The following is a 72,089-nucleotide window of genomic DNA, read 5'->3' as shown; positions in this document are numbered from 1 at the left end:
CTCTACGGTGACCAGGAGCCACCTCGCCTGCGCGTCTCCTCCACCAGCAGCCTGCAATGCCCGAGGGGAGCCGAGCTCCTCCCGGTCCCCATGGTGGCTGCTTCCCCTGCCCCGAGCTTCCCTGCAGCTGGCGTCTAAGTCCCGCGCCCCCATGACCTCACTGCATCTCGCGCTGCTGCTCTGCCTCATCACCGTCCTTCAACGCCCAAGCCCCACCCGCGATCCATAGGCTGTCCTCCCCTGCCTTCGTTACCGATCTTGAGAGCCACGGCTGCGGCTTGTCCTCTGCCGCTGGTTTCGTGCACCTCCGCTGCCGGTTGCATGGACGCCAAGATCCCCTTCGATTTGCCAAGACGCGGCAACCAGGAACGCCCAAGGACGCCTTCATGGATTTCGCCAAGTTCGACCACCTTTGAACGAAGGGTTTTTGCCTTGCTCATTTTGGATACGCCAAGTTCACCGGATGCCTAGTATGACTACAGGACCGGAACCCAAGTTGCACGGGGACCTTGTACCACTGCCGTCACAAGAACCAAGATCGGCAAGTCCAGAGACCCCAAGTACCACGACAATTGACGCATAGTACCACTACGAATGCCAAGTTCCAGTACCGTAGCCTCCGGAGACATCGGATGCGTCAAGTCCCTCTCCGAGACGTGAACCACTACTTCCACTACCGTCGCGAGAACGTCTACTTCCATCTACACCGCATCGAACTCGTTCCGCCCTGAAAATGCACGCTTCGAAGGCATAACCCCGAGACGACGCCCGTAAACGAATGCTTTGTTGTATGAGATGCCCGCGTTTGCACCGTGTTCGAATTTTTCGCTTGCACGGTCCTCCTCGTTTGCCATGCGTCGACCCGTGGGAACCCGGTAACCGGCATCACCCCACCATCTTTTGCATGTTCTGCACATCCACACTTCCGTTCGCACCGGCATCTCGACGAGTTGTCGGATCATCGGGATGTTGCCGTGGATCCATTTCCATTTCGCCGTCGTGGCACCCTTTTCCTTCCGCCATGGCGACAAATGCCTCGTATCATGCTCATGTCAGCATTTTCATAAAATTGCTTAAAACTTGCATATGTCATTCGCATCATGATAACAACATTTAAAATGTTTAAAATTGTGTTTGCATTAAATTGCTAAATACATGTGGGATTTTCCGGAATTGTTGTTTGTTGTTTCCGTCCCCATTTAAATTGCTTAGATGGTGTAGTTTAATTATGCTTCACCCCTTGCCATGTTTAATAACATTTAATGTTGTTGTGTACATAACTGAGAGAGAACTAAATAATTGATGTGGTGTTTCGTCAATGTGCAACTCGTTGCATATTGAGCTCCACTTAATTCATAGTATTGTATGTGCACCTTGCCATGCCATTGTAACGCCCACGATGCGGCTATATTTCCCACGTGTCGAGGCACGACTTAGAGGCATAACCGCATTGTAGGTATTGTCGCAAGAAGGGTCATCTTCACACAATACCATGTAATGAACAAGAATGGGATAACGAGAGTTGGCTTACAATCGCCACTTCACACAATACATAAATTAATTCATACATCATCCAAAATCCACACATAGACCGACTACGGTCAAATCCAAATGAAAATAAGATAACTCCAAATGCTAGATCCCCGATCGTCCCAACTGGGCTCCACTACTGATCATCAGGAAACGAAACATAGTAACGACCACGTTCCTTGTCGAACTCCCACTTGAGCTCGGTTGCGTCATCTGCACTGGTATCAATGGCACCTGCAACTGTTTTGGTAGAATCTGTGAGTCACGAGGACTCAACAATCTCACACCCGCGAGATCAAGACTATTTAAGCTTATAGGAAAAGGATGGGGTAATGAGGTGGAGCTGCAACAAGCACTAAGCATATATGGTGGCTAACATACGCAAATGAGAGCGAGAAGAGGAGCAACGCATCGGTCGCGAAGCTAGAAATGATCAATAAGTGATCCTGAAAACTACTTACGTTCATGCATAACTCAAACCGTGTTCACTTCCCGGACTCCGCCGAAAAGAGACCATCACGGCTACACACACAATTGATGTATTTTAATTAAGTCAAGTGTCAAGTTCTCTACAACCGGACATGAACAAATTCCCATCTGCATCATAACCGCGGGCACGGCTTTCGAAAGATAATACCCTGCAGGGGTGTCCCAACTTAGCCCATTATAAGCTCTCACGGTCAACGAAGGATAAACCTTCTCTCGGGAAGACCCGATCAGTCTCGGAATCCCGGTTTACAAGACATTTCGACACTGGTAAAACAAGACCAGCAAAGCCGCCCGATGTGCCGAGAAATCCCGATAGGAGTTGCACATATCTCGTTCTCAGGGCACAACGGATGAGACATCCTATGAGTAAAACCAGGCCTCAAGTTTCCCCGAGGTGGCCCCGCAGTCTACTCGGTTCGGACCAACACTCGAAGGAGCACTGGCCCGGGGGGGGGGGGGTTAAAATAAAGATGACCCTCGGGCTTGCGAAAACCCAAGGGAAAAAGGCTTAGGTAGGCAAATGTAAAACCAAGGTTGGGCCTTGCTGGAGGAGTTTTATTCAAGGCGAACTGTAAAGGGGGTCCCATAAATCACCCAACCACGTAAGGAACGCAAACTCAAGGAACATAATACCGGTATGACGGAAACTAGGGCGGCAAGAGTGGAACAAAACACCAGGCATAAGGCCGAGCCTTCCACCCTTTACCAAATATATAGATGCATTAATTAAATAAGAGATATTGTGATATGCCAAAATATCCATGTTCCAACATGGAACCAACTTCAACTTCACCTGCAACTAGCAACGCTATAAGAAGGGCTGAGCAAAAGCGGTAACTTAGCCAAACAACGGTTTGCTAGGAAAGGATGGTTAGAGGCTTGACATGGCAATATGGGAGGCATGGTATAGCAAGTGGTAGGTAGCGCAGCATAGCAATAGAACGAACAACTAGCAAAGCAAAGATAGAAGTGATTTCGAGGGTATGGTCATCTTGCCTGCAAGGTTCTCAGAGTTGTCGAAAGCTTGATCCTCGTAAGCGTACTCAACAGGTTACTCGTTCATGAACTCGTCTTCCGGCTCTACCCAGAGCAAGAACACAAGTAATGGAACCACAATCAATCAGGGGAAATGCACAAGCAACATGATGGAATACATGCATGATATGCGAGATGTGATATGCGATGCATATGCGTGCTCCGGAAGAAAAAGGATGAACAAGGCATCAACTTGGCAAACCAAGTATGCCACTGGAAATATGAGATGATTTTGGTCGAAATCGATATAAAGATCACCGGAAACGGATGCACGGTTTGCGAATGGCAAGCAAAACAAGAATGACACGATTCTGCGATTAACAACATGATAGCACTTAGAATACATCAAGTAGCTATGCTACATCACCCCAACATAGCAACAAAGCATATGGCAGTAATCTACAAGAGATGCTTGACAAAAGATGAACACTGGGCTACGGCTAGATCACACAATAACAGGTTCAAACAAGCATGACAAGAATGCAAAAGATATCAGTTTCACAGACTTGGTGAAAACACGGAACATGGTTGAAACAGCATCAGGTAGCAATGTTCAGAGCAAGCAAAACACATGCTACAGGCACTTATGATAGCACCACAAGGCATGGCATGAATCTACTAAATGCATAGAACAAAAGTCCCTTACTGACCATGAGCCAAAAGGGATTAGAAGATATGATGGCACCCATGTAAACATAGAAAGTTTCGTGAACAGGTTCCAGACTTAGCAGAAAACAGAGCATGGCATTAACAGAATTATGAAGGCATCTTTGTGAGCTCGATGCACTCATCACAAAGCAATGCATGACAAAAAAAGCATACCTACAGCAAGATGACATGTCCATGAAGCTAACCATGGCAAGAGAAAGTTCATAGCATGTTTGGATCAACTACAACAACCTAGGAAAAATTGAATATCACGTTAACATTCTGCCAGGAGCATTTTATAGCAAAAGTAGAGCAAGATCGAGACATGCTAGGGCACTCCATAATTGCAAACAGGGGCGTGGATGGATAGAGCACAACTATATCTACAAAACATCCTTACTGAACATGCCCAAACGAAGCATGGATCTCACTGTAGACACATTGATATATGGCAACAAAATAACAGCAGTAACAGACTTAGCAAAATTCTAAGTCCCTGGAAACAGAAACATCACGAAGCCTAGTTTGCATGCTTGTGCTAGTCACCACATAAATCAAAAAAATACATGGCATACACCTCTGTAAATATGGCATGGCATAGATCAAAACACCTGTAGAGCTCATGCCCATAAGATGCACACATCAAATGCAAAAAAATAACAAAACATCAAGTTCTGATAATTAACAGCAGTAAACATCATATAGCACTCTTGCACCAGAGATTTGGGCATCAAGATTGACTCAAACGAGCATGGCACAATGGAACAAAATGAAGATCATCTTGTGATGAACATTTCGATATATCATGCATGCAAAACGGAGCAGTATGCAATGAGATATGCCATGATGAACAGAGCAACATAAAGTGACATTTTCGGGACTCGGAAGATTTCGGGGTCAACCTTATCCCAGATCTAGGGTTCCTCGGGCACGGATGCCGAGGCAGCGGCAGCTCGCCGGAGATGGGGAAGGATGGCCGGAGCTTGGACGGAGAGGGAGGAGGCCGCCGGCGCTCGGGCGGAGGGCGCGGCGTGGAGGCGCACCCGCGCGGCGGCGAGCTCGGACGGCGCCGGCGAGGGTCGAGGCGGCGGCGGCGGCGAGGCTTGAGGCGGCGGCAGGACGCGGGCGGAGGCGACGAGGCGGCGGGGACGGGCGACCCGGGGCGCGGGCGCCACGTACGGGCTCGGGCGGGCCCTCCTCGGGCTCGCCGGGCCGCGGTCGGCGGCGGTGGCGGACGCCACGTGGCGCAGTGGGATAGGCGCGGGGCGGCGGCGCGATCTGTCCGGCGCGGGACGGACGCGTTCGGTGGCGGAGAGGGGAAGGGGTTAGGGTTTCGTCTGCGCGAAAAAATCCGGGGGATCACTTATTTATAGGTAGAGGGAGCTAGGAGACTCCAAATGGAGTGCGGTTTTCGCCCACACGATCGTGATCGAACGACCGAGAGCATGGAGGGGAACTAGATGGGTTATTGGGCTGTTTGGAGGGGGGTTTGGCTGCAACACACCAAAGGCTTTTGCGGTTACCCGGTTAACCGTTAGAGCATCAAATGACCTCCAAATGGAACGAAACTTGACAGGTGGTCTACCGGTGGTATACCAAGGCCACTTGGCAAACCTTGGTCCATTCCGAGAACGTTTAACACCCGCTCACTAAAAGAAACAAGAGGGGTGCGCTGGTGCATGTGGGAGTGCCGGATTGCAAAACGGACAACGTGGAAAATGCTCGGATGCATGAGACGAACACGTATGCAAATGAGATGCGCATGATGACATGATATGAGATGCATGACATGAACAAAATGCAAAACGAAAGACAAAAACCCAACCACGGAGGGAATATCATAACACATAGCCGAAAATGGCAAGAGTTGGAGTGACAAATATGGAAAGTTACATCCGGGGTGTTACAGCCATGCCTCTTTAAATGGACATGCATCATACTTGATTGTGCATCATGCCATGTTTATGTGATGGTTCTTTACCATGTTGATTGCTTCTTTCCGGTTTGTTTCTCTCGTTAGCTTTGGTTTCATTCCGGAGTTGTGAGGATTCGTTCGACTACGTCCGTTTGCCTTCTTCATGGACTCGTTCTTCTTCCTTGTGGGATCTCAGGCAAGATGACCATACCCTCGAAATCACTTCTATCTTTGCTTGCTAGTTGTTCGCCCTATTTCTATGCCATGCTACCTACCACTTGTTTATCATGCCTCCCATATTGCCATGTCAAGCCTCTAACCCACCTTCCTAGCAAACCGTTGTTTGGCTATGTTACCGCTTTGCTCAGCCCCTCTTATAGCGTTGCTAGTTGCAGGCGAAGATGAAGTTTGTTCCATGTTGGAACATGGACATGTTGGGATATCACAATATATCTTATTTTAATTAATGCATCTATATACTTGGTAAAGGGTGGAATGCTCGGCCTTATGCCTGGTGTTTTGTTCCACTCTTGCCGCCCTAGTTTCCGTCATACCGGTGTTATGTTCCTTGATTTTACGTCCCTAACACGGTGAGGGGTATGGGACCCTCTTGACAATTCGCTTTGAATAAGACTCTTCCAGCAAGGCCCAACATTGGTTTTACATTTGCCTATCACCTATTTCTTTTCCCTAGGGAGTCGCCCGCCCAAGGTCATCTTTATTTAGCCCCCGGGCCAGTGCTCTTCGGAGTGTTGGTCCAACCTAGAGCCACTTGCGGTGACACCCCTTCTTCCGGGGTCTTCGGTTGCCGTACGTAGTGTTCATCCGGTCGTGGCCTGAGACGAGATACGCACGGCTACTATCAGGGTGTCGGCACGCCGGGAGGTCTTGCTGGTTTTGTTTTACCATTGTCGAATTGTCTTGTGCACCGGGACCCCGAGTCTGATCAGATGTCCCGCGATGGAGGATTGTCTCCGCGGATCGTGAGCTTGTCATGGGCTAAGTTGGGACACCCCTGCAGGGTTTAAACTTTTGAAAGTCGTGCCCGCGGTTATGTGGCAGATGGGAATTTGTTAATGTCCGGTTGTAAAGAACTTGACACTTGACTTAATTAAAATGCATCAACCGCGTGTGTAGCCGTGATGGTCTCTTTTCGGTGGAGTCTGGGAAGTGAACACGGTTTTGGGTTATGTTTGAACGTAAGTAGTTTCAGGATCACTTCTTGATCACTTCTAGCTTCTCGACCGTTGCGTTGCTTCTCTTCTCGCTCTTATTTGCGTATGTTAGCCACCATATTTGCTTAGTTCTTATTGCAGCTCGACCTCATTACCCCATCCTTCCTATAAGCTTAAATAGTCTTGATCGCGCGGGTTTTGAGATTGCTGAGTCCTCGTGACTCACAGATTCTACCAAAACAGTTGTAGGTAACGATGATGCCAGTGCAGGTGATGCTACCGAACTCTAGTGGGGAGTTTGACGAGGGCCTTGGTCGTTACTATATTTCATTTTCATGTTGATCAGTAGTGGAGTCCAGTTGGGAAAATCGGGGATCTAGCAGTTGGGTATCTTCTTTTCTTTTGGATTTGACCGTAGTCGGTCTATGTGTGTATTTTGGACAATGTATGAATTTATTTAAGTATTGTGTGAAGTGGAGATTGTAAGCCAACTCTCTTTATCCCATTCTTGTTCATTACATGGGATTGTGTGAAGATGACCCTCCTTGCGACAAAACCTACAATGCGGTTATGCCTCTAAGTCGTGCCTCGACATGTGAGAGATATAGCCGCATCGTGTGTGTTACAACATCATTATATCTTTTGGGTCTGACCAATACTATCACCTTGTTCACATAGTTGTGTAATTCCATCTTCATGGAAGTATCGATGATTTGTTGTTGAGCTCATCAACAACATTTTATCTTGTTCATGATTCATGTCGAACATCTAAGTGGTGTTGGAAACTTTTGTAAGCATTTCTTCATGCTAGTTCATGAAGCATATGTTAGTTGAAAGAAGTGACTTCCTTTAATTCATGTGCATTTGATGCAAGTTGCCGCCGTGAATTCGAGAAAGTTTGTTTTTGCTTCCTTTGGAGTCATCCCAAGTTAGTCATGCAGGTGCGAAGTATTCTATGGTTTGATAGGCTCGCTACCTTCATTCCATATGTATTCCCTAGCACACCAAGCCACTGATTGACTTGTTCAAGGATATGAAGTTCATCGATAAGTGCACAAAGACTTCAATATCCTCGATGATGGTTCCTTACCAGAACTCGGTAGTGTTTTATTGTAAGACTACTCTGTGGTTATGCTTGTCTTGGACAACATGTTCACATGTGTGTAGCAGAACCAACTCATGTTTTGGAGCTTACTACCATAGTCCATTTCCCGAGAATCTCGCAACGCCATCTTGTCGATTTGTGTTTCAAACTTTCATTTTCTTCTAGACTCGATGAGTCTGGAATATCCTGTTACCAACTAGATCTGAATCTCAGGCAGATATGATGGTTGGAACTTTTCCCAGGAATTATAATGTTGGTCTTTCTAAACCAGTAAGGTGGATGTCGTGGCCAACACACCCAGCCAGAAGACCTATCATCGTAGTATCTTGATTGAGGAAGTTGGCCACCTCCCCATAAGGATTTCGTAGGATTTACTCCAGTAGTTATTCCTTATGGATTCTTGTGCTCCCGAAGTCCGACCTTTTACTTGATGTTCTAGATACCAAACCATATCTATAAATGGAGAAGATCCTACACATCAAGAAGAACATTAGAAGCGGAGTGCTAAATGTCTCTCGGTCGAACATCCAGATTTCGTTTCCTTGGCATCGCAAAGGTGAAATCTGAGAAAGTGTTGTCTTCCTTTGCATCTGCATCGACCATCACTATTCATCATGGTAGTAAGATGTGTTGCCAGGATCCTCGGCACGGATGTTGGTAAGACCTTGATGAGTATGGAAAGGCTCAAGTTCTTGAGACCACACGTAGTCACTAGGTTATATCCCGGTATCCACTAGAATGTGCCTCCCGTTTGCCGAGTTGTCTATAACCATAGTTTCCTTTCCGATCTGAGTATGCCATTCCTTCGAACTCCTTCAAATGATCGTTGTGAATTTCCTTAGGCTGGTATAGAGAGTTTCAATGATCTCTGTATCAATAGTAATTCTTTTTGCCACTTAAGGAATAACTCTACGAGTCACCTCTCCCAAGGTGCCCCATTACGGGATCATGGTAATTGTTTCCTCGCTACTTTGAAACCCTCGTCAAATTGTTTCTGCCCTCCCTCCTGATACATGTTTTGCCTATCAGCTCCAGAGATGTTTCTACGTCTCATTCCGTGAGTTGATCTTGTGATCATTAATATGATCCTAAGTAGCTCGAACCTCAAGAAGATCGGTTCTTCTAAAATTCTCCGTTTCTTCTCGTTGTCATGTTGGATGGAGTTCCCAAAGCAAGACGTCGAGATCAAGATGATGCAATGAATCAACATCTTCGAGAAGGACAGTTAGATCCGGAAATCATGTTAGCTTGTGTCCCTCTGTCTTCTTATCTCACGACTTGAATCTCGGGACGAGATTCTTGTTTAGTGGGGGTGAGTTGTCACAGCCCTAGAATTGTTTGTAATTAGTTGCATCTGCATCCATGCATCATGTTTAAATTTCAAAGAAAATTTGAATTGGGGATAACCAAGCCCTAGCACTAAACCAATTCAAATAGGTTCAACTAAAAATATTTTTTCAATGAACCCAAATGGCCTTAAAAATGTTCATCATTTTTGGAAAATGCTGAAAACAGTAACCAGAGATGATGCACATTTTTCAATGACATTTGGATTTTTGAATCAATTCATATTGTATTTGAATTGGGGTTATTAATTCATATAAAATATTTAGTAGCTCCAATACTTATGATTTTTGGTGAGGGACTTTGGAATAATCCAACTAGTCCCTACAAGAATTATCAGAAGCAACAAAAATGATTTAGTGTCTAAAACTAAATCAAAACAAATTACAGAAAATGTAAAACAGAAGAGAGAGAGAGAGAGAGAGAGAGAGAGAGAGAGAGTTTACCTGACAGCCCACTTACCCAGCCCAACACCTCTAGCCGGCCCAGCCTACCTGGCTCTACCAGTCGTCCTCAACCTCGTGCCAGAGGGCACGAGGGCGTGTGCCCGCTGCCCGCGCGTACGCGCCGCGCCACCTCCTGGTTGCCTGCTTCCCCTGGCCTCCTGTAACGTCGCCACGCACACCCCCCGACTCCTCTCCTCTCTCTCTGGACCTCCTTCCCTTCTCTGCTCTCTCTCCCGCGACCACCCAAGTGGAGCCCGTCGCCGCCGTCCACTGCCACCGCGTACACCGGCCACCCCTCGACCCCTCTCCATCTCCGGGAGCTCTACCATCGTCTACTACGTCTCCTCGGCGAAGGAAGCAAGCCAGGACACCCGGAAGCGTCGACATCAAGCTCGTCCCCGCCACCTCTGCCCGAAGATCGCCGCCGCCGTTCCGTCGTCACCAAGCCGTCCCCGAGCCCACTTAGCATCTCGTCCGACTCCTCGTGAGCTCCTCTTCTCTTCCCCTCACTCCGTGCACTCGATTTCGTCCCCTAGCTAGTTGCCCGGCGGACCCGAGAGCTCACCACCGCCGGACCTCACGCCGTCGTGGCCAGAGCCCGTTTCCGTCGCTCTTGAGTACACGGACGTGCTCCTAGCATCTCCAGGGAGCTAACCAGCAGCCCATCCTGCTCCCTAGGGCACCGCAGCACCGCGCCCGCACGCACCTGAACTCCGGCCGCCGCCTAGCTCGCTGCTGCCGTCGCCTTAGACCATCGCAGCCCCCCTGGTTGCTCCATCAGATGCGCGCGAGCGTCAGCTCGCCGTAGAGGCCAACCACGTCGCAAACCGCCGCCTGTAGCGCGAGCACGAGCAAGTCCGGCGAGCCTCCGCCGCGAGATGTGGTCGCCGGTGCTTAATCCGGCGACGCTGACGTGGCAGGATTAGATTAGGTGCTAATCACCCACTTAATCAACCCCCTGAGTCAATGACAGGTGGAGCCCGAAAGTTAGATTTGACTTTGGTCAACGCTAACATCACCCTGACTTAGTGCTGACGCAGTAAAGGTTTTCTGGAATTTAAAATAAATCAGAAATGATTTATGAATTTCACAAAACAACCTAAACTTAAAAAATTCATAGAAATTAAACCGTAACTCCAAATGAAATAATTTATATATGAAAAATTATCAGAAAAATATGAAGAATCTGTTTATGGCACTTTCATGCATGTTTGAACAAGTTAACCTCACTGGATAGGATAAATCATGATTAGGGCAATTTATGAACTAGCATTTGGAGTTGGAGTTTAACCTTGTTTGAATTCCACTTCAATTAACTTGGCTAGATATTGCATTAGGTGAATTCAGTACCTTAACATGACATGTCATTCATGTGAATGTGCATTGCTTTGATTGTGTCCTTTCTCTCTTTGCCGGTGGTTGTTTCCCCCTCAGTAGACGTATGTTCCGACGATGAGTTCGATGACACCGATGAAGAGCTATCCTATCTTCAGAAGTGCCAGGCAAGCAAAACCCCCTTGTTCATTCCAATACAATCCCACTCTCTCGCTCCTGCTCTCTTTTACTGCATTAGGACAACAACGTTTCAACTGTTACATGCTGCGGTAGTTGAACCCCTTTCCTCTGCATGACCTGTCATTGCCACAGTAAATAGATGAAACCCACTAGCATGAGTAGGAGTTGTTTGAGCCCTGATGTGCCTACTCATTCATGCCTGTTTGTCATGCCTGCTATTGCTTAGAGTTGTGTCAGGTCTAATTCATTGGGGATGAGTTGGAAAGTTGTGAACATGTCCTACTGTTGAGAGCTAAGTGTGTGAACACGATTTGGTAAAGGTAGCGGTGAGAGGCCATGTAGGAGTACATGGTGGGTTGTCTCATTGAAACCATCCTCAGGAACTGAGTTCTGTGTTTGTGATCCATGAACGGTTACTACCACGCATTGGAATGCTTAAGTGCCCCTCTTGACTTATTAATCAACCTGATCTCTGTACAGGAGTTGCAACTAGTTTCTGGTGTTTGTATGTAGTGCTAGTAGTCTACCAAGTGGCACCCGGTATAGGTGGGCTTGGGACAGACTAGGCACAGTGGCACGATGTACCAAGTGGCACCCGGATGGTGGGCTTGGGAACCCTGCTCACATCGTTTGGGGCCGTGAGCGACACCCCGGCCGGATCTCCTTGCGGATGGAACCCGAATAGGCGATAAACCTAGACTAGAGACTTGTGTGGTTAGCCAAGTCGTGGCCGACTCCCTTGTTAGGCTTCCGCTTGAAGGTTGCCGAGATACACGATGTGTACATGGTGGTAAGTGGTGAGAGGGTGTGTGAAGAAGTACAGCCCTGCTGGGGTAACATCATCTATTCGAATAGCCGTGTCCACGGTAAAGGACTTCTGGGTTGCCTATACAGTTCATAGACAAGTGAAAGTGGATACTCTAAAAAGCACAACATAAGCGTGAGTGCTATGGATGGCCTTCTCGTAGGGAGACGGGAGCGGATCCATAGTGGTGTATTGAAATGGTGAATATGTGGACTCATGTGCGCCACCTCAAAAGAGTTACTTGCAGCCGTAGTTCAGGATAGCCACCGAGTCAAAGCTGGCTTGTTGCAGTTAAACTCCACCACCCCTTTGTTGATACCAATGCATATGTAGCTAGTTCTGATGTAAGTCCTACTGGGTACATTTGTACTCACGTTTGCTTAATTTATGTTTTTGCAGAGAGACTTCAGTCTCACTAGTAATTCCGCGTGGACTTCGACGTTTAGCTTGTTACCTCAGCTACGATCTTGTGCCCTCGGCAGGGTCTTGTAAATAGTCAGACTTCTCAGCCTTTTTCATTTGTAGTTGTCTATACTCAAACAAGTTACGCTTCCGCATGTGTTATTGCTGGTATGACTTGAATGCTGGGTCATGAGACCCATGTTTCTAACATCTGACTCTTCGGAGCCTTATGAATAAATACTTGGAGTCATAGAGTTTTGTTGTGATGCCATGTTGTATTTACACATATCGAGCATATTGTGTGTATGATTGAAATGCTTGGTATGTGTGGGATCCGACAACCTAGTTGCCTATCCTTGGTAGCCTCTCTTATGGGGAAATGTAGTCTAGTGCTTCTACTGAGCCATGGTAGTCTGCTACAGCCCGGTTTACCAGTCCTGTTAGCCCAGTTGCTACTGCTCCGGAACACTTAGACTGGCCGGCATGTGTCCTTCTTCGGTCCTGTGTCTGTCCCTTCGGGGAAATGTCACACGGTGTCTTCGGAGTCCTGTTAGCCTGCTACAGCCCGGTTTACCGGAGTCCTGCTAGCCCAGTTGCTACAGCCTGAATTCACTCACTGATGACCAACACGTTCATTGCCGGGTCATGTATGCCTGTCCCTGTAAGTTAGTGCCACTTTGGGTTCACGACTAGTCATGTTGGCCCGGGTTCTCTGTCATATGGATGCTAGACACTTATCATATACGTGAGCCAAAAGTGGCAAACGGTCCCGGGCCAGGTAAGGTGGCACCCGTGGGAATACCATGCGTGAGGCCGCAAAGTGATATGATGTGTTACATGCTAGATCGGTGTGACTTAGGGTCGGGGTCCTGACACCGAGTTTGCCTGACCAACTCTCTGGTTAGCTTATTACCAAAGTCGGTCTCATCGAGATTGTGTAATCAGTCTCACCGAGATTACGTTATGCCCTAACACTAAGGAAATCGGTCCCACCGAGTTGACATGTCGGTCCAACCAAAAAGCCTGACGTTCATAATTTGAACTAAATCGGTATGACCGAGTTTTCCGATTCGGTCTCACCGAGTCTGGTGAATTGTGTGTAACGGTTAGATTTTTTGTGGAGGCTATGTATACCCCTCCACCCTTCCTTCATTCGTGAGGATAGCCATCAAAACATGCCTACACTTCCAGCATACATTTTCTGAGAGAGAACCACCTACTCATGTGTTGAGGTCAAGATATTCCATTCCAACCACATAAATCTTGATCTCAAGCCTTCCCCAAGTTGCTTTCCACTCAAATCATCTTTCCACCGAATCCAAATCTGTGAGAGAGAGTTGAGTTTTGGGGAGACTATCATTTGAAGAACAAGAGCAAGGAGTTCATCATCAACACACCATCTATTACCTTTTGGAGAGCGGTGTCTCCTAGATTGGTTAGGTGTCACTTGGGAGCCTATGTCAAGATTGCGGAGTTGAACCAAGGAGTTTGTACAGGCAAAGAGATCGCCTACTTCGTGAAGATCTATCCTAGTGAGGCAAGTCCTTCGTGGGTGATGGCCAGGGTGGGATAGACAAGGTTGCTTCTTCGTGGACCCTTCGTGGGTGGAGCCCTCCGTGGACTCACGCAACCGTTACCCTTCGTGGGTTGAAGTCTCCATCAACGTGGATGTACGATAGCACCACCTATGGGAACCACGCCAAAAATCTCTGTGTCTACATTGCGTTTGCTCCCTCCAAACTCCTCCCTTTATCTTCATGTGCAATGCTTTACATTACGCTACTATACTCTTAGACTTGTATGTGTAGGTTGATTGGTTGACTTGTGCTAAGTTGTTAAAATATGCCAAGACTTAAAATTGGGAAAAGCTAGATTTTTATTTGGTCAAGTAGTCTAATCACCCCCCTCTAGACATACTTTCGATCCTACAAGTGGTATCAGAGCTTTGGTCTCCATTTGCCTTGGTTTCCATAGCTTTTAGTGATCATAGCCTTGGTTTCACAACCTAGGAGAGTATGGCGTCTAGCGAGTTAAATTACAATCATAGAGGTCCTTACTTTGATGGTACTAATTTTGCTAGTTGGAAGCATAAGATGAAAATGCATATTCTTGGACATAACCCCGCCGTTTGGGCTATTGTGTGTATTGGCTTGCAAGGTGAATTCTTTGATGGGAGAGAACCAAACCGTGAAGCTACCGCGGAAGAGTTGAAGATGCTGCAATACAATTCTCAAGCTTGTGATATTCTCTTCAATGGATTGTGCCCCGAAGAATTCAACAAAATCAGCCGTCTTGAGAATGCAAAGGAAATTTGGGATAGTTTGATCGATATGCATGAAGGTACCGACTTCGTCAAGGAATCCAAATTGGACGTGCTTCAAAGTCAACTTGACAAGTTCAAAATGAAGGATGGTGAAGGTGTCGCTGAAATGTACTCTAGGCTTGCTCTCATCACAAATGAGATTGCCGGCTTAGGAAGTGAAGAGATGACTGATAGATTTATCATCAAGAAGATCCTAAGAGCCTTGGATGGAAAATATGATACCGTGTCCACATGGATCCAAATAATGCCCAATTACAAAGATCTCAAGCCTACGGAAGTCATTGGAAGAATTGTTGCTCATGAGATGTCACTCAAGGATAAGGAAGAGCTTCACAACAAGTCAAGTGATGCTTACAAAGCCTCATGTGATGCTCCCATATCTTTAAGTGAGAAACAAACCTTCAATGAAGAATTGAGCCTAATGGTGAAGAATTTCAACAAGTTCCACAAGAGTAGAAGCAAGGAAAGAAGTTCCAAGTCAAGGTCCTACAATGACAAAAGATCTTTAGTCATGAACGTAATTGCTACAATTGTGGAAGACCCGGACACTACTCCAATGAGTGTACGGCTCCCTAAAAAAAGAAGAGAAGATTCACCCAAAAGGAGAAGTAGAAGAGAAGAATAACCACCTAGATAAAGGAGGAGTAGAGATGATCGTTATGAATGTAGAACCTCTTGCAGAAGCAAGGATTCAGAAAGGAAGGACAAATCATCAAAGAGCTACACAAAACGAAGACATCAAGCTCATGTTGGTGAATGGGTATCCGGATCTGACTCCGACCATCACTCCGAGAGAAGTTATCACTCCGACTCCGAATATACTCAAGATGAAGGTGTTGCCAGTCTAGCACTTGTGTCAACCAACTCCTACGACATATTTGATTCACCTAATGAAGGAATTGGAAGATGCTTCATGGCTAAAGGCCCAAAGGTATCACACCCCGAGTATGTTGATTTCAATAGTGATGACTATGATGTGCTAGGTGATGATGATTTACTTGTTGACAACTCTAGTGATGAAAACTATGATGAACTTGCTATTAATCATGATAATCAAGATAAAACGAATGATGATGATAAGAAGGAGATTGAGCGTCTAACTAAAGAACTAAACACTCTGAAGTTAGCTCATGAAACTACCTTGGAAGATCATCGAGAACTTTTAAAGACTCATGAAAAGTTACGCTTTGAAAAGCTCAACCTTGAGCAAGAGCATGAGTTCTTAAAAGAAATCAATGATGATCTTCGCAAGAAAAGTTATTCTTACATTGCCAAGCGTTTACTCTTGTCTACTTACATGCCACAAGTTAAATCTAGCAACAATAGTAAGAAAGATTCTTCTTCTAGTAGTAACAACAATCATGTTAAATCTAATGTTGTTGCTTCTAGTAGTTCTCTGGATTCCACTAATGATTCTCTTAGCCAAGTTACACTTGAACAAGAAAATAGCTTACTGAAGGGAATTATAGAGAAAGGTGTTTACAAGAGCCTTGCCGGGAGTAAGCAATTTGAGGAAATTGTACGCAAGCAAGGAAGACACCGGAAGAATCAAGGTGTTGGTTTTGAAAGAAAGTTCAATGCCAATGGAGTTGAGTGGGAAGAAGATCAATACCCCAAGACGAAGTTTGTTCCTCAAGAAGAGAAGTATGATCCTACTTCTTTCCAAGGGACACAAGCTCAAGATGATCTTCCACCACAAGACGACAAGCAAAAAGTCAAGGACAGGCTTCAAGAGGAGATTAATGCATTTGAAGAAGCTCCTAAGGCCTTGGTCAAGTGGTTTCTCAAGACTACATCAAGTTCTACTACGTCATGTACGACTACAACTCCAAGGATTCCCATCAAGATGATGTGGATCCCGAAGAAGAAGAACTAGAGAGTTCTTGAGGGTGACTCCGCCAACATACTTCACTCATATCATTTTGGCGAGGACAAGTGCAAACAACTTCCACATTTTGCACTAGTTCAAGGAGTCACAAACCCTCTTATTGGTAAGAGAAGGGACAAGGTAACCTAATGTTTTCATGGACATCATCTTGTGTGTACATCACTCTATGTCTATGGATATCCTTGTTTGTTCCTTGTGGGACTAACTCGTGTAGGTATTGAAAGTGCAACTCACTCCAATGGATTGCTCCGCATGATTTACATCAACATTGAGCGTCCACATCTTCAACATCTACATGAAGTCATCATCGACAAAACCCAAGGTTAGTTCATCCCTCTTAGGGGGGATATGACATCTAGGGGGAGCTTTACTCTAATCAATTGAGCTAAAGCAACTCTAATGATGTAAACACAACAATGCTTTATGTAAAAGTGGTAACCCCACTTGTGCTTAAACGATGAGTATGACCTATGATCAAATGTTCTCATTTGAGTCCTAAGTCAATATACTCATATATAGATGACCTAGTCATCGCCAATTGCTTGATAGATGCTAGAGTGTTTGTGCATGCTTTGTCACATATTTCATTTGCCATTTTATTGTGTGACCATGCTGATTGCATATTTTACTCATTCGAGGGCATCCATTTGTTGCTTTGATTGTTTGGCTTTTTCTCTTTTGCCAAATGGATGGACAAGAATGCCTAAGAACTCCCTCTAGCTATCTATGCTTTTCTCGTCTCAAACTCTATTCATGCTACATCACAAAATTTGATCAAGTCAGATTCGAACCACTCTGTGTGATGAGCACTCGGAGTCCCTGATTCGTCATAGACTTAAACTTCCAAAACCTCTTTGTGCATTTTGGTATGACCGAGTCATCCACTTTGGTCACACCGAGTTCACTAAGTTGATCTAGGTTTTCCATCTCGGTGCAACCGATTTGAACCTTTCGGTCACACCGAGTTGCAGTAACCGCTTGCGATTCTGCATCTCGGTGACACCGAGTTGTTCCACTCAGTCACACCGACAGGGTCGGGATATATATATATATATATCCACGAGTCAGATTTTGGAAATTTCTTCAAAAGCCCTCAGCCCGTGCGTATCCTGCTCTGCCTCCTCGGGTCTCTAAATCGTCTCCTCGCCGCTAGCGACCTCCCGCCGCTGGTTTCCCTCGCCGTCAACAAATCTCTGCTCCGCCGTTGTCACCGTAGTGAACTCCCGCCGAACTAGGGTATGTGTTCGATACTTTTGTGCTATTTCGTTACTCTGATTCCTAGTACATTGTTTTGCCATGATCATTACCATGTATGAAAACTATCTATCCAGAGAAAACATCCCTTAGGTTAGGTTTGATTCAAAAATTTAGGGTTAGGTCTCCGCTGAACTCATCTCGGACCGACCGAGTTGTAGAAATCGGTCTCACCGATTTGGCTTAGGCCATCGCACATGCACTTTTCGGTCTGACTAAAAATTGCAAATCGGTGCGACCGAGTTCAACTCTCTGTGAAACCCTAGAAATCTCGGAGCCACGGAACTGTGACTCGGTCTGACCGAGTTCACTAGTTTAGGTTCCAAAAGTTGCTTTGGTGTCACCAAGTATAAAAAATCGGTAGCTCCAAAATGCTTTCTGTGGAGAACTAAAACTAAGTTTTTGACTCATCTGTTTTGCAAAAACTCTGCACTTTGTGATGCTGATATATTCTACCTCATCTATATCTATTCACAGGGTTTGCTGTCAGTTTTCTTGCCAAGATGTCTGACCAGAGTGATAGCCAGAACAGAACTGAAGAGCAAGTGCAAATTATTGAGGGCACTAGTCCCTCAAGCAGCTATGATGAGGGCAGCAGGAGCACACCAAGTAACTTGCCCAAAGTAGCGACCAGATCAAGGAACAAGAAAACATCAGATTTTGAGGATGAGGATTATGTGGTTGTTGAAGAAGAAGTGAGCTCAAAGAAGAAAGTCTTGAAGAAGGAGTATGCCACAACTGCTGCAACCTAGCCAGGGTTGAACAAGAAGGCACCAGAAAAAAGAGTTCCTATGTCTAAGGCTAGGGCCTCCACTCAGGAACCCTCCAAATCAACTGGAGGAGAGGATGCTGAGGAGAAGAAGAAGAAGGAAAGAAAGACAGGAAGATGGTGCAAGGTGGACCCCATGGACGAATTTGAGAGGCATTCTTGTGATGAAGCAGATGAAGAGGAGGATGCTGCACCAGCACACAAGTCCCAGAAAATTATGGGATATGCAATCAAGTCAGGGGCTGCTCCATCAAAGCCCAAAACTGCTCCCAAAGCAACAGCTCAAGCTTAGAAGCCTTCTAAGCCAAAGAGAAGCACCAGAAACATTCCTGCAGAAGAGAAGAACAAGGCCCCAGTGCCTGAAGTTGAAGAAGAGGATGATGAAGCCCAAGTATTGAGAAAACTGAAACCAAAGATTCCAGACCACAATGACACTCATCTAATGACTAAGGACATGCACATCAGGAAAGATGCAGGACTGAGATTGTGGAGACAGTCTGATCCATATGCTGTGAGGAGGAGGACTGCAGTGGACTATAGGTTCCACACCAAAGAACAACAAGATTTCCATGAGATTATTCTGCTTGACAAGAAACCAATTGTCTGTGATATGAAGTTGGTTGATTGGGAATTCATTGATGAGAATGAAGATCACTTCCCAGGTGTACATGAAAGCTTCAAAGCTTGTGGAGTCGACAAGTTTGTTGGACAGAAGCTCACAAAATGGAATGATGAGCTAATCATGCAATTCTACTCCACTGCTCATTTCTATCCAGATGTAAAGATAGTGTGGATGTCTGAAGGTACAAGGTACCAATCAACTGTTGAAGAATGGGCCAAGTTGATCAATGCCCCAGAAGAGCATGAGGATGATTTGGATGTGTATGCCAAGAAGAAGAAGCCATAACTCAATGGGAAATATGTACAAAGAGATCCCAGATAAAGCTTTGGACACACACAAGTTTGGATCTGTACACTATTTGCTTTCTCGTCTGCCTACTATCAACACCATCTTAAGGCATACTCTGTTACCCAAATCTGGAGATCACAAGATGATTAGAGGACATTACATCAACTTGTTGCAGATCTTTGATGTACCACAAAAATTCAAGGTCATGAGTCTGATTGTGCAGACAATCAAGAGGACATCTGCTGACTAGAAAAGATCTTGTGGGTATGCTCCACACATTCAGGTGCTCATCAACTCAAAGATGGGCACAGGCACTTACTTGTTGGACGAAGAGCATTTACCCTTGCACCCAGATTTTGAACCTTCATCAGTGCAAGCACAAGAAAAGAGAGCTAAGGCAAAGGCAGAGAAAGCTGCAAAGATACCAAGTATTGAGGAGGCATCTAAAGTGTTCCTGAAGAGAAAAAAATATCAACTAGCCTATCTGATTCAAGCTACATTGAGGATTGAGAAGGGCTTGGCCACCCCGACTCAGAGTCAGGAGAGCTTGGAGAGGATCATAGAGACCAAGTTTTATGATCTTGATCTGAAGGTCACTGAGATTCGGACAACAGTTGAGCAGCTCCAGGAGGAAGCAGAGGAGAAGAGAGGACAAGGCACTACAGATGCTTTTCAGCGAGTGCCAAGAGGTCAGAGGTCAGCTGCAGTGCCAGTGCCAGATACAAGAGCTACTTCATCTGCACCAGCAGCAACAGCTTCAGTTCCACCTCCAGCAGCCACTCCATCAGCTCCAACTACATCAACTGATGCCTTTGTCCTTGGAGTTCTCTCTAGACCACCTCCCGAAGACCAAGCCTGAGAGACGCATAACACTATGCATTTTCAAACTTTTTGGTAACTTGTTGCCAAAGGGGGAGAAATGTATAGATCATAGGCTGAGAGAGAGTGTTTTGCTTCTTTGTCTCTCTTACTATTTGGTTGAACTTTGTTGTGTGCTTGTTTGATACTCTATGTCCTTGTGTGAGATACTTGTATAATCACGTGTTTGATCATATGTGCTACTTTAATGCTTGCTTGGATGATATTATCTCTTATATCCCATATATGATCATTCACTTTGCTTGGTGATGAGTGCATGCTTTTAATTTCTATCATTTTAAGCGCTCCACCAAGATGTATGTGACATGGAAGAGTAACCCATGATCCTAATAGATTGTGCGTTTGCATTCAAAAGCAAATTTTAAATAATGCACAAATTTAGGGGGAGCTCTTGCTTATCACATACTTCTCAAAGCGATGATCTATTTCAATCTTATTATCATTTGTCGAAGCTTTGATCTATATGTTATCATCAATTACCAAAAAGGGGGAGATTGAAAGTGCAACTATCCCTGGGTGGTTTTGGTAATTATTAACAACATATAGCTCATTGAGCTAATGCTATTTCAAGATGAATATTCCAGGAAAGTTCAATGATTGGCATGGAATGGATTAGAATTGTAGACCCCTCAAAATGCTAATGACACATATTGGCTCAAGCTCAAGACTCTATATTTTACTTTTAGTGATCCAAGATCACATTGAGTCCATAGGAAAAGCCAATACTATTAAAAGGGATGAGGTGTTGCTTAATGGCTTACTTGCTCAAAATGCTTAGTGATATGCTCCAAAAACCCTCAACCACTTTCCCATATCCACATATGTCCCAAACCAAAAGTCAAACTCGGCCCCACCGAAATATCTATCCGCCGCCACCGAGTTCACTTGATATAGCCACTGCCACAAACCCTAGTCACTTCGGTCTCACCGATAGGGATCTTGGTCTCACCGAGATGGGATTGCAAACTCTTTGTTTCCCTTCGTAAAGTTTCGGTCCAACCGAGATGAGCGATCGGTCCCACCGAGTTCGCAATACAAACTCTCTGTTTCCCCTTCGTAACGTTTCGGTCTCACCGAGATGAGCGAATCGGTCCCACTGAGTTTCCTTGAGCAACTCTCTGGTTAGCTTATTACCAAAGTCGGTCTCACCGAGTTTGTGTAATCGGTCTCACCGAGATTACGTTTTCCCCTAACCCTAAGGAAATCGGTCCCACCGAGTTGATATGTCGGTCCCACCGAAAAGCCTAACGTTCACATTTTGAACTAAATCAGTATGACCGAGTTTTCTGATTCGGACCCATCAACTTTGGTGAATTGTGTGTAATGGTTAGATTTTGTGTGGAGGCTATATATACCCCTCCACCCTTGCTTCATTCGTGAGGAAGCCATCAGAACATTCCTACACTTCCAGCATATATTTTCTGAGAGAGAAAACCACCTACTCATGTGTTGAGGTCAAGATATTCCATTCCAACCACATAAATCTTGATCTCTAGCCTTCCCCAAGTTGCTTTCCACTCAAATCATCTTTCCACCAAATCCAAATCTATGAGAGAGAGTTGAGTGTTGGGGAGACTATCATTTGAAGCACAAGATCAAGGAGTTCATCATCAACACACCATCTATTACATTTCGAAGAGTGGTGTCTCCTAGATTGGTTAGGTGTCACTTGGGAGCCACCGTCAAGATTGTGGAGTTGAACCAAGGAGTTTGTACGGGCAAGGAGATCGCCTACTTCATGAAGATCTACCCTAGTGAGGCAAGTCCTTCGTGGCGATGGCCATGGTGGGATAGACAAGGTTGCTTCTTCGTGGGTGGAGCCCTACGTGGACTCGCGCAACCATTACCCTTCGTGGGTTGAAGTCTCCATCAACGTGGATGTACGATAGCACCACCTATTGGAACCATGCCAAAAATCTCCGTGTCTACATTGCATTTTCTCCCTCCAAACTCCCCCCTTTACCTTCATGTGCAATGCTTTACATTCCGCTGCTATACTCTTAGACTTGCATGTGTAGGTTGATTGCTTGACTTGTGCTAAGTTGTTAAAATCTGCCAAGACTTAAGGTTGGGAAAAGGCTAGATTTTTATTTTGTCAAGTAGTCTAATCACCCCCCTCTAGACATACTTTCGATCCTACAGAAGCTAGCAAAACAGCCCGGCAAGGCTTGCCAGGCAAGCGACGATGTGATGTTGAGCAGCGCATTTAATGCGCTTCGTCAGCCTGTAGAGTTAGGTATGATAGCACTATTTTCTATCTTATCAGTGCACAATGACTAATTTTCCACTTTGGTGACACCTTAGTCTATAAAAGGAGGCCCGAGGCAACCTTAGAAAGGGTTGGACCCTGCATTAGCGAATCCACCCCCTCACATTTTGTGCATACGTGGCCGTTTCGCACTGAAACAACCCTGGCGGGAAAACGCGCTGCGACCACCACCATTTTTCCACCATCAATCCACCAAAGCAGGAGTAGAGTTTTACGCCTCGCGACGACCAAAACCTGGGTGAAACACCCCATGTGATCTCTGCCGTGCTGCCCCACGCTCCTCTGCTCTTTGTGCAACGTGCCATCCCCCCCGAACCAGCAAGGGACCTTTGGTCCCATAGGTGGCCATGGTTTCCCGCGACATCCCTGGGGCTTATGTCGGTGCAACAAACCCTGGGTCCGTTGCCCAGACTTGCACATGCACGGGAGCAAGATTACAACGCCAAGATCAGACCAAAGTGCAAGAGATCAAGATCTACAAAGGACCAATATGCAGATCAAGAGGACCAAGACCAAGCCAGAGAAGTAAGAAACCACCAGGAGAAAAGCCTACCTTGTCGGGCCGGCGAGCCTGGCAGGGACGGGGTCGCCCCGGAAGGAAACCTCCAAGACTCCCCGGGAGGGCCTATCGGGACTCGCGGAGGTGGAGCCACCTCACCAAACCACTTCACGAAGATACACGTCGTCGATCAATGCGGTGTCGAGCCGCAAAGTGACTAAGTGGCAGACATTGGCACATGGCGGCCTCTTTCTAGAGGAAATACCTGTAGACGACACCGTCTTGCGATGTGTCGAGCGAGTAGGTGCGAAGCTGGCAAAACAGCCCGGTAAGGCTTGCCGGGCAAGCAATGATGTGATGTTGAGTGGCACATTTAATGCGCTCTGTCAGTTTGCAGAGTTAGGTATGATAGCACTATTTGCTATCTTATCAGTGCATATTTACTAATTTGCCACTTTGGTGACCCCTTAGTCTATAAAAGGAGGCCCAAGGCAACCTTAGAAAGGGTTGGACCCTGCATTAGCGAATCCACCCCCGCACATTTTGTGCGTACGTGGCCGTTTCGCCATGACCCCATTAGCGAAGCAACCCTGCCGGGTAAATGCGCTCCGACCACTACCATTTTCCCACCATAAATCCACCAAAGCAGGAGTATGGTTTTACGCCTCGCGGCGGCACAAACCTGCGTAAAACTGCCTGTGTGATCTCCGTCGTGCTGCCCCATGCTCCTCTGCTCTTTGTGCAACGTGCCATCCCCCCGCTGAACCAGCAAGGGACCTTTGGTCCCATAGGTGGCCGTGGTTTCCTGCGACATCTCGGGGGCTTCTGTCGGTGCAACAAACCTTGGGTCTGTTGCCCAGACTGTGCAGATGCACGATAGCAAGATAACAGCACCCAGATCGGACCAAAGTGTAAGAGATCAGGATCTACAAAGGACAAACATGCAGATCAAGAGGACGAAGACCAAGCCAGAGAAGTAAGAAACCACCAGGAGAAAAGCCTCCCTTGCTGGGCAGGTGAGCATGGCAGGGACGGGGTCGCCCCGGAAGGATACCTCCAAGATGCCCCGGCAGGCCATGCCGGGACTCGCGGAGGCGGAGCCACCTCACCAAACCACTTCACCATGACGCACATCGTCGATCAATGTGGTGTCGAGCCGCAAAGTGACTAAGTGGCAGCCATTTGCCACAGGGCGGCCTCTTTCTACAGGAAATGCCTATAAACGACACCCGTGCTACGACGTGTCGAGCGAGCAGGTGCGAAGCTGGCAAAACAGCCCAGTAAGGCTTGCCGGGCAAGCGACAATGTGACGTGGAGCAGCGCATTTAATGCACTTTGTGAGCCTATAGAGTTGGGTATGATAGCACTGTTTGCTATCTTATCAGTGCATAGTCACTAATTTGCCACTGTGGTGACACCTTAGTCTATAAAAGAAGGCCCGAGGCAACCTTAGAAAGGGTTGGACCCTGCATTAGTGAATCCACCCCCTCACATTTTGTGCGTACGTAGCCGTTTTGCCCTGAAGCAACCCTTCCGATCAAACGCGCTGCGACCACCACCATTTTTCCAACATCAATCCACCAAAGTAGGAGTAGGTTTTTACGCCTCGCGGCGGCCTGAACCTGGGTAAAAATGCCCGTGTGATCTCTGTCGTGCTGCCCCATGCTCCTCCGCTGTTTGTGCAACGTGCCATCCCCCCGCCGAACCAGCAAGGGACCTTTGGTCCCATAGGTGGACGTGGTTTGCCGTGACGTCTTTGGCGAACCCTGGGTCCATTGCCTAGACTGTGGACAGGTACGGGTGCAAGATTACAACGCCAAGATCAGACCAAAGTGCAAGAGATCAAGATCTACAAAGGACCAACATGCAGATATAGAGGACCAAGACCAAGCCAGAGAAGTAAGAAACCACCAGGAGAAAAGCCTCCCTTGCCGGGCAGGCGAGCCTGGTAGGGACGGGGTTGTCCTCGGAATGAAACCTCAAAGACGCCCTGGCAAGGCCTGCCGGGACTTGTGGAGGCGGAGCCACCTCACCAAACCACTTAACCACAATGCATGTCGTCGATTAATGCCGTGTCGAGCCGCACAGTGACTAAGTGGCAGAAATTTGCCACATGGCAGCTTCTTTCTACAGGAAATGCCTACAATCGACACCCGTCCTGTGACGTGTCAAGCGAGCAGGTGCGAAGCTGGCAAAACAACCCGACAAGGCTTGCAGGGCAAGCGACGATGTGACGTTGAGCGGCGCATTTAACGCGCTCTGTCAGCCTGCAGAGGTATGATAGCACTGTTTGCTATCTTATTAGTGCATAATGACTAATTTGCCACTGTGGTGACCCCTTAGTCTATAAAAGGAGGCCCGAGGCAACCTTAGAAAGGGTTGGACCATGCATTAGCGAATCCACCCCCTCACATTTTGTGCGTACGTGGCCGTTTCGCTCTGAAGCAACCCTACCGGGAAAATGCGCTGCGACCACCACCATTTTTCCACCATCAATCCACCAAATCAGGAGTAGGATTTTACGCCTCGCTGCGGCCCGAATCTGGGTAAAACTGCCCGTGTGATCTCTGTCGTGCTACTCCATGCTCCTCTGCTATTTGTGCAACGTGCCATCCCCCCGTCGAACTAGTAAGGGACCTTTGGTCCCATAGGTGGCCATAGTTTCCCGCGACATCTCGGGGGCTTCTGTCGGTGCAACAAACCCTAGGTCCGCTGCCCAGACTATGCACATGCATGGGAGCAAGATTACAACGCAAAGATCAGACCAAAGTGCAAGAGATCAAGATCTACGAAGGACCAACGTGCAAATCAAGAGGACCAACACCACGCCAGAGAAGTAAGAAACCACCAGGAGAAAAGCCTACCTTGCCGGGCAGGCGAGCCTGGCAGGGACGGAGTCACCCCCGGAAGGAAACCTCCAAGATGCCCCGGCAGGGCATGCCGGGACTCGTGGAGGTGGAGCCACCTCACCAAACCACTTCACCATGATGCACGTCATCGATCAATGCGGTGTTGAGCCGCAAAGTGACGAAGTGGCAGGCATTTTCCACATGGCGGCCTCTTTCTACAAGAAATGCCTATAGACGACACCCGTCCTGCGGCGTGTCGAGCGAGTAGGTGCGAAGCTAGCAAAAGAGCCCAGTAAGGCTTGCTAGGCAAGCGACGATGTGACGTGGAGCAGCGCATTTAATGCGCTCTGTCAGCCTGCAGAGTTAGGTATGATAGCACTGTTTGCTATCTTATCAGTGCATAATGGCTAATTTGCCACTGTGGTGACACCTTATTGTATAAAAGGAGGCCCGAGGCAACATAAGAAAGGGTTGGACCCTGCATTAGCGAATCCACCCCCTCACATTTTGTGCGTACGTGGCCGTTTCGCCATGAAGCAACCCTGCCGGGAAAACGCGCTGCGCCCACCACCATTTTTCCACCATCAAACCACCAAAGAAGTTGTAGGGTTTTACGCCTCGCGGCGGCCCGAACCTGGGTAAAACTCCCCGTGAGATCTCTGTTGTGCTGCCCCACGCTCCTCTGCACTTTGTGTAACGTGCCATCCCCCCACCAAACCAGCAAGGGACCTTTGGTCCCATAGGTGGTCGTGGATTCCCGCGACATCTTTGGCAAACCTTGGGTTCGTTGTCCAGACTGTGCATAGGTATGGGAGCAATATTACAGTGTCAGGATTAGACCAAAGTGCAAGAAATAAAGATCTACAAAGGACCAACGTGCAGATCAATAGGACCAAGACCAAGCCAGAGAAGTAAGAAACCACCAGGAGAAAAGCCTCCCTTGCCGGGCAGGCGAGCCTGGCAGGGACGGGGTTGCCCCCGAAAGGAAACCTCCGAGACGCCCCAGCAGGGCTTGCTGGGACTCGCGGAGGTGGAGCCACCTCACCAAACCACTTCACCACGACGCACGTCATCGATCAATGTGGTCTCGAGCCGCAAAGTGACAAAGTGGCAGCCATTTGCCATATGGCGGCCTCTTTCTATACAAAATGCCTACAGACGACACCCGTCTTGCGACGTGTTGAGCGAGCATGTGCGAAGCTGGAAAAACAAGGCTTGCCGGGCAAGCGACGATGTGACGTTGAGCAGCACATTTAATGCGCTCTGGCAGCCTTGATAGTGCTAGTTATCGATTAGAGGGGGGTGGGGGTGAAGAGGCGATTTTTATTGAAGTCTTCAAAACTTGCGAGTTTGAAGACGGACAATAGAAATGAACCTATAGATATGCAGCAGAAGGTAGACTACACTAGGCAAGCCATAGTCAAGTAAGCAATGAAGTGAAAGCACGAAGACTATTAGTAGCTAGGTAGTATGGATCAGGATGGAAGATAATATGAAGCCAAACAATAACAGTCTTCACATAGCGAAGTCAATCATATCATGCAAGCAAGCAATGACTTCATGAAGATAAACTGTAAGTAAAGAGAGGGAAGTGATAGAACCAGTTGCTTGGAGAGGACAAGGATTTGTTGGACCAGTTCCAGTTGTTGTGACAACTGTACGTCTGGTTAGGGAGTCTGAGATTCAACTCAGAAGACCGCGTCTTCACCTTATTCCCCTTGAGCTAAGAACACTTAGTCCTGGCCCAATCACTCAGGTAAGTCTTCAAGGTAGACTTCCAAACCTTCACAGACTTCGTTCACCGGCAATCCACAATGACTCTTGGATGCTCAGAATGTGACGCCTAACCGGCTGGAGGATTCACAGTCCTCAAGTGTAATAAGTCTTCATATCACGCGGACAGAAAGACTTCAGTGATGCGTAACACTCTTTGGCTCTGGGTGTTTTGGGCTTTGTCCTCACAAGGATCTTTCTCTCAAATGCTTCGGAGGTGGGTTGTTCTCAAACGACAAAAGTCGTGCACTAACTCTGAGCAGGCACCAATTTATGGTGTAGGGGGTGGGCTATTTATAGCCAGGAGGCAACCCAACCTGATTTGTCCGAAATGACCCTGGGTCACTAAGGAACTGACACGTGTCCAACAATCAGATTTCAAACACACGCGGCAGCTTGACTTGGGCTACAAGTAAAGCTGACTCATCCAGCTCTGGATAAGATTTGCTCTCATAGTCTTCACTCGAAGACATAGGATTTGGTTGAGCATCGCTTCAGTCACTCTGACTTTGTTCACTTGGACCCCACTTAACAGTGCGGTGGTTCCTATGACTCAACAAAGAAGAAAAGGAAACTACGAAACAACTACGTCTTCGTACTCCATAGACTTCACGCAAATGTCTTCTTGAGTCATAATCTTCGTTGTGAATATCTTCACATATCACCATTGTCTTCAATGTATTCACACATTTTTAGGGGTCATCTCCGGTAGGTAAACCGAATCAATGAGGGACTACTACCTGTGTTGTCCTACAATTCTCACAAACACATTAGTCCCTCAACCAAATTTGTTGTCAATAGTCCAAAACCAACCAGGGGTGGCACTAGATGCACTTACAATCTCCCCCCTTTTGGTGATTGATGACAAACTAGTTGAGGTTTTCAACGGGGATAAAAGTATGTGAAATTGTAAGGGTTAAGGCATTGTCTTCATAAGTAGAAAAAGGCTCCCCATGAAGATGTGCATATAAGTAGTTTGTTCTTGAATGCAAATGCACATGGTAGGTTTTACTTGTGGAGATCCACTTCAACCTATGAAGACAATTCATCATCCATATACAGATATAACCAAGATAATGACATGCATAATGAAAAATGAACGTATGCGGAATGACTTTATGCGGAATTTATCATCACAGAGTAGCAGAAAACGTAGCAGACGACCATCGAGTTTAAGTGTTACAACTCAAAGAACCAAATGTAGCAAAAACGAGAGTTGTAACCACTTAGCAAAAAAAAAAACAACCACCCATATGGACCCGCTTGAAGACTATCAACTCATATGCTTCTCCCCCTTTTGTCAGTAAGGACCAAAAAGGTTAGAAGACATAGAGCAGCTACTCCATCCCATCAGGAGTAGATGAAGGTGCAGGGTCGACGTTGGAGTTTGGTGGTGCGGAGGGGCCTGGTGCAGTGTCGAGACGCGGCGAGGTCATGGTCGGTGAGGTGGCATCGTGTTCTTCATCGACGACTCTCGCAACAACAGTTGTAGCCGAAGATGAATACTCCGAGTCCTCTAAGGAAGGAGTACGACGCAAGACAGCATTCCGGGGAGGCGTGGAGTCAAATTTGTAGCGCTTTGTGAAGCCATCTTCGCGAAGATCGTCTTTGGAGCTTAGCAATGTTAGACTCTTCCAGGACCTCCGACAGGCTTCAAGAAATACGAATGCATTCTTGGTGGCAAGATTTCGAATGCGATTAACATCCACCAAGAGGCTTTGCATATGACGCTTCAGCCAGTCATGGTGCTTATCTTGTTTCTGATGCAAGGCCACAAGAAGCTCTCGGTCATTGAGCACACGAGAACGCTTCCAAGGCCTTTGTGCAATGGTGCTTTCAGTGGCTTCAATAGTTGCACGATGAGGTGCACGTGTATTTCCAGCCAGAGGATAAACACGAGTAGCAACAAGAACTCCCTCAATTGGTTGTGAAAAACTTTGACGATCAACATTATGAAGATAAATTGGCTCCTTGGCAGACTCCGGGTAGATGGCTTCGACAGACATATCAACCTCAGGCAAGAAGATAAGATGGTTGCGTGCAGAGGGCTGATAGTTGACAGAAGAGTGAAGCTTGATTAAGCACATCACCCATGGAGCATAAAACTTCAGGCCAAATAGATCAACGCCAGATGTTGCAAGTTGCCTGATGAAGAAATCTTGAGCATTGAAGCTAATGCCATTGAGAATATAGAACACCAATGTCTTCATTGTGCCTTCAAGCTTGGCTGCTGGAGAATGTCCTTTGACGGGCCATAGAGTTCACCTCACAATGTGATAAATGGTGCGGGGCAGATACTCAAGGTCTTCGACAAAGAATTCCTTTGGATATTCAGCATCTTGTGGCAGTGGCTTCATCATGCTGAGCATCTGACTCATGTTGGGTTCAGGCTTCTGAAATATGCTCTCCAGCGCATTGCTGTGCAGCTGACAACCAGGTTCATGGAGTTCACCTGGAGTGGGCAGGGAAGTAAGCTCAATGATATCTTGAGCTTTGGCTTCATGGTGCACATCACGTGTCATCCACTCAAGGACCCAAGTCTTCCGATCCCTGTTGTAGCCAGGAATGTGAACAGAGGCATAGAATTGTAGCAGAAGCTCCTCATTCCAATGCTCTTTGTCAGTGACAAACTGCAGAAGGCCAGCATCTCTGAAGCAGTCTAGAGCTTCTTCCAAGCAGGGCATACCAGCGATGGCTTCACAATCCAGACGGATGTGAGGAAAGATGCGCCCTTGATTGTATAATACACAGGAGTAATAACTGCACTGCTGATAGCTCCAGAAGCGATCAGATGAGATTCTTGGCTTTGAGTAAGGGTTCTTTGCACTGGCAAAGAAGGTGTTATGTGCCCTGAAGCTGTTGACATTGAATGATCCTGGCGATGTTGCAGCACCGGGAAATCTTGGTAGTCTGGGTTTTGGCATCTGGACCTGAGGCCTGTGCTCCACATGGTATTCAAATTATGGTCCGGGAGCAGGAGGAGGAACCAAAACAGGCCATCGGACAGTGACAAGTTGGCCGCGATCATATGCCTGCTCAATAGTGTGAGGCCTTGGGGGTGGAACAACAGCTTCGGCATTGACTGTGACTTCAGGTTGCACACTAGCTTCAGGTGCAACGTTAGCTTCAGGCGCCACAATAACTTCAGCCATGACAACGTCATTGGCTTCAGCAGTGTTGTTTGTGGCCGCCTCAATGTTTTCAACCTCCTCTTCAGTAGCAGGAGGGTCGGGCACAGACACGTTCTCCTCGAGAACAACTTCTTGAGTGACAGGGGGTGTGGCAACTCTTTCTTCTTCTTCTTGAGGTTCTGGATGGTCATCGGCTGATGTAGCCAAAATGTCGTCAGCATCTTTTGCTTCAGATTCGGAGACATTCGCAGTGGGAGTGGCTTCAGGAAACACTTGGCGTGCTACTGAGCTTTGTTGCACTTCTCCCTCTGGAATGCTCGACATGGCGACCTGTGGCCTAGGGCCTTTGCAAAGCCTGCGGAAAGCGGGCGACGCCTTTGGTGATGGAGTGGTTTGGACCATGTAGTCGTAGTCAAGCACCGGAGTGGTGACTTGAGGTGTTGGAGTATTGGGTGTGTCTTCCTTACTTGGGGTCCCTTGTTGAGGGCGATCAACCCATGAAGCATCCTGAGCAATTTGTGTCAAAAGACGACCAATGCTGATGAGTTCTCTGTTCGTGAGAACATGCGATGATACCAGTTGGTGTTCGATCTGAGGAAGGACTTCATCATCATCTTCTACATTGTCATCATGACCAATGTCTTCAGCTGTGATGGGGTCGACAGCTGGAATTTCTTCATCTTCAGGAGCCTCTGTGGAAGCAAGCTCATGAACGACAAGTTGACGCTTTTGGTTGGAGGAGGCAGGACGAGCAACTGAGATGGGCTCGACAACAAGTGGCTCTGTGGCAGTAGCATGATCTTTTCATGAAGACTTTGTCTTCGACTTCTTTGTTGACGGAGCACCATCAGAGGCATTCTTGTGCTTGCGCTTTCTGGGTTCGGCCTCAGCTGCCCTTGTTTTCTTTAGTTCTGAAGCTGCTGTGGGGACCTTAGGCTTCGAGCCTGTCATGCTGGCAGGGATGACAATGCGAGGTGCTTACTGCCCTGATGCTTCAGCTTGGGCCACATCATGTTTCTTCTTCTGTTTGGTAGCCATCTTGGCGTCAATTCCTGGACGCCCAAGAGCCTTGCGCTTCTATGCCTCATTGTGTGCTTGAACACATTTTCCTGCGAAGTATTTCATTCGCTCTCGTGAGCCTTTTGCTTCATCACGTTTCTGGTGAAACTCCTCCTTGAGGTCATGCAGCATCTGCTTGAAGCTTTAAACATCAGCCACACTGAGCTTGGCCATGTTCCTCTTGAATTGAGCTTTCTCATAGTCAATCTTGTTCTTCAGCTCGACGATATTTTGAGCCAGAGCCAGCTCATTGGCAATGCCTCCATGGAAGGTGATGCTTATGTCCACAGGGAGCTGAAGATCATCAATGCTGAGACTTGGGTTGTCAAACCACTCGTGATGAAGTTATTCAAAATATCCACGTCAAAGAGGGGCAGATCATTGAGGATCTCCACCTCTTGCTTGCTCTTGATCAGCAACTCAAGCGCATCATCACCAAGATCTTCATCACTGGATAGATCAATGGTAGCATCTTCATTGCACAGAACGACAGCAGGTGTCAGTTCTTATATAGAACTCTTGATGAGCTTCTTCTTCTGCTTGGACTTCTCTGTCTTCTTGGAGACACGAGAGAGATCTTCAGACTGCACACTGGCTTAAGGAGGTGCGGTGGCCAATGGCTTCGCACGTGAATCTTTTGGTGTGGCAGAGGGCTTTGAAGCCTTAGATTTCTTTTGCTTCTGAAGCTTTGGTGGTGGTGGTGCTTCATCAATATTAGTGTCATCAGCTGAGTGATCCATGGAGGCCCCCTGTACTACTATGTGAGTGATGAGGTCTTCGAGGTTATAGAAGGGGCCGACGACATTTGGTTCGGCATCATGAGTGCCATCAGCCCTTGGAGCAGATGGACCAGGGTTGAAGTCGAGTCCAAATGCTTTCTTGTTCTTCACAGCAGAATCTTTGGCAAACTTATAGTTGCGCTTGAACAAATTGTCGTCGCGACACCATAAGAGAGAAGATGGGTCGGCATTCTCTGGCTGTGGTCCTCGGACCATACAAGGATAGAAGCTTTGAGAAATGGCTTCGGTCTTGGACTTGGGCTGAAGATTTCTATAGAGAATATCTCCCCACGGACGCTTGATGGCGTTCTTCTCAGCATACTCTGGGGTCACGAAGTTGTACTTGAACCATTATTCTGCCCAATATCGTCGAATCCATTGGATTCAAGTCTTGCGCTGGCCATAGCTTTCTTCAGGATCTGTCTTGTACAGGTCATACAGACCAGGAGGCAAATCTTTGGATGTATCTCCATGGTGCTGCGTGCCGCCTTTCCGTGCAGATTTTTCAGTGGCCATAACATTCAAGCTGAAAGGCTTCAAAACTATGAATGGCTTCCGTCTGCTGGTCAGACATGAACTGGCTTCAGGAGAATTGATGTGTCGCTGTAAGAACTCTGCAAATGAATGCAGACTATGAGAACCAAGGGATTCTCCCACGGACATGTACCTGTGACAGCATTAGAGGCGCGAGGGAAGGGAAGAGGTCATATGCATTCACAGAAGATTTTGAAGATAAATCAGTTTGAAGACATTGACCTCATAGCACGAAGATAGTCACTTATATGGTGAGAGTTGGTTCCAGATTTGTACGAATCCAAGAGTAAGTACAAGTGAGGAATCTAACTAGTTGTGAAGCATACGTGAATATACTTGGCAAGATATGAGATTCAGAACAAGATAGATCTAGATATGGATGTTAAGAAACCACTTTTGGGTAAAGTGGATGGATCTGATGGATCAAAAAGGTAGTAAAAGTAAGATTTAATTACCGCATGAAGAACCGCTCGACGAAGTTGAGAGGGAGGCCGGGCAGTTCAATCTCGCGTGCCCTAACTTGGCGACGGAAGACACCTACGACAGCGACGGAGAGGATGAGGTCCGCGGCCAGCATGCGGACGGCGTTGAAGAAGTCGCGGCAGCTAAGCGCTTCGTCTCCGGCGTCGACGCGAGCTAGCGGAGGCGCTGGGGTTTGTGCGAGGTGGTGAGGTGGAAGAAGAGATTCTGACCGTGGTGAGTTGAGTATTTATAAGGAAAGGGATAGCACAACGTAATTACGTAGGTGCCCCTGGCGGTTCACATCTGAAGGAGACGTGGCAAACATGTAACACATTGGAAGTTGTTCCATGTTCCCACGCACGCCTGGACTATCGGGTGGTCGTTCCGGCTTCTTCGGGTTTCAGGCAATAAGGATATAGCATTGAAACAGGTTCAACTTTTGTCTCTGTAACTTCTGCTGACAAGCACGCAGAGAAGACATTCGACAGATTCAATATAATGCATATGGTTTAGATAGATAGAATCTGAGGTAGAAGCATAGAGGGGGTTAGGGTCCAATCACATTCACTTAGATCAAAAGATTCAAACAATAAGACATAGCTATAAGTGAATGCTGTAGAGGACAGAACACAAATATATGTATATATCAGTATTAGACCAAATCAACATTGCAAAGATAAACGAGAAAACAAATCAATGTTGAAGATAAACCAAATGCAAAGACTTTGCAAATGTGATGCCAAAAGAATTACTTCTAACAAAAGTTTGGTGGCGGCGTTACCCACTGTATAGGAAGTATTAGACCCAGACACGACGCACAATTACCGTGGCGCTCTGAAGTCATATTCTGCATTAATGTATTGACACTTAGAGTGTAAGTCTTCATTGATTGAAGATATACTTTACTTCATGTGTTGCACATCTAAGTCATTACATGCATAAGCGTTAGGATGTGTGTCCAATCATAGGACATTCGAGGATTCTAAGACATTTAGCTCACATCGCAACTTGCAAAACCTTTTCTCATCCAAGGGTTTTGTGAAGATATCTGCCAATTGCTCTTCAGTGTTGACGTGAATGATATCAATATCTTCCTTCATGACATGGTCTCTGAGAAAGTGATGACGAATTTCAATGTGCTTTGTCTTCGAGTGCTGAACTGGGTTGTTGGCAATCTTGATGGCGCTTTCATTGTCGCAGTAGAGTGGCACTTGCTTCAGATGGATGCCATAGTCCTTGAGAGTTTGCTTCATCCATAGAAGCTGAGCGCAGCAAGATCCAGCAGCAATGTATTCAGATTCAGCAGTGGAGAGAGACACACAGTTCTGCTTCTTTGAAGATCAACAGACAAGAGATCGTCCAAGAAAGTGACATGTGCCTGATGTGGACTTGCGATCAACCTTGTCACCAGCATAATCAGCATCTGAGAATCCAACAAGATCAAACTCTGAGCCCTTTGGATACCATAATCCTAGTGTTGGGGTGTAAGCCAAATATCGAAGAATTCGCTTCACAGCTAAGTGATGCGATTCCTTTGGTGCCGCTTGGAATCGGGCACACATGCAAACGCTAAGCATGATATCTGGCCTAGATGCACATAAATAGAGTAAAGAACCAATCATGGAGCGGTATACCTTTTGATCGAACTCTTTACCATTGTCGTCGGGGCCCAGATGACTTTTGGTTGGCATTGGCGTTGAGTAACCTTTGCAGTCTTGCATTCCAAACTTCTTCAGGCAATCTTTGAGGTACTTCTCTTGGGATATGAAGATGTCGTTGCTCTGCTGACGAATTTGAAGACCAAGGAAGAACTTCAGCTCACCCATCATGGACATCTGATATTGCTCTTGCATCATGTGCCCAAACTCATCACTGTATCTTTTGTCAGTGCAGCCGAAGATAATGTCATCCACATAGATCTGGCACACAAACAGTTCACCATCGTATGTCTTCGTGAAGAGAGTGGGATCCAAAGAACCAGGTTTGAAGCCTTTGCTCTTCAGGAAGTCTTTGAGTGTGTCATACCAAGCTCATGGGGCTTGTTTGAGGCCATACAGTGCCTTGTTGAGCTTCTATACCATATCAGGATGTTTTGGATCTTCAAAGCCAGGTGGTTGTGCAACATACACTTCTTCTTCAATCTTGCCATTGAGAAAGGCACTCTTCACATCCATTTGATACAGAAGGATGTTGTGATGGTTGGGATAGGCTAGGGATATGCGAATGGCATCAACCCTAGCCACCGAAGCAAATGTTTCATCAAAGTCAATCCCTTCAACTTGAGTGTATCCTTGAGCAACGAGACGAGCCTTGTTTCTGATAACTTGACCATGCTCATCTTGTTTGTTGCGATAGATCCATTTGGTGCCCATGATATTGTGCTTGCGAGGATCAGGACGTTTGACTAATTCCCACACATTGTTCAGCTCGAATTGTTGAAGCACTTCTTGCATAGCTTGAATCCATTCAGGTTCCATGAAGGCTTCAACAACTTTCTTGGGTTCAGATATAGAGACAAATGCAAAGTGCCCACAGAAATTTGCTAGTTGTGTTGCTCTTGAACGAGTGAGTGGACCAGGTGCATTGATGCTATCAATTATCTTCTCAATCTGGACTTCATTTGTAACACAAGGATGAATTGGACGAAGATTTTTCTCTTGTTGACCATTGTCTTCTTCTTCAGCATTGGCTTCAGGCTGGGCAGTGTCTCCAGGTTGGTTTGATGCAGAAATGATAAGTTCTTCTTCAGCCTGTGCCTCTGAAGGTATGATTTCTCCAGGTCCCATAAGCTTAATTGATTCACTAGGAGGGACTTCATCTAGCACATTTGGCAGGTGCTCTCTTTGAGAGGCATTACTCTCATCGAACCGCACATCCACAGTTTCAACCACTCTATAGTGAAAGAGGTTGAAGACTCTGTAGGAGTGCGAATCCTTTCCATAACCAAGCATAAAACCTTCATGTGCTTTCGGTGAAATTTTTGAAGTGTGATGTGGATCCTTGATCCAGCACCTAGCACCAAATACTCTGAAGTAACTGACGTTTGGCTTCTTACCAGTTAGGAGTTCATAGGATGTCTTCTTTAGTAGCCTGTGAAGATAAACACGGTTGATGACATGGCATGCAGTATCAATGGCTTCAGGCAAGAACTTCCTTGGAGTCTTGTACTCATCAAGCATCGTCCGAGCCATCTCAATGAGTGTCCTGTTCTTGCGCTCCACAATGCCATTTTGCTGAGGTGTGTATGGAGCAGAGAACTCATGAGTGATGCCCAATGTATCAAGGTAAGTGTCGAGGCCTATGTTCTTGAACTCTATGCCATTGTCGCTTCTGATGTGCTTGATCTTGATGCCATAGTTCGTCATGGCATGATTGGCGAAGCGTCTGAAGACATCCTGCACCTCATTCTTGTAGAGGATTATATGCACCCATGTATATCTTGAATAATCATCAACAATGACGAAGCCATAGAGACATGCAGTGGTAGTAAGAGTAGAGTAATGAGTAGGGCCAAATAAGTCCATGTGAAGCAGCTCGAAGGGTTGGGATGTTGTCATGATTGTCTTCGAGGGATGCTTGGCCCTAGTCCTCTTTCCAGCTTCGCAGACACCGCACAGATGATCCTTCTTGAACTTGACGCCCTCAATGCCTACGACATGTTTCTTCTTCGCGAGAGTGTACAAGTTCCTCATGCCAGCATGCCCTAGCCTCCGATGCCAGAGCCAGCACTCTGAAGATTTTGCTAGAATACATACGACCATCTGTGGTCCTGCTGAGAAATCTACCATGTACAAGTCATCTTTTCGATACCCTTCAAAGACTAGAGATTATTAAGACTCCATAAGCACAAGGCAACGGTATTTTCCAAATATCACAATCATGTTCAAATCACAAAGCATTGAGACAGACATTAAGTTGAAACCAAGGGATTCAACAAGCATCACTTTATCCATGTGCTGATCCTTTGAGATTGCAACTCTACCTAGACCCAATACCTTGCTTTTACCAGTGTCAGCAAATATGATGTGACTCTTGTCAGATGGATGTAAGGTTGAGTCCATGAGAAGACTTCGATCACCAGTCATGTGGTTAGTGCATCCACTGTCCATAATCCATTCTGAAGCATGTGGTGTCATACCCTACAGTGCAGTTAGGGGGATAGGCTTCACCAAGGGTATTGTGAAGCATAAACATTTGACGAACAAGCGGATTATCAAAGCTCAGATCCATGTTAGGACTGATAGGATGATAGGAAAGTGATTCAGGAACAAAATACATAGTAAGACCATTTGGGCAGTTTATCTTGCGCCCCACAAGATGTTTTAGGTCCCCAGCATAAGCATCAGACGCCTTTGATTTCCAGCTGGAGACCTTTCCCTGCAAAAGAGAGTTAAGTTTTCTTAACCACCCACATTTTCAGGGGTGGCTTCGAAGCAATGAGTCTAAGTGCAGCATCTGAGAACTTCGGCTTTGGAGCCCTAGCAAATAGCCTTGCAGGAGGTGAATAATACTCATAAGAATAAGCAGAATAGTTCTTGTTCTTATGAACATAGCGGTTTGAGGGAACACGCTCATATTCATAAGTCTAAGTATGATTTCCCTACAAAACATTGGCGTTAGGGTGACTCTGGTGAGTCCTCTGTCTGTATGAAGCCTTTGGTCTGGGGTTTGTCTTCTTCCCAGGTGGTGTCATGATGACATTCACAGGAAGATTCTCAACACAACTTTTGGGTACCCAGATCTGTCAGGACCCCGATCCTAAGTCACACCGATCTAGCATGTAACACATCATATCACTTTGCAGGCTCACGCACGGTGTTCCCATGGGTGCCACCTTACCTGGCCTAGGACCGTTTGCGCCTTTTGGCTCACGTATATGATAGTGTCGCTAGCATCCATATGACAAAGAACCTGGGCCGACATGACTAGTCGTAAACCCAAAGTGGCACTAACTTACAGGGACAGGCATACATGACCCAGCAACGAACGTGTCGGTCATCAGCGAGTGAATTCGGGCTGTAGCAACCGGGCTAGCAGGACTCCGGGAATCCGGGCTGTAGCAGGCTAACAGGACTCCGAAAGACACCACGTGAAATTTCCCCGAAGGGACAGACACAGGATCGAAGAAGGACACATGCCGGCCAGTCTAAGTGTTCTGGAGCAGTTGCAACTGGGCTAGCAGGACTCCGGTAAACCGGGCTGTAGCAGACTACCATGGCTCAGTGGAAGCACTAGACTACATTTCCCCATAAGAGAGGCTACCAAGGATAGACAACTAGGTTGTCGGATCCCACACATACCAAGCATTTCAATCATACACACAATATGCTCGATATGTGTAAATACAACATGGCATCACAACAAAACTCTACGACTCAAAGTATTTATTCATTAGGCTCCGAAGAGCCAGATATTACAAACATGGGTCTCATGACCCAACATTCAGAGCATACAAGTCAAAGCACATGTGGAAGCTTAACATGTCTGAGTACAGACATCTACAAATGAAAAAGGCTGAGAAGCCTGACTATCTACCAGATCCTGCCGAGGGCACAAGATCGTAGCTGAGGTATCAAGCTAAACGTCGAAGTCCACATGGAACTACTAGTGAGACTGAAGTCTCTTTGCAAAAACACAAATTAAGCAAACGTGAGTACAAATGTACCCAGCAAGACTTACATCAGAACTAGCTACATATGCACCGGTATGAACAAAGGGGTGGTGGAGTTTGACTCAGCAAGCCAGCTTTGACTCAGTGGCTATCCTAAACTACGACAGCAAGTCACTCTTTTGAGGTGGCGCACACGTGTCCACATATTCACCATATCAATACACCACTATGGATCCGCTCCCGTCCCCTACGAGAAGGCTATCCATAGCACTCACGCTTATCTTGCGCATTTTAGAGTATCCACTTTCACTTGTCTATGAACTGTACAGGCAACCCAGAGGTCCTTTACCGCGGACGCGACTATTCGAATAGATCATTTATAACCCTGCAGGGGTGTACTTCTTCACACACGCTCTCGCCACTTACCACCATGTACACGTCGTGTATTTCGGCAACCTTCACGCAGAAGCCTGGCGAGGGAGTCGGCCACGACCTGACTAACAACACATGTCTCTAGTCCAGGTTTATCGCCTATTCGGGTTCCATCCGCGAGGAGATCCGGCCGGGGTTTCGCTCACAGCCCCAAACGATGTGTGCAGGGTTCCCGAGACACCAAACGGGCACCCGGTACACCGGGCCACGGTGTATCTACCGCATCATAGCCCACTCCTAGGGTCAGCGCTAGGCACGACCTCCAACACATATCCTACAAACACCAGAAACTAGTTGCAACTCCTGGACAGAGATCAAGGCGATTAATAAGTCGAGAGGGTCCATTGGTTTCAGGCCCAACGTGTGGTAGTAGCTGTTCATGGATCACAAACACAGAACTCAGTTCCTGAGGACGGTTTCAATGAGACAATCCACCATGTACTCCTACATGGCCTTTCACCGCTACCTTTACCAAATCGTGTTCACACACTTAGCTCTCAACAGTAGAACATGTTCACACACCTCCAATTCATCCCTGATGAATCAGACCTGACTCAACTCTAAGCAGTAGCAGGCATGACAACAAGCATGGATGAGTAGGAACATCAGGGCTCAAACAACTCCTACTCATGCTAGTGGGTTTCATCTATTTACTGTGGCAATGACAGGTCATGCAGAGGAAAGGGGTTCAACTACCGCAGCATGTAACAGTTGAATTGTTGTTGTCCTAATGCAGTAAAAGAGAGCAGGAGCGAGAGAGTGGGATTGTATTGGAATGAACAAGGGGGTTTTGCTTGCCTGACAGAGTGGTAGAGGGGTACTGCCCTTCAGCTGGATACTCGTGAATATCCTCGGAGGCAGAACCTGCCATGAAGATCACACTGGTAACACAATTATTACATGGAAATATGCAACAATATGATGCATGCAATGACATGGCAAAATGAGTGTGTTTTGTCTAATGCAGCTTTGAACAGGGTGGTTTGAGTTCATTTGAATCAAAGATTCAAATGCAAACCCAAAATATGAACTCATATAAGTGCATTATCTTGTTTCATCTAAACAGCAAGGTTAGGTTGCTCTAACATGCATGAAACCAGTATAGATGGATAGGTTGGATTTTTCTGATCAATTTTCATATATAAATCTTTGTATTTGGAGTTACAGATTAATTTCTATGAATTTTTGAAGTTAGCACTAATTTCTGAAATTCCCCGAATAAGAATAAATCCAGAAAATGAGTTACTATGTCAGCATTGCGTCAGTAGGTCAACAGGGGTGGTCCAGGTCAAACCTGACCAGTGTGACCCACTGTTCGGAGTCTCTGTTAATTAACTAACTGTTGAGGATATAGACCTTAGAGTCACCCGCCAGGTGGGGCCGGGTTACTCATATGGTCATTGCCAGAAGCCCGGTGCCAAGCTTGAAGACGGTGGGCCAAAGATGGGCTTAAGACCCGGATATGGCTTAAGGCCCATAGTCACAATCATCATTATGGTAGAACTTGTAGTGCAAGGCAAGAATAGTTGAGAGTCCGAGCCGGACACTTTTATAAGCCGGCCGGGACTCTGAGAGCTGCTGGGCGTCAGCCTCCCTATATAAAGGGACGACCCGGCAGCGGTTTAGGGACAAGAAAAATCTGATCGAGAGCCAGGCGTGGCGGTTTAGCTCCCTGGTCATCGAAACCCTAATCAATACCACCTCAACTGGACGTAGGCTTTTACCTTCACCGTAAGGGGCTGAACCAGTATAAACCCTCGTGTTCCTTGTCCCACTTAACCCCTTCAAGCTTCCTAGTTGCGATGGCTCCACGACTAAGTCCTAACTCGAGGACATCTGCCGTGACAATTCCACGACAGTTGGCGCCCACCGTGGGGCCAGCGCACGGTGGATTTGAGTTCTTGAAGGGCAGCTTCGAAGGGCTCAAGGGATACGCTGTGGGCCGGATGACCAAGAGTCGTCGCGGCAAGCTCTACATCGACGATGCAAACTGGGGCCCCGACACTGGCTCAATTGAGTACGGATACTGGGTCCCCTTCGGCGGAATTCATGTTTTCATTGGCAAGATTGGTGAGCCGTGCCCTGAGCCAGATCTCTACGCCGATCTCATCGAGACGGCTCAGCGTGCACGACCCGCCCGGGCCCGGCCTGCCTTAAGGCATGCTTTTGTGGGGTGTATCCATGGAGGACTCTCTGATCGATCTGGGTCTGGTGATGAAACGGCCGCCGGCTCTGACGGTGAGTCGGCCACCGATGAGTCAAACTCGTTGTATCAACTTCAAGAGGGCAGGCTCATGGGTTGTTCCGATGGTGACAGTATTCCGGACCTATGTGAGCCGCCAAGCCAGGTTGGAATCTTTATGGCCGGTGCGTAGCCTGTTCAGAACCCCGCTGCTGGAGCGGGAAACCCGGTGCCTTCTCCGGCTCAGGTGCTAATGGATCTTACGGACAAGATGACGGCCCTGTTAACCGCCACGGTTGACCCAGCAGATCAAGCTCAGCATGATGCGGAGGTGGCACAGGTAAAGTTGGATCTAGTGAAAGCTAAGGAGGATCTGGCAGCGGAAGGGATCAGGATGGCTGCGGAGAGGGCGGCTCTCGATGCCCAAACTCAGTTGATCCAGGCGCAGTCCTTCCGGCTCACAATGGATTAGAACGCGTCCAATGAGGTCATGAGAAGGAGGCATCAAAAGGCCCAATCTCGACTCCCTCCGGTTTACGATCCACCCAACCTCTTCAACACGCCAGGTGTAGGCTCTAGTAACCCGCCAGGGGTCATAGTGCCCGGGTCTGGGACCCCTATTCAGCCACAAGTGATGGGGCCTCCCCAGGTGCCCCCTGCCCCGCCTCAGTACGTGCCAATACCCCCGGGTCATTATAATAACCCACTAGAGAACATGGTCGCCGCGGTGGCACGGCTGGCGGCTCTCCCAGTTGACGGCGACTCTCCGACGGCTATTGAAACCCGCCGGGTCAGGGAACTCCTTCAGACAGCACTGGCGCAGCAAGAGGCGTACTCCTACAGCCGGGACAGGATCCACTCGACCCCTCTTCCAGGCCGGAGCCCGAGTTACAGCAGGCACATGGTCTCAGCGACCGGCTCAAGTAACGTCCGACGCCATGACCCACCCCCTGGCTATGGCCCGGCTCATAACGGAGCCTTTCACGCAGCAGACCAAGATAGAGTGCGGCAAGAGGCGGAGCAGGTGCCTCAATTGACGGCTTACCAGACCCCCCGGCTTATCCGACGACTTCCGTCGACGTGGGTATCCCTACCAGGACTGGGGTGTCCCTTGTTTAGTGCCAGCTATCCGCAATGAACGTCCACCTAAGGACTTCAAAGGCCCTAGGAAGGTGCCTAATTACACAGCTGACATACAACCCGCAGCCTAGATCGAGAGTTACGAGATGGCCATGGAGCTGCTGGAGGTCAGTGAGGCGGCAATGGCCAAGTACTTCACCATGATGTTAGATGGGACTGCCCGCACTTGGTTGAAAGGGCTACCGCCGAATTCCATTGGGTCTTGGGCTGAGCTGAAGGCTCGGTTCATCCAAAACTTCAAGGATACCTGTAGGCAGTCTATGTCAATTGTGGATTTGACTAACTGCAAGCAGCAGGAGGGTGAGTCTACGACACATTGGGTTCGCCGGGTTAAGGAGATCATACATTCGTCAGATAAAATGGATGCCGGCTCTGCAGTCTTAATGTTGGAGCAGAATTGTCGTTTTGTGCCCCTGAAGATGAAACTCGGGCGGCTTAAGCGCGACTGCAATGATATGGGTACACTGATGGCGGCTCTTGTCAAGTACGCCGATTCTGATGGTACCAAGGACCCCGCTTCAGATGATGAAAGGACAGGGAAGGGAAAGAAGAACGGCAATGGCAAGGGTCCTCAGCATAACCCGGGAAACCAAGGAGGAGGCAAGCGCAAAGCCGATGGAAGCCTAGAGTTTGTAGCCAACGCCAGCTCACAAGGTAATAACCAGCGACGCAAGGGGAGGCCCCCTCCCCGAGGCGGCGGGTCAGGCCCGACGCTGGAACAACTGTTGAATGAGCCTTGTCCAAGGCATGGCTCTAGAGAGAAGCCAGCAACTCATCTGTGGAAGGATTGTGCAATCATGAAGGCCTTTAAGAATTACAATGGCCCGGGCGGCGGCTCAGGCGCCGGCGGCTTACATGGCCCGGGAGGCGGCTCAAATTCTAACCCTCAGAACGGTCAAGGGGGCTTTAATCAGCAGTCTGGCCAGGGTCATCAACAGCAGCAGGGAGGTTATCAGACCAATCCAAAGCAGCTTAGCGGTGGGCAGTATCATGTGTTTACCACCAGTCTGTGTAAGCGAGATCAGAAGCTTCATAAGAGGGCTATGAACGCTGTTGAGCCGGCGGTTCCACGCTACTTGCGGTGGTCTGAGCAGCCTATAGTGTGGAGTAGGGAGGATCACCCTCCTCGGGTGGATAATCCGGGTCACTTGGCCCTGGTGGTGGCTCCTCAGGTGGGAGGATATAAGTTCACTAAGGTACTCATGGATGGAGGCAGCAGCATCAACATCCTCTATTATGAGACATTTCGTCGTATGGGGTTGATTGATAAGAATCTCAGCCAATCAAACACTATTTTCCACGGTGTGGTACCTGGTAAGTCGGCTTACCCAGTCGGCAAGATCGAGCTGGAGGTGGCCTTCGGAGATAAGAACAACTACAGGGTGGAAAAATTGACCTTTGAGGTGGTCAAGATAAGAAGCCCGTACCATGCCATATTTGGGCGGCCGGCTTACGCCAAGTTCATGGCACGGCCGTGTTACGTATATTTATAGCTCAAGATGCCGGGTCATAATGGGACCATTACGGTTCACGGCAGCCGGAAGGTGGCCTTGGAATGTGAGGAAGGCGATGCAGCTTATGCAGAATCTGTTTGTGCAACAGAGGAGTTGAAGTTTTACAAAGACAACGTTGACCCAACAGATATGACCTCTCTGAAAAGGCCGACTACAGAGCATGAGCCGGCAATGAAATTTAAGTCGGCTGATGAGACTAAACTTGTTGATTTCGTTCCAGGAGATTCATCTCAGCAGTTTAGCATCAGTGCCAACCTGGATCCAAAATAGGAAAGCGCGCTCATCGAGTTCATCCGGGAGAATAAGGACATCTTCGCATGGAAACCATCTGACATCCCAGGTGTACCTAGAGAACTCGCTGAGCACACTCTCAATGTTGATCCGAAATTTAAGCCGGTCAGACAGTTCCTTCGGCGGTTCACTGAGGAGAGGCGGAAAGCTATTGGTGAAGAGGTGGCCCGGCTCTTGGCGGCCGGGTTTATTGTTGAAGTCTTTCACCCAGAGTTGTTAGCTAACCCGGTGCTCGTGCTCAAGAAGAACGGCACTTGGCGGATGTGTGTGGATTATACGGACTTAAACAAGGCGTGTCCGGCTGATCCTTTTGCCCTCCCCCGTATTGATCAAATTACTGATGCTACGGCAGGTTGTGCGCGCTTAAGTTTCTTGGATGCTTATTTCGGATATCATCAGATTAAAATGGCAGTTAAGGACCAGGAGAAGACGGCGTTCATCACTCCCTTTGGAGCCTTCTGCTATGTGTCTATGCCCTTTGGACTCAAGTGTGCACAGGCGACTTACCAGCGTTGTGTACAGAACTGTCTTCATAAACAGATTGGGCGCAATGTTCACGCTTATGTGGACGATATTGTGGTTAAGTCCATAAAAGAGGAAACCCTGATAGATGATTTAAGGGAAACCTTTGATAATCTCCGGGTCTGCAAGATGATGCTTAAACCGGCCAAGTGTGTTTTTGGTGTTCCTGCAGGCAAACTCTTGGGTTTCTTGGTTTCTGACAGAGGCATTGAAGCTAACCCGGAGAAGATCAAGGCCATCACCTCCCTAGCTAAGCTGGCGTGTATAAATGATGTTCAGCGCTTGCCGGGTCGCATCGCTGCTTTAAGCCGGTTTATAAGCCGTTTGGGTGAGAAGGCCATGCCATTATATCAGTTGATGAAGAAAGCTGATAACTTTGTCTGGAATGATGCAGCTAATACTGCCTTTGAGGATTTGAAGAAGCAGCTGGCAGAGCCCCCAGTCCTTGCTACCCCGGTTGATAAGGAGCCCTTATTGCTGTATGTGGCTGCTAACACACGAGCCGTCAGTGTGGCCGTGGTGGTGGAGCGCAAGGAAGAGGGTAAGGAGCATCCGGTTCAGCGGCCGGTTTATTATGTCAGCGAAGTGCTCATTGAGTCCAAGCAGCGGTATCCGCATTGGCAGAAGCTTGTTTACGGTGTGTTCATGGCAAGCCGGAAACTTAAGCATTATTTCCAAGGTCATCCCATCACTGTGGTCAGTTCTGCCCCTCTTGGTGATATCATTCAAAACAGAGAGGCCACAGGAAGAGTGGCTAAGTGGGCTATAGAACTCGGACCCCATGGTCTGAAATACGTACCACGCACTGCCGTTAAATCTCAGGCCTTGGTGGATTTCATCAATGATTGGACAGAGTAACAAGTGCGCGAGCAAAAGCCGGATAACACATATTGGACTATTCACTTTGATGGGTCCAGGCAGTTGGAGGGCTCGGGAGCTGGAGTCGTGTTAGCTTCCCCTAAGGGCGATAAGTTCCATTATGTGCTACAATTGATGTTTCCTTGTACCAACAACGCAGCTGAGTACGAGGCCTTGCTCCATGGTCTTTGGATGGCTAAGGAGATGAGCTTGAGCCGGGTAAGGTGTTTCGGTGACTCAGACTTAGTGGCTCAACAAGTATCAGGCAAGTGGGACTCTAAGGACCGTCTTATGGCGGCTTATCGCCGCGAAGTTGATGCCATTGCTGGGCACTTTCAAGGCTACCAAGTAGAGCACATTGATCGCAGGAAGAACGAGGCAGCTGATGCCCTAAGCCGGTTGGGCTCTCAGCGAAAGCCGGTGCCGCCTAATACTTTCCTGGATGTCCTGTATAACCCTTCTATTAAGTAGCCTACAGAGGAAAGACTTAGCTGTCCCTAACCCGGAGGCACGACTGGTGGCGGCTCTCCATATCATACCGGACTGGACAATGCCCTATCTGGCTTACATGACCCGGGGAGAATTACCTGAGGAGGAAACTTTGGCCAGACAAATCACCCGGCGAGTTAAGTCAATGATTGTTGTCAATGGTGAGTTGCATCACCGCAGTGTTTCGGGAGCATTTCAGCGTTGTGTTTCCCCTGAGGAAGGTCAAGAGATCTTGCGTGAGATTCATGAAGGGGATTGTGGCCATCACGCTGGCTCAAAGTCTCTTGTGGCCAAGGCTTTTCGTCATGGTTTTTATTGGTTGACGGCTCATGCTGATGCAGAGGACTTGGTTAGTAAGTGTGATGGTTGCCAAAGGTTCTCGCGACGGGCTCATGTACCGGCTCAAGAGCCGAGGATGATCCCAATTACTTGGCCCTTTGCGGTCTGGGGGCTTGATATGGTTGGGCCTTTCAAAAGGTCCAAGGATAAGAAGACCCACCTTTTGGTGGCAGTTGACAAGTTTACCAAGTGGGTTGAAGCGGAGCCAGTTAGCAAGTGTGATGCAGCCACGGCGGTTCAGTTTATGAAAAAGGTGATATTTCGCTTTGGTTTTCCACACAGCATTATAACTGACAATGGCACCAATTTATCCAAAGGCGCCATGGAGGAGTTTTGTCAACGAGAGCATATCCGACTTGATGTTTCGTCGGTGGCTCATCCTCAATCCAATGGTCAAGCTGAGAGAGCTAATCAGGAGATTCTGAAGGGCATCAAGCCCCGGCTTTTGGTCCCCTTGCAACGGACGCCGGGTTGTTGGGTGGAGGAGTTACCCTCCGTGTTATGGAGCATCAATACTACTCCTAACAGGTCTACGGGATTCACCCCTTTCTTCATGGTTTATGGAGCAGAAGCAGTCCTCCCCAGTGACATTCGTCATGACTCGCCTCGAGTGGCGGCTTATATCGAGGTGGATAATGAACAGGCGCGCCAAGATGCTCTTGACTTGTTGGACGAACAACGTGATGTTCCAGCAGCTCGATCAACGATTTACCAACAAGACCTGCGTCGTTATCACAGTCGCCGGGTTAAGTCCCGGGTCTTCCAGGAAGGCGATCTGGTGCTCCGGCTCATCCAAGATCAAACAGATGCGCACAAGTTATCCCCGCCTTGGGAAGGACCCTTTGTGGTCAGCAAGAATTTGCACAACGGGTCATATTACCTCATTGACATTCGGGAGCACAAAGATTCACGTAAGTCGGAGGAAGAGACCCGTCGATCGTGGAACAGAGCTCAGCTTCGGCTTTACTACACTTGAGCCACCGGCTCTCATGATGTACATATTTCTCTAAGCCATGTATATATTATGATAAGCAATAAAGCAGGACCTCTGTCCTTTTTCCTCCTCCAAATGTGCACGTGTTGTTTTCATTGTAAGATTACATGATAGCTTGAAGGAGGATCCGGCTTATGATCATATTTGAATCTAGCCGTAAGCAATAAGGTCACTTGGGGGCTTCCTGTTCAAACATGGGTCGTATTCGAACCAAAGAGAACATAGCTGTCGATACCCATTTGATTGGCAAAGTGCCGAGCTCATTGAGGAGTTTTCTTTGATCATATTTGAATCTTAGTTTAACCCCTTTGAGAACCGACGTGGATCGTATTCGAATCAGCGTCGTTAAACAATTCTTAACATCACTTGGGGGCTTCCTGTACAAACATGGGTCGTATTCGAACCAAAGAGAACATAGCTGTCGGTACCCTCTTGATTGGCATCGCCACACCCACTGGGGGCTATATGATCGCATTCGAATCCTAGCATAACCCCTTTGGGCCGGGTCTCTGGTCGTATTCGAACCGGAAGCCCCTAAGTTCTTCTGCTTTATAGCAAGTCTCTTCTGATTATTTCAAAGTGTGTACAGCCGGGTCTCACTTTGCCGGCTTAAAACTTGACTAAACAGTGTTAGTTGAACACAATGGGTGTCATTAAGACAGGTACACCGGAGTTGAGGTACCAACCTTATTACCCGGGTTATCTAAACCGGAAGTATGCGTGCAGGCCGCTAAGTGTGTTATTACGGCTATATTAAGGACATAGCTGAGGGTCAATCTTTTTTGATTCATATCCGGGTTATATATCTAAAACCTATGATTCTCAGCGCGGTAAACCGCCTAGAGACTTGTGATTTGTCCTTTTATGCAAAATAGTTAAAGGCAACTATTTGAGACTAGGGAGAATGAATGACCCGGAGAAATATCAAAGAGACAACTTCAATAGACTTCAGCATTCAATACGTGCACGATGGCACGACAAAGATAAAGTGTTGGACCTACTCTATTACAAGACTCATCGAGTCCAAGGAGTGGAGCATTGTTTTGTAAGCCGTTTGCAGAAGTTAAGACGCTTGCTGGGTTGAAGTCTCCGGCTCATCTCTTTCTTCTCCTCCGACTGTTCCCAAGGTCTGGAAAGTCGACGACTTCCAGTCGATGCCGCTCAGCGCTTCGAATTGGGCTTCCTCGTCAATTAACCCGGCCGGGTCAATCTCCGGGGCGAAGGTGTGCTGACGAGCCGGCGGGATTAAACTCAGGGCTTCATAGCGAGGGGTCGGGATCCTCTGATTTTCTGCATTGTAACCCGGCTGGTACTTGGTCAGATCCGTGTCGTTTCCAATAAGAGTTGCCACCAGGCGCACGATCTTCACGCAGGAGGCGAAGTCTTTTTGGTCGAAAGCTGTGCCGTCTTCCTTCAGACTTGGATAGCCGAGGGCGATGTCTGCCGGGTCTAACTCGGGGAGGAAAGCCTTGGCCCGGCTCAGCGCGGCGATCGCTCCGGCTCTTGCGGAGGCTCGTCGCAGCTCTTGGATACGTTGAGGCAGAACGGCGAGACGGCAAAGAACCTCCGCCAGGTGAGTCGGCACCTCGTTGGATAGGGCCACCACAGCCAAGGCACGCTGTGACCCGGTGTAGAGTTGCTCCACCAGGGTGTACACGGCCTTTAGCTTGGTTACCACACTCTGGTTGAGGTTGGCACTTCTGGAACCTGTTTCATAGAACAGGATAAGCCGCCGACAAAGGTGAGTTATGAGGCATCAAAATTTGAAACTGGATGAAAGCCGGCGGATGACTTACCGAAGATTGCTGCAACCATCTGAGACACTTGGCGCTTTAAGCCGGAGAGTTCGGCCGTCTTCTCTGACAGGGCCCTCTCCGCCTGATCAGCCCGGTTCACCAATGCGGCCTTCTCTTCGGCCCACGCCTTCCGCTCAGCGTCAAACTCCATCTTCAGCTTCTCTTGAGCGGCGATGCTGGACACAAATTTGGCATTTGCCTTCCGGGTCTCCATCTCTTGCATCTTCAGCCGGTTCTTGAGATCAGCAAGGTCAGCCTCTAGCTTCTTGCTAGCAGCCTGCATAAATTTCCGGGTTATGGCATGAACAATTACTATACAAATTTAAAGTCCCAAGCGTTTCCAAGCAAAGACACTGGCACTTGGGGGCTAATGCATATTGAACGTTTCTATCTACAAATTGCCGGTTCAATTGGGTAAGCCGGAACCTAAGTCTACAACATATTCAATCATAAGTCGTCGACTTGGGGGCTAGCATGGTAAAGGTAACTATGCAGTAAGTAAGGGGACAGAAGAATAATACCTCAGATTTCTGCTGGATTTGGGTCACCATGGCAATCTCTGCGTCCCGGCTCTTGTGCACTTGGCTGACGAAGCCGGAGACGATCTCTCCAATGTTCAAATTGGAGTAGTCGGTGAGGTCCAGGTTAACCCGGCGGGACTCTAGCAGCTCCCCTTTGGCGGAGCACTTAGCCAGCGCGGTAGGTCTCCCCGGCTCAACAAACTCCGTCCGGGTAATTACCACGTCCGGGTCGTCTGCTGGTTGAGCTGAGCTAGAGGCCTCCGGGTTAACAAAAGCTTCTGCAGTTGCCTTGGTGGTTGGGGCAGCGGCCTCAGGTGCAGAGACAGCTGGCGGCTCTTGAGTGGCTGCCTCCGGCTCAGGCAAGTCCGGCTCATCGACCGGCTTGGACTTCTTTGCCCTCTTGGTGAGTTTGGCCTGGGCACTGGAACGACACAAAGGTTAAGCACAATAGTGTAAGTAAAAGACAAAGTACAGCATGTGATGATTGTCATTACCCGGGCACGGTCTTGAAAGCCGGCAGGCTTGACTGCATAGAGTCGCCAGAAGAGGGGGAAGTTTCCTGATAATTTGAGTCAGAGGAATTAAGTGGTTGACGTATAACACCCGCCAAAGGATGAAAAGGGTACAAAGTTGAGATCACCTCGGTCCGGCGCTTCCTCGACACGTCTGGTAAGCCGGAAGAGAGGTCGGCGTCCTTGTTGGTCCGGGTGTGCCGCCGGCTCTCATGCACCTGTCGCTTCAAAATAAATTGAGGGTCTTGATAAGCTAAAGGATGTGAAAAGCTTACTTTCCGGGTTACCCTTCGGACTTTCAGCCTTGGCAAGGGCTCCGAGTCGGAGGAAAATGTCGTTACCTCTTCAACCACCGGTGTTGAGGATATAGACCTCAGAGTCACCCGCCAGGAGGGGCCGGGTTACTCATATGGTCATTGCTAGAAGCCCGGTGCCAAGCTTACAGACGGTGGGCCAAAGATGGGCTTAAGACCAGGATATGGCTTAAGGCCCGTAGTTACAATCATTATTATGGTAGAACTTGTAGTGTAAGGCAAGAATAGTTGAGAGTCCGAGCCGGACACTCTTATGAGCCGGCCGGGACTCTGAGAGCTGCAGGGCGTCAGCCTCCCTATATAAAGGGACAACCCGGCAGCAGTTTAAGGGCGACAATAATCTCATCGAGAGCCGGGCATAGCAGTTTAGCTCCCTGGTTATCGAAACCCTAATCAATATCACCTCAAACTGGACGTAGGCTTTTACCTTCACCGTAAGGGGCCGAACCAGTATAAACCCTCGTGTTCTTTGTCCCGCATTAACCCCTTCAAGCTTCCTAGCTGCGATGGCTCCACGACTAAGTCCTAGCTCGAGGACATCTGCCGTGTCAATTCCACGACAGTTGGTGCCCACCGTGGGGCCAGCGCACGGTGGATTTGAGTTCTTGAAGGGCAGCTTCGAAGGGCTCAAGGGATACGCTGTGGGCCGGATGACCAAGAGTCGTCGCGGCAAGCTCTACATCGACGATGCAAACTGGGGCCCCGACGCCGGCTCAATTGAGTACGGGTACCGGGTCCCCTTCGGCGGGATTCATGTTTTCATTGGCAAGATTGGTGAGCCGGGCCCTGAGCCGGGTCTCTGCGCCGATCTCGTCGAGACGGCTCAGCGTGCGCGACCCGCCCGGGCCCGGCCTGCCGTAAGACGCGCTTTTTGTGGGATGTATCCATGGAGGGCCCTCTGATCCATCTGGGTCCGGTGATGAGGCGGCCGCCGGCTCTGACGGCGAGTCGGCCACCGATGAGTCAAACTCGTTGTATCAACTTCAAGATGGCAGGCTCATGGGTTGTTCCGACGGTGACAGTATTCCGGACCCGTTTGAGCCGCCAATTCAGGTTGGAGTCGCGCAGCCTGTTCAGAACCCCGCTGCTGGAGCGGGAAATCCGGTGCCTTCTCCGGCTCAGGTGCTGATGGATCTCACGGACAAGATGACGGCCCTGTTAACCGCCATGGTTGACCCGGCGGATCAGGCTCAGCATGATGCGGAGGTGGCACAGTTAAAATTGGATCTAGTGAAAGCTAAGGAGGAGCTTGCAGCGGAAGGGATCAGGATGGCTGCAGAGAGGGCGGCTCTCGATGCCCAAACTCAGCTGATCCAGGCGCAGTCCTTCCAACTCACGATGGCTCAGAACGCGTCCAATGAGGTCATCAGAAGGAGGCATCAAAAGGCCCAATCTCGACTCCCTCTAGTTTACGATCCACGCAACCTCTTCAACACGCCAGGAGCAGGGTCTAGTAACCGCCAGGGGTCATAGTGCCCGGTCTGGAACCCCTATTCAGCCACGAGTGATGGGGCCTCCCAGGTGCCCCCTGCCCCCGCTTCAGTACGTGCCAATACCCCGGGTCATTATAATAACCCGCTGGAGAACATGGTCGCTGCGGCAGCACGGCTGGCGCTCTCCCAGTTGACGGCGACTCTCGACGGCTATTGAAACCCGCCGGGTCAGGGAACTCCTTCAGACGGCACTGGCGCAGCAAGAGGCGTACTCCTACAGCCGGGACAGGATCCACTCAACCCCTCGTCCGGGCCAGAGCCCGAGTTACAGCCGGCACATGGTCTCAGCAACCGGCTCAAGTAACGTCCGACGCCATGACCCGCCCCCTGGCCACGGCCCGGCTTATAACGGAGCTTTCACGCCGCAGGATCAGGACAGAGCGCGGCAAGAGGCGGAGCAAGTGCCTCAATTGACGGCTTACCAGACCCCCCCGGCTTATCCGACGACTTCCGTCGACGTGGGTATCCCCACCAGGACTGGGGGTGTCCCTTGTTTAGTGCCAGCTATCCGCAATGAGCGTCTACCCAAGGACTTCAAAGGCCCTAGGAAGGTGCCTAATTACACAGCAGACTTACAGCCTGCGGCCTGGATCGAGAGTTATGAGATGGCTATGGAGCTGCTGGAGGTCAGTGAGGCGGCCATGGCTAAGTATTTCACCATGATGTTAGATGGGACTGCCCGCACTTGGTTGAAAGGGCTACCACCGAATTCCATTGGGTCTTGGGCTGAGCTGAAAGCCCGGTTCATCCAAAACTTCAAAGATACCTGTAGGCAGTCTATGTCAATTGTGGATTTGACTAACTGTAAGCAGCAGGAGGGTTGAGTCTACGACACATTGGGTTCGCCGGGTTAAGGAGATCATACACTCGTCAGACAAGATGGATGCCGGCTCAGCGGTTTTAATGCTGGAGCAGAATTGTCTTTTGTGCCCCTGAAGATGAAACTCGGGCGGCTTAAGCGCGACTGCAGTGATATGGGTACACTAATGGCGGCTCTTGTCAAGTACGCCGATTCTGATGGTACCAAGGATCCCCCTTCAGATGATGAAAGGACAGGGAAGGGAAAGAAGAACGGCAATGGCAAGGGTCCTCAGTTTAACCTGGGAAACCAAGGAGGAGGCAAGCGCAAGGCTGATGGCAGCCTAGAGTTTGTAGCCAACGCCAGCTCACAAGGTAATAACCAGCGACGCAAGGGGAGGCCCCCTCCCCGAGGCGGCGGGTCAGGTCCGACGCTGGAGCAACTGTTGAATGAACCTTGTCCAAGGCATGGCTCTAGAGAGAAGCCAGCGACTCATCTGTGGAAGGATTGTGCAATCATGAAGGCCTTTAAGAATTACAATGGCCCGGGTGGCGGCTCAGGCGCCGGCGGTTTTCATGGCCCGGGCGGCGGCTCAAATTCCGGTCCTCAGAACGGTCAAGGGGGCTTTAATCAACAGTCTGGCCAGGGTCATCAACAGCAGCAGGGGGTTATCAGACCAATCCAAAGCAGCTTAGCGGTGGACAGTATCATGTGTTTACCACTAGTTTGTGCAAGCGAGATCAGAAGCTTCACAAGAGGGCTGTGAATGCTGTTGAGCCGGCGGTTCCACGCTACTTGCGGTGGTCTGAGCAGCCTATAGTGTGGATCAGGGAGGATCACCCTCCACGGGTGGATAATCCGGGTCACTTGGCCCTGGTGGTGGCTCCTCAGGTGGGAGGATATAAGTTCACTAAGGTGCTCATGGATGGAGGCAGCAGCATCAACATCCTCTATTATGAGACGTTCCGTCGTATGGGGTTGATTGATAAGAACCTCAGCCAGTCCAACAGTATTTTTCACGGGGTGGTACCTGGTAAGTCGGCTTATCCAGTCGGCAAGATTGAGTTGGAAGTGGCCTTTGGAGATGAGAACAACTACCGGGTGGAGAAATTGACCTTTGAGGTGGTCAAGATAAGAAGTCCATACCATGCTATATTTGGACGGCCAGCTTACGCCAAGTTCATGGCACGGCCGTGTTATGTATACTTACATCTCAAGATGCCGGGTCATAATGGGACCATTACGGTTCACGGCAGCCGGAAAGTGTCTCTGGAGTGTGAGGAAGGCGATGCAGCTTATGCAGAATCTGTTTGTGCAACAGAGGAGTTGAAGTTTTACAAAGACAACGTTGACCCAACAGATATGACCTCTCTGAAGAAGCCGACTACGGAGAATGAGCCGGCGATGAAATTTAAGTCAGCTGATGAGACTAAACTTGTTGATTTCGTTCCAGGAGACTCATCTCAGCAATTTAGCATCAGTGCCAATCTGGATCCAAAATAGGAAGGCGCGCTCATCGAGTTCATCCGTGAGAATAGGGACATCTTCGCATGGAAACCTTCTGACATGCCAGGTGTACCTAGAGAGCTCGCTGTGCACACTCTCAATGTTGATCCGAAATTTAAGCCGGTCAGGCAGTTCCTTCGGCGGTTTAATGAAGAGAGGCAGAAAGCCATTGGTGAAGAGGTGGCCCGGCTCTTGGCAGCCGGGTTTATTGTTGAAGTCTTTCACCCAGAGTGGTTGGCTAACCCGGTGCTCGTACTCAAGAAGAACGGCACCTGGCGGATGTGTGTGGACTACACGGACTTAAACAAGGCATGTCCGGCTGATCCTTTTGCCCTCCCCCGTATTGATCAAATCATTGATGCTACGGCAGGTTGTGCACGCTTAAGTTTCTTGGATGCTTATTCTGGATATCATCAGATTAAGATGGCAGTTAAGGACCAGGAGAAGACGGCGTTCATCACTCCCTTTGGAGCCTTCTGCTATGTGTCTATGCCCTTTGGACTCAAGTGTGCACAGGCGACTTACCAGCGTTGTGTACAGAACTGTCTTCATAAATAGATTGGGCGCAATGTTCATGCCTATGTGGACGATATTGTGGTTAAGTCCATAAAAGAGGAAACCCTGATAGATGATTTAAGGGAGACCTTTGATAACCTCCGGATCTACAAGATGATGCTTAACCCGGCCAAGTGTGTTTTTGGTGTTCCTGCAGGCAAACTCTTGGGTTTTTTTGGTTTCTGACAGAGGCATTGAAGCTAACCCGGAGAAGATCAAGGCTATCACCTCCCTGGCTAAGTCGGCGTTTATAAATGACGTTCAGCGCTTGGCGGGTCGCATCGCTGCTTTAAGCCGGTTTATAAGCCGTTTGGGTGAGAAAGCCATGCCATTATATCAGTTGATGAAGAAAACTGATAACTTTGTTTGGAATGATGCGGCTAATACTGCCTCTGAGGATTTGAAAAAGCAGCTGGCAGAGCCCCCAGTCCTTGCTGCTCCGGTTGATAAGGAGCCCTTGTTACTGTATGTGGCGGCGAACACACGAGCCGTCAGTGTGGCTATGGTGGTGGAGCGCAAGGAGGAGGGCAAGGAGCATCCGGTTCAGCGGCCGGTTTATTATGTCAGCGAAGTTCTCATTGAGTCCAAGCAGCGATATCCGCATTGGCAGAAGCTTGTTTATGGTGTGTTCATGGCAAGCCGGAAACTCAAGCATTATTTTCAGGGTCATCCCATCACTGTGGTCAGTTCTGCCCCTCTTGGTGATATCATTCAAAACAGAGAGGCCACAGGGAGAGTAGCTAAGTGGGCTATAGAGCTTGGACCTCATGGTCTCAAGTACGTGCCACACACTGCTGTTAAATCTCAGGCCTTGGTGGATTTCATCAATGACTGGACAGAGTCACAAGTGCCCAAGCAGAAGCCGGATAACACATATTGGACTATCCACTTTGATGGGTCCAGGCAGTTGGAGGGCTCGGGGGCTGGAGTTGTATTGGCTTCCCCTAAAGGTGACAAGTTCCATTATGTGTTACGGTTGATGTTTCCTTGCACTAACAATGCGGCTGAGTACGAGGCCTTGCTCCACGGTCTTCGGATGGCTAGGAGATGAGCTGGAGCCGGGTAAGGTGTTTCGGTGACTCAGACTTGGTGGCTCAACAAGTATCAGGCAAGTGGGACTCTAAAGACCCTCTCATGGCGGCTTATCACCGCGAAGTTGATGCCATTGCTGGGCACTTTCAGGGCTACCAAGTGGAGCACATTGATCGTAGGAAGAACGAGGCGGCTGATGCCCTAAGCCGGCTAGGCTCTCAGCGAAAGCCGGTACCGCCTAATACTTTCCTGGATGTCCTGTATAATCCTTCTGTTAAGCTGCCTACGGAGGAAGACTTGGCTGTCCCTGACCCGGAGGCGCGACTGGTGGCAGCTCTCCACGTCATACCAGACTGGACAATGCCGTATCTGGCTTACATGACCCGGGGCGAGTTGTCTGAGGATGAAACTTTGGCCAGGTAAATAACCCGGCGAGCTAAGTCAATGATTGTTATCGATAACGAGCTGCATCATCGCAGTGTTACAGGGGCATTTCAGCGTTGTGTTTCCCCTGAGGAAGGGCAAGAGATCTTGCGCGAAATTCATGAAGGGGATTGTGGCCATCACGCCGGTTCAAAGTCCCTTGTGGCCAAGGCTTTTCGTCATGGTTTTTATTGGCTGACGGCTCATGCTGATGCAGAGGACTTGGTCAGTAAATGTGATGGTTGCCAGAGGTTTTCGCGACGGGCTCATGTGCCGGCTCAGGAGTTGAGGATGATCCCAATTACTTGGCCCTTTGCGGTCTGGGGGCTTGATATGGTTGGGCCTTTCAAACGATCCAAAGATAAGAAGACTCACCTATTGGTGGCAGTTGACAAATTTACCAAGTGGGTGGAAGCTGAGCCAGTTAGCAAGTGTGATGCGGCCACGGCGGTTCAATTTATGAAAAAGGTGATTTTCCGCTTTGGTTTTCCACACAGCATTATAACTGACAATGGCACCAATCTATCTAAAGGCGCTATGGAAGAATTTTGTCAACGAGAGCATATCCGACTTGATGTCTCCTCAGTTGCTCATCCTCAATCCAATGGTCAAGCTGAGAGAGCTAATCAGGAGATTCTGAAAGGTATCAAGCCCCGGCTTTTGGTCCCTTTGCAACGGACGCCGGGTTGTTGGGTGGAGGAGTTGCCCTCCGTGTTATGGAGCATCAACACTACTCCTAACAGATCTACAGGCTTCACGCCTTTCTTCATGGTTTATGGGGCAGAGGCCGTCCTCCCCAGTTACATCCGTCATGATTCACCTCGAGTGGCGGCTTATGTTGAGGCGGATAATGAACAGACGCACCAGGATGATCTTGATTTGTTGGACGAACAGCGTGATGTGGCAGCAGCCCGTTCAGCAATTTACCAACAAGACCTACGCCGTTATCATAGCCGCCGGGTTAAATCCCGGGTCTTCCAGGAAGGCGATCTCGTGCTCCGGCTCATCCAGGATCAAACAGACGCACACAAGTTATCCCCGCCTTGGGAAGGGCCCTTTGTGGTCAGCAAGAACTTGCACAACGGGTCATATTACCTCATTGACATTCGGGAGCATAAAGATTCACGTAAGTCGGAGGAAGAGACCCGTCGGCCGTGGAACATAGCTCAGCTTCGGCCTTACTACACTTGAGCCACCGGCTCTCGTGGTGTACATATTTCTCTCCACCCTGTATATATTATGATAAGCAATAAAGCAGGACCTCTGTCCTTTTTTCTCCTCAAAATATGCGCGTGTTATTTTTCCAAGATTATCTGATGACTTAAAGGAGGATCCGGCTTATGATCGTATTCGAATTTAGTCGTAAGCAGTAAAGTCACTTGGGGGCTTCCTGTTCAAACATGGGTCGTATTCGAACCAAAGAGAACATAGCTGTCGATACCCATTTAATTGGCAAAGTGCCGAGCTCATTGGGAGGTTACCTTTGGTCATATTTGAATCATCGTTTAACCCCTCTGAGAACCGACGTGGATCGTATTCGAATCAGCGTCGTTAAACAATTCTTAAAATCACTTGGGGGCTTCCTGTTCAAACATGGGTCGTATTCGAACCAAAGAGAACATAGCTGTCGGTACCCTCTTGATTGGCATCGCCACACCCACTGTGGGCTATGTGATCGTATCCGAATCTTAGCTTAACCCCTTTGGGCCGGGTCTCTGGTCGTATTCGAACCGGAAGCCCCTAAGTTTTTCTGCTTTATCACAAGTTTTCTTTGATTATGTCAAGGTGTGTACAGCCAGGTTTCACTTTGCCGGCTTAACTTTGGTTTACAGTATTGCTAAACGCAATGGGTGTTATAAGGCAGGTAAACCAGAGTTGCGGTACCAACTTTCTCATCCGGATTATCTAAACTGGAAGTATGCTTGCAGGCCGTTAAGTATGTTCTTACGGTTGTATTCAGGATATCATTGAAGACCAGTCCTTTTTGATTCATATTCCGGGTTATCTAAAATTTATGATTCTCAGGACGGTAAGCCGCCTCGAGACTTGTGATTTGCCCTTTTATGCAGGATAATTAAAGGCACCTCTTTTGAGGTTAAGAAAAAACAAAGGATTGATTATGACCCGGAGAAATATCAAAGAGACAACTTCAAAAGACTTTAGCATTCAATACGTGCACGATGGCACGGTAGAGATAAACTGTTGTGCCTACTCTATTACAAAACTCATCAAGTCTAAAAGGGTGGAGCATTGTTTGGTAAACCGCCAGCCGAGTTATGATGCTTGCTGAGTTGAAGTCTCCGGCTCATTCCTATCCTCTCCTCCGGCTGATGCCAAGACATGGAAAGTTGATGACTTCCAGTCGATGCCACTAAGAGCTTCGAATTGGGCTTCCTCGTCAATTAACCCGGCCGGGTCAATCTCCGGGGCGAAAGTGTGCTGACGAGCCGGTGGGATCAAGGTGAGGGCTTCATAGCGAGGGGTTGGAATCCTCTGATTCTCCGCGTTGTAACCTGGCTGGTACTTGGTTAGATCTGTGTCGTTCCCGATAAGGGTGGCCACCGGGCGTACAGCCTTCACGCAAGCTGCGAAGTCCTTCTGATCGAAAGCTGAGCCGTCTTCCTTCAGGCTTGGATAGCCAAGGGCGATGTCCGCCGGGTCTAACTCCGGTAGGAATGCCTTGGCCCGGCTCAGCGCGGCGATCGCTCCGGCTCTCGCAGAGGCCTGTCGCAGCTCTTGGATCCGCTGAGGCAGAACGGCGAGCCGGCGCAGGACTTCTGCCAGGTGAGTCGGCACCTCGTTGGATAGGGCCACCACAGCTAAGGCACGCTGTGACCCGGTGTAGAGCTGCTCCACCAGGGTATACACGGCCTTCAGCTTGGTGACCACGCTCTGGTTGAGGTTGGCACTTCTGGGACCTGTTTAACAGAATCAGACAAGACGGCGACAAGGATGAGTTATGAGATATAAACATTTTAAACTTGATGAAAGCCGGTGAGGCGACTTACCGAAGATGGCGGCCACCATCTGGGAAACCTGGCGCTTTAGGCCGGAGAGCTCAGCGGTCTTCTCGGAGAGAGTCTTCTCCGCCTGTTCAGCCCGGGTTACCAATGCGGCCTTCTCTTCGGCCCAGGTTTTCCGCTCAGCATCAAATTCTGTCTTCAGCTTCTCTTGAGCGGCGATGCTGGATACAAACTTGGCGTTTGCCTTCCGGGTCTCCATTTCTTGCATCTTTAGCCGGCTCGTGAGATCAGCAAGGTCAGTCTCCAGCTTCTTGCCAACAGCCTGTATAAATTTCCGGGTTATGGCATGAACAATTACTCTACAAATTTAAAGTCCCAAGCGTTTTCCAAGCAAAGACACTTGGCACTTGGGGGCTAATGCATATTGAACGTTTTCTATCTACATATTGCCGGTTCAAATGGAGTAAGCCGGAACCTAAGTCTACAACATACTCAGTCATAAGTCGTCGACTTGGGGGCTAGCATGGTACAGGTAACTAAGCAGTAAATAAGAGGACAAAAGGATGTTACCTTAGACTTCTACTGGATCTGGGTCACCATGGCAACCTCGGCGTCCCGGCTCTTGTGCACTTGGCTGATGTAGCCAGAGACGAGCTCTCCAATGCTCAGGTTGGTGTAGTCGGAGAGGTCCAGGTTCACCCGGCGGGGCTGCAGCAACTCCCCCTTAGCGGAGCACTTGGCCAGTACGGTAGGTCTCCCTAGCTCAACGAACTCCGTCCGGGTGATTACCACGTCCGGGTCATTTGTTGGTTGGGCCGAGCCGGAGGCCTCCGGGTCAGCAGCAGCTTCTACAGGCGTCGTGTCCATTGGAGTGGTGGCTTCGGGGGCGGAGGCAGCTGCCGGGTCTTGGACCGTCACCTCCGGCTCACGCAAATCCGGCACTCCGGCCGACTTGGTTTTCTTCACCCTCTTGGTGAGCTTTGCCTGGGCACTGAAAGAGCAACAAAGGTTAGTACAAAAAATATGAGTAGAAATCATAACAACATGAGATGATTATCGTTACCCGGGCGCGGTCTTGAAAGCCGGAAGACTCGACTGCATGGAGTCGCCCGAAGAGGGGGAGGTCTCCTGATAATTGGAGTCAGAAGAGTTGAGTGGCTGACGGATAACACCCGCCAACGGGTGAAAAGGGTACAAGTGGGAAATAACCTCAGTTCGGCGCTTCCTTGATGTGTCAGGTAACCCGGCGGAGAGGTCGGTGTCCTTGTTGGTCCGAGTGTGACGCCGGCTCTCGTGAACCTGTTGCTTCAAAATAAATTGAGGATCTTGATAAGCTAAGGGATGTGAAAAGCTTACTTTCCGGGTTACCCTTCGGACTTTCAGCCTTGGCAAGGGCTCCGAGTCGGAGGAAAGTGACATTACCTCTTCAACCACCGGGTTACTTGCGCTGGTGTCATCCTGTCAATGAGCAAGTATTGATAAGGCGGACAGCAACAAACAACAAATATAGCAAGGACTTAAAGGCTCAGGGGTTACCTTTGACTCGGAGCTGTCGCTTAATTGCATCAGCTCTGAAGCAGTAGGCCTGCTTCCTTTCCTGCGAGGGGCGGCTTTCTTGGCGGCTTTCTTCACCTTTCTGGCCTTCTTGGCCGCCTCATGGTCATATTTGACCCGCCAGAACTTGTCGTCAGCCTGAAAAATACAATGGTGATTTCTTTAAACGATTCAGATGAGAGTTATATACAGAAGAAGATAGGATGTTCAGATTGGCGGCTTACCGCTGGGGCTGGGTTGGTCTTGCAGAAGGGGGCTAACCCGGTCCTTCCACAGTCTGCCAGGCTCTCGTTCAAGAGAGCCTTGGTCATCTCCTCTGCAACGTCTTCAGGAGATCGTTGCGGCTGTGTCTCTGAGGGTCGTCTTTGCGGCCCGTATACTCACACATTAAGCCGGGGTGGCGGCTCAATGGGATCACCCGCCATGAGATCCAGACCTGGACCAGATCGATTCCATTTAGACCATTTCCCAGGAGAGCCTTGATCTTGTTGATCCACCGGAGTCAGTTTGTCTGACAGTGGGTGTGTTGATTCCAGACGTGATGGGCGAAAGCCGGGCAGCGGACTTTCATCAGTCGGTGATGTATCTTGGCAATAGAACCAAGTCATGTTCCAGTCCTTTGGGTGGCTCGGCGGCTCTGCGTAAAGGAAAAGGCAGTCCCTACGCCGCTGGATAGAGATGCCGCCTAACTCCAGACTTGGCCCATTGGCGCACTCATTCTGACGGTTTAAGTAAAAAAGCTCTCTGAAGAGCAGCAGACTAGGCTCTTCCCCAAGATAAACCTCGCAGAAGACTTGGAAATTGCAGATGTTGGACACTGAGTTGGGTCCTATGTCTTGCGGCCGTAAATCGAAGAAATTTAGAACATCTCTAAAAAACTTTGAGCCGGGCGATGCGAAACCCCGGCTCATGTGATCCGCAAAAATCACTACCTCCCCATCCTTTGGCTGTGGCCTTTCTTCTGACGGGTCAGGGGCACGGTAGGACATGATGTCTTTCTTGGGCAGATATCCTGACTTAACAAAATCCGCTAGGGTCTCGTTGGTGACATTGGACCTCATCCAGTTATAAGTAATGGGAGCTTTGGGAGGCATGGTGAAAGTCGGCAGTCTATGACAAAAAGGAAAAACGTCCGGGTTAATAATAAGCCGGAGGAGATCTACAGTTCAAAGCTAAGGTGGCGGCTTATGAAGGGGACTAATGGTATATACCTAAGTACAGCGGGTTATTTAAGCCGCAGGGGCATTCAGAATAAATTGATTATCTACGGCCTTATCACAGCTAAGCCGGAGGATTCTATGAAGCATGGTTCTCTTTAAGCCGGAAGGTTCTACGGCGCGTGGTTTCTTTAAGCCAGAACTGTAAACCGCCAAGATTTAATGATTGCAGTTTTTTACTAAGTGTGGTAAAACAGGTTTCACACATTGCGGTAACATTTTTGGATCGAAATGGTCGGGCAAAAGAAAAATTTCTAGACCTAGAAACAGAAGCGAGGGAGTTCTTGGGCCCGAACAAAGTTCCTATGCAGTAAAAAGAGAGCTGTTTGCGTGTAAAATGGGAGCTAGACAGTCGCCGCACTAGTTCTATGCAGATCTAAGATCAAACAGGGGCAATAACTATGAGAACTACTAGAACTTGCGGGCAATGGCGACGAACACGAAGAACGCGGACGAATCCTACGGCAGATCTACTCTACAGGACAAGCAGGACTTACAAGAGCTGGAGAGTCGCGGGGGTCGCCGCGTTTCTCTGGTCAGATCAGGGTGATGCAGCGGCCTGAGCTGGTGACGACGGGGAGACCCGCGGCGGCTACGGCGGCGGAGCTCGAGCAGCACGGGACAGTGAGAGGAAGAAGACGACAGAGGAAGGAGCGTGAGAAGAGCCCGTCGGGCCGGCCTATTTATAAGGCGAGCTCGTAAAGCGGACGCGAGAATCAAGGAGACCGTGGCGTGGTTATCTCCCCACGCAGCGCCTCGATTTTCGGGATGACAGTAAAGGAAAAGATCTGTTGCGGATCTGGCGGAGTAAAAAACGGACTTAATGGAAGATGACGTCACGACGGATTATCCGGAATCCAGAGGATGACGTCACGCCGGGTTATGGCCTTCACACGAATGGTAAGCCGGAGATTTTTTCTGTCGAAAGAGTTGAAGATCGACATGAGCCGGCTCAAATCAATCTGGGGCCTAATGTTGAGGATATAGACCTTAGAGTCACCCGCCAGGAGGGGCCGGGTTACTCATATGGTCATTGCTAGAAGCCCGGTGCCAAGCTTAAAGACGGTGGGCCAAAGATGGGCTTAAGACCAGGATATGGCTTAAGGCCCGTAGTTACAATCATTATTATGGTAGAACTTGTAGTGTAAGGCAAGAATAGTTGAGAGTCCGAGCCGGACACTCTTATGAGCCGGCCGGGACTCTGAGAGCTGCAGGGCGTCAGCCTCCCTATATAAAGGGACGACCCAGCAGCAGTTTAAGGGCGACAACAATCTCATCGAGAGCCGGGCATAGCAGTTTAGCTCCCTGGTTATCGAAACCCTAATCAATATCACCTCAAACTGGACGTAGGCTTTTACCTTCACCGTAAGGGGCCGAACCAGTATAAACCCTCGTGTTCTTTGTCCCGCATTAACCCCTTCAAGCTTCCTAGCTGCGATGGCTCCACGACTAAGTCCTAGCTCGAGGACATCTGCCGTGTCAATTCCACGACAACCGGGTTACTTGCTCCGGTGTCGTCCTATTGATGAACAAGTATTGATAAGGTGGACAGAAGTAAAACAACAAAGTACAACAAGGACTTACAGGCTCAGGGGTTACCTCTGACTCGGAGCTGTCGCTTAGTTGCATCAGTTCTGAAGCAGTAGGCCTATTTCCTTTCTTGCGAGGGGCGGCTTTCTTGGTGGCTTTCTTCGCCTTTCTGGCCTTCTTGGCCGCCTCATGGTCATATTTGACCCGCCAGAACTTATCATCAGCCTGAAAAATACAATGATGATTTCTTAAAACAATTCAGATGAAAGTTATATGCAGATAAGATGGTCAGATCAGCGGCTTACCGCTGGGGCTGGGTTGGTCTTGCAGAAGGGGGCTAGCCCGGTCCTTCCGCAGTCTGCCAGGCTCTCGTTCAAGAGAGCCTTGGTCATCTCTTCTGCAACATCTTCAGGAAGATCGTTGCGGCTGTGTCTCTGGGGGTCATCCTTTCGGCCCGTGTACTCGCACATTAAGCCGGGGCGGCGGCTCAAAGGGATCACCCGCCACGAGATCCAGACCCGGACCAGATCGATTCCGTTCAGACCATTGCCCAGGAGAGCCTTGATCTTGTTGATGGTGGGGAGCAGAGGTTGGCGCTCCGCTTGAGTCAGCTTGTCTGACAGTGGGTGAGTCGGCTCCAGACGCGAGGGGCGAAAGCCGGGCAACGGACTGTCATCAGCCGGCGACGTGTCTTGGCAGTAAAACCACGTCAGATTCCAGTCCTTGGGGTGGCTGGGCGGCTCTGCGTAAGGGAAAAGGCAGTCCCTACGCCGCTGGATGGAGATGCCGCCTAGCTCCAAACTCGGCCCGTTGGCACACTCGTTTTGGCGGTTTAAATAGAAAAGCTCTCTGAAGAGCAGCAGACTGGGTTCTTCTCCAAGGTAAACCTCGCATAACACTTGGAAGTTGCAAATATTGGACACTGAGTTGGGTCCTATGTCCTGAGGCCGCAGATCGAAGAAATTCAGAACGTCTCTGAAAAACTTTGAGCAGGCGGTGCGAAGCCCCGGCTCATGTGATCCGCAAAAATGACCACCTCCCCGTCCTTTGGCTGTGGTCTCTCCTCTGATGGGTCGGGGGCACGGTAGGACATGACGTCCTTCTTGGGCAGATAGCCAGACTTGACAAAAACGTCTCGTTGGTGACATTGGACCTCATCCAGTTGCAAGTGATGGAGGCTTTAGGAGCTTTGGGAGGCATGGTGACTGTTGGAAGCCTATGATACAGGGAAAAATGTTCGGTTTAATAATGAGCAGGAGGAGACTTACAAGTCAAGGTTTAAGGTGGCGGCTTATGAAGGGGACTAATGACATATATCTAAGTGCGCCAGGTTATTTAAGCCGCCCAAGGTGTTGAGAGTAACTCGATTGTCTACGGCCTTATCACAGAAGAGCCGGAAAAATTCTATGGCGCATGGTCTCCTTTGAGTCGGAAGGTTCTACAGCGCGTGGTTTCTTTAAGCCGGAATTGTAAACCGCCTTGACTCAACAAGTGCAGTGTTTTACTAAGTGTGGTGAAAACAGGTTTCACACAAGGCAGTAAATATTTTGGATCAAAATGGTCGGGTAAAAAGAAAAGTTTCTAGACCTAGAAACAGACGCGAGGAAGTTCTTGAGCTCGAACAAGGCTCTTATGCAGTAAAAAGAGGGCTATTTACATGTGAAATGGGTCTTAAACATCTACCGCAGTGATTCTATACAGAGCTAAGATCAAAAAAGGGCAGTAAAAACCAAATCTACCAAGGGCCGCAACGAACTACGAAGAACAGAGGATGAGCTACGGAACCCTAATGTGGATCTGCCCAATGGAGTATCGAGGACTTACTGGTGCTGAAGAGATGCGGAGATGGCCGCCGTTTGTCTGGACCGAGTCAGGGTGATGCAGCGGCCAAGGTTGATGAAGACCGGGGGCGCGGCGGCGGCGGCAGAGTTCGAGCTCGAGCAGAGGAACAGTGGCGCGAGGAGGAAGAAGCGTGGCTGAAGGCCCGTCGGGCCGGCCTATTTATAAGGGCGAGCTCATAAGTGGGCGCGAGAATCAAGGAGATCACGGCGTGGTTATCTCCCCACGAAATGCCTCGATTTTCGGGATGACAGTAAAGGTAAAGATCCGTTGCGGATCTGGCGGAGTAAAAAATAGGTTTAATGGAAGATGACGTCACGGCGGATTATCCGGGGTCCAGAGGATGACGTCACGCCGGGTTATGGCCTTCACACAATTGTAAGCCGGAGGTTTTTTCTGTCGAAGGAATGGAAGATTGACATGAGCCGGCTCAAATCAATCTGGGGCCTAATGTTGAGGATATAGACCTTAGAGTCACCCGCCAGGAGGGGCCGGGTTACTCATATGGTCATTGCCAGAAGCCCGGTGCCAAGCTTGAAGACGGTGGGCCAAAGATGGGCTTAAGACCCGGATATGGCTTAAGGCCCGTAGTCACAATCATCATTATGGTAGAACTTGTAGTGCAAGGCAAGAATAGTTGAGAGTCCGAGTCGGACACTTTTATAAGCCGGCCGGGACTCTGAGAGCTGCTGGGCGTCAGCCTCCCTATATAAAGGGACGACCCGACAGCGGTTTAGGGACAAGAACAATCTGATCGAGAGCCAGGCGTGGCGGTTTAGCTCCCTGGTCATCGAAACCCTAATCAATACCACCTCAACTAGACGTAGGCTTTTACCTTCACCGTAAGGGGCTGAACCAGTATAAACCCTCGTGTTCCTTGTCCCACTTAACCCCTTCAAGCTTCCTAGTTGCGATGGCTCCACGACTAAGTCCTAACTCGAGGAAATCTACCGTGACAATTCCACGACACTAACTTAATTAGGATTAGTTTAAAACTAACCTAGATTTGACTAACGGGCAGGGCCCACATGTCAGTGACCCAGGGGAGTCAAACCCCTGGTCAAACTGGGCTGACTCGCCGGCGTTTAGCCGCCGGCAACGTCCAGACTCGGCGGAGGTTGCGGGTTTCGCCCTCCGGCGACCAAATGGACGGCGGAGGCCACCCACGTGTAGCTGGGAGTGAGCCGCGTCGAGGGGTGGTGGTGGTTGAGCTCAAGGTCGCCGGAAACGACGCCGACGATGAGCTTTGCGGCTGCCGGAGTTCGGGCGAGGACGAACTCGTCGGTGCAATGGTCTTGGAGGCTCGAGGCCAGCTCCTACGTGGCCTACGTGGTGCTGTGAAGTCAGTGGACATGGTGGTGTGGCCGTTGGGTGGTCGGGGCTACGTCGGCGACGAGCTCAGGCGGCGGCGCGTGCGGTGATGCTCGTTGCAGTCGATGCAGGGGACGACAGCGAGAACGGAGAGGATGGGGAGAGGCAAAAGCTCACGGCGGTTGCAGCGAGCTAGACGGCGATGCCGGGGACGAGCTGGAGCAGTGGTGATGGCGAAGGGGATCTCCGGCAACGGCGGAGTCGGGCGAGGTTGGTGCAGTGGCTTCGGGGCGAACGAGCTCTTGGGGCTAGGTCTGCTTGATGGAGAGGAGGGTGGAGGAGCTGCTGGACACGGCGAGGCGGCGTGGAGTCAACGGTGGTCGCGTAGACGACGGCGAGGTGGTTGCGGCTGCGTCGGCCATGGTGGGGGAGGGCGAGGGGAGGCGTTGGGGGCGAATGGAGGTGTCCAGGGGGGTCGGGGAGACGACATGGAGGTCGTCCAGGCGTCCAGGGGCGCGGGCGGCAAGCAGGTGGCGCCGTGGCGAGCTCGCACACGCTGGCGTCACCTCCCTGCCTGCCTAGCGGGGACGAAGCAGCTGGCTGGCACGGGCCAGCACAGTGCTGGGCCGCCAGGTGGCCGGCTGGTGGCTTTGCCAGGTAAGTCCATTTTCGTTTTATTTTCTGTTTTCTTTTATTTCTGCAGGTTTGTGGCCTTTCTAAAAATACCTAGGCCTTTTCAAAAATCACCAAACTGCTCATGCCCACTTTATAGAATATAACCAACTGTAAACATTTCAGTTTATGAATATTTGGACATTTAAAATATTTTATACCATTTAAACGTCCAAATGCAAATAACATATGATTTAATCCAGTGACTTTATGATGTCCTAGGAAAGTGTGCACCATTTTTGTCAGAGGTTCTAGGCCAAGGCAAAGATGATGAACATTTTAGAAGGGCATTTCTGGTTCATTGGAAAATATTTTGGTAAACCCTAATTGGATTAAGGGGGTGCTGGGGGTTCTGTCATCCCCATTTCAAGTTTATGAGGAAAAGTAAACATGATGCATGGAGATTATGCAATGACATGCAAGACTAAGCTAGGGCTGTGACAGCTCACCCCCACTAAACAAAGAATCTCTTCCCGAGATTCAAGCGTAGGGTAAGATGAAGGGGGAACGCAAACTAACATAATCTTCACGATCCAGGTTGCACTTCATAAAGGCGTTGATTCAATCACCATCTTTGTCTCATCGTCTTGCTCTAAGAACTCCAGCCAACATGACAGCGAGAGGAAAAGGAAACTCTGGAAGGATCGATCTTCTCGAAGATCGAACAACTCAGGATCAACTCACGGAATGAGACATAGCAACATCTCTCGAGCTGAGACCCGAAGCACACATCTAGAGGGACGGAGTGGAACAGATGACGAGGGTTCACTAGGTAGACAACAAGTCCACACCTAAGAGGGTGGTGAACGGTTGTCAACGTAGCGAGGATTTGAGTTGCCATGATACCATAACGAGACACCCTAGAGAAGGATGACTCGTAGAATTATCCCTTAAATGGCAAAAAGAATTACTTTTGATACAAAGATCATTGAAACTCTCTATACCAGCCTAAGACAATTCGCAAACGATCGTTTGAAGGAATTGGAAGGAATGGCATACTCAGTTTGGAAAGGAAACTACGGTTATAGAACAACTCGGCAAATGGAAGGCACAATCCAGTTGATCCCAAAGATATAACCTAGTGACTGATCGTTCTTTCAAGAACTTGAGCATTTCCATATTCATCAAGGTCTTACCAACATCCGTGCCAAGGATCCTGGCAACACATCATACTACCATGATGAATAGTGATGGACGATGCAGATGCAAAGGAAGACAACACTTTGTCAGATTTCACCTTAGCAATGCCAAGGAAACAAAATTTGGATGATCGACCGAGAGACATTTAGCACTCCGCTTCAAATGTTCTCCTTGATGTTCTAGGTACCACGATCATGCTTAAAAGCATCAACATGGCCATCAAGTAATGGTCGGACTTCGGGAGCACAAAGGATCCATACGGAATCAACTTCTAAAATGAGTTACAGGGAATCCTCATGGAGAAGATGACCAAATTGCTCAATCAAGATGCTACAATAATAGATCTTCTGGCTAGGTGTGCCGGCCAAAACATCAACCTTGCCGGAACCTACATCATAGATATTGGAAAAGTTCCAACCATCATATCTGCCTGAGATTCAGATCTAGTTGGTAACAAAATATTTCAGACATCATGTCTGGAAAAGAAAGTTTGCAACACAAATCGACAAGACGAAGTTGCGAGATTCTCGGGAAATGAACTACGGTAGTAAGCTCCAAAACATGAGCTGGTTCTTCTACAAACATGTGAACACGCTGTCCCAGACAAGCATGACCACATAGTAGTCTTATAATAAAACACTACCGAAGTTCAGGTCAGGAACCATCATCGAGGATATCAAAGTCCTTGCATAAGTCCGGATTAGCTCTTAAGAAGGAACTTCTTCTCCTTGAACAAATCAATCAGTGGCTTGGTGTGCTAGGAATTACACGTGGAATGGAGATGATCAGTCTATCAAACCATAGAATACTTCGCACATGCATGAATGACTTGGGACAACTCCAAAGGAAGCAAAACTAGCTTCCTCGAATTCACAGCGGCAACTTGCATCGAATGCACATGAATGAGAGGGAGTCAGTTCTTTCATCCAACATATGCTTCACGAATGAGACATGAAGATAATGCTTATAAAAGTTTCCAACACTAGCTTAATGTTCAATATGATTCATGGAGGAGACAAAATGCTGCTGATGGACTCAATAGCAACTCATCGGAATTTCCATATCACTGGACTCCCACCATTATGTGAACACGGTGATAGCATTGGTCAGACCAAAAGATGTGACTGTGTATGCTTGAGGGATCAACCACGAGTAAGACAACATTACGAACATCGTTGGTTTTGATTTGACTTGACGATAGCCCATACTCAAGTCAAAGTTTTGACAAGACAATAGATCCAACAACTGATCACGAGGACCAATTGGTGAAGATATAATATTTCTTCAACACACACACAAACACAAAGATATCCCTTCAGGAAGAACCAAATTCGGCAAAGCTTTTGATCTTCCAACTCTCCAAGTTGTTGTTTAGCTTAACCAACTAGGTCAGGGGTATCCAACACAGATTCTTGGAGAAGGGGTGGTTTATAAGGAACCAACTTGATCACGAACTCAACGTAGCGGTCAGGTGACCACCTGGTTATACTTCCGAGAAGATATACGGAAAATCACGAACCACCGATATGTCACTAAGCTCGAGAACAATCTTGCTTTTTAGGGCAAAACAATGTGATTAAATAAGCAAGGGGTTGACACAATCCTAACTCATTGATCGAAGAATGCACCAGGAAAATGGTCTAGGTAGCACAATCTATCTTAGAATGATGATTCTATAACCAACACGCTAAGAATGAGGTTATTGTCCATTAACTACCAAGCAACACAGTTGCTAGGAGTATTGATTTCACACATCATGATTCACTTGTCGGCATTCCGGTTGCGACAACACGACACCGAGGAATGAATAATGATGGCGAGAAGTATCACTACGTCAAGAATTAATAAGAGAAGGTGCAATTCTCATGACATTCTTGACATAAAGTGGGTAATACTTCAGGGTAAAACATACCGAAAGCTTGATTGCATTTGATCTGCGGAATACAACTGCTTGGACCCAATCCTAGAAATGGATGAGGTACTGGAGTTTGTTTCTCCTAGTCATTCTGAACTAGAATGGCTTGACGGACCACAAGAATGATAGGCACCGATGAACGAATGCACGCATACTCTTGACTATCAATTGATAGACGAAGGTCAGAAGACAACTAAAGAGGGACAACTCAAAGGAACATATGTTTTTCTGAGTTGTGGATGCATGGATTAGTATGCCGAACAAATTCAACATATTTCTTCCGGATAGCCCATGCAGAGAGGTAGGATTGGCAAAGTCACAATATAGAATGGAGAACTCATCGACTGCACTCTTGTTGTGATCTTTTGGTTCAAACAACTTCTGCCATAATCAGTTCATGATATTTGCAAGAAGGAAATACCACGGACCTCGAAGACTATCACAAGGTCACTAATATCCTAAAGGAACGAGCAACACTATCTACATGAATTAAGTAGAGTGAATATTGGGTTCAAGAACCCAGAAATAGAATGCCTACTAACTAAATGGCATCACGGGATGCTTTTGAGAATAATGGCCAGAATCATCACACTTGGAATACAAAGCATTTCTACATTACTAGGTGACTCCCTAAGACACCTAGGTTCATAATAATAGCTCCAACATATATGTCGAGGCAATATAGTACCTCAACTCACCGATTAGTGTGGTTGAACTGGCCCAAAGGGACATCGGGAACGGAAAGAAGGGATTTGGAAATGCATCAGACTATTTAGAAAGCTGGGATGACTCGGACAACATAACGGCTGTAAATGCTCAAAATGATTTGAGACATCCT

This window comes from Triticum aestivum, chromosome 6D (assembly GCF_018294505.1).
Source record: "Triticum aestivum cultivar Chinese Spring chromosome 6D, IWGSC CS RefSeq v2.1, whole genome shotgun sequence".
NCBI classification, from domain to species: Eukaryota; Viridiplantae; Streptophyta; class Magnoliopsida; order Poales; family Poaceae; genus Triticum; species Triticum aestivum.
Note: the sequence above shows the minus strand (reverse complement) of the source record.